Below are 72,089 nucleotides of genomic sequence, written 5' to 3'. Positions count from 1 at the left end.
TTAACATCCATTTGAAACAATTTGAAGCCTTTAAAGCATGCAAAAGCAAGAAGCATTCTAATAGATTCTAATCTTGCTACGGGAGCAAATGTTTCATCAAAATCAATTCCTTCTTCTTGTGCATATCCTTTAGCAACTAATCTGGCTTTATTTCTTACAACAACACCTTTATCATCTAACTTATTTCTAAAAATCCACTTTGTGCCAATGATAGGTTGATTTTGAGGTCTATCAACAAGTGTCCAAACTTCATTCCTCTCAAACTGATTAAGTTCCTCTTGCATTGCCAAAATCCAGTTTTCATCCTTTAAAGCATCATTGACATTTTTGGGTTCAAAAAGAGACACTAAAGCAAAATTGTCAATCAATTTTCTAGATGAGGAACGAGTGTTTACCTTCTCGGATGGATCACCAATTATAAGCTCTTTTGGATGATTTTGGTTGAATTTCCAAGCCTTGGGAAGATCTTTGAGTGGATCATCATTTTTGTCTTCATCTTCCTCTTCTTGATCATTATGAACTTCATTTTCCATTTCAGTTGCTGCTGGTTTAGAACTTCCTTCATTTCCAATTGACAGCTTTTCCATTCCTGCTCGAACACCTACATCATCATCCTCACACGGACTTTTGGAATTATCATCATTGGTTTCATCAAATGTTATATGTATAGCTTCTTCAATCACAAGAGTCCTTCTATTAAAAACTCTATATCCTCTTTTATTCTCACAATACCCCAAAAATATTCCTTCATCAGATTTTTTATCAAACTTACCAAGATGTTCCTTTAGATTCAAAATAAAACATTTACAACCAAATACTTTGAAATAACCAACTGTAGGTTTCTTATCAAAAATCAGCTCATAAGGAGTTTTCTTTAAAATAGGTCTCAAGAGAATTCTATTCATCACATAACATGCAGTGTTTACCGCTTCAGCCCAAAGATATTTAGGCAACGTACATTCATTTAACATAGTTCTAGCAGCCTCTTGGAGAGTCCTGTTTTTCCTTTCTACAACACCATTTTGCTGTGGAGTTCTTGCAATAGAAAACTCATGAGTTATGCCATTATGATCACAAAATTCTGGAAAACCACAATACTTGAATTCTGTTCCATTATCACTTCTAATTCTAACAATTTTTAATCCAAGCAGATTTTGCACTTTAGCAAACAATGAAGTGAAATTCTTGAATGCATCATCCTTATGAGCAAGAAATATTACCCAAGTGTATCTAGAATAATCATCTACAATCACAAAACAGTATTTCTTACCACCCAAGCTAGAGATTTGAGTAGGGCCAAATAAGTCAAGATGCAAGAGTTCTAAAGGTTTGGAAGTAGATACACACTTCTTTGGTTTAAAAGAAACTTTTGTTTGCTTTCCAAATTGACATGCATCACATATTTTATCCTTTTCAAAACTGATTTTTGGCAAGCCTCTAACTAGCTCCTTTTTCGAAATTTCCTTTAGTAACTCCATGTTAAAATGACAAAGTCTTCTATGCCACAACCAAGGATCTTCATTTGAAACTTTAAGACATGTTAAGCTAGAAGAATCAATTTTATCAAGAACCACAATATATATGTCGTTGAACCTCTTACCTTTGAACACAACATTGTATTTGGAATCAAGCACAATGCATTCATGTTTTCTAAACAACACATTCAAGTCTTTATCACACAATTGACTAACACTAAGCAAATTATAACTCAAGTTATCAACTAAGAGCACATTATGAACAAAAGTTTCACCATCCTTACCAACATCACCTATTCCAATTGTTTTAGCTTTCACATCATCACCAAATGTCACTTTTCCACTTGATCTTGATTTCAGCTTTATGAACAAAGAGGGATCACCGGTCATATGCCTTGAACAACCGCTATCAATGAACCATTTGGACTTGTGTGAGCATTTTTCCTGAAAAGAGAAAGTGTTTGGTACCCTTTTTAATTTTTGGGTCCATAATAGTTAGCATTATATCTAACTAACCACATGCATTTCATCCCTTTGTTCAGATTTCTTTTCACATAGCAATCACTTTTCAAATGCCCTCTTTGACAATAAAAACCACACATAATGGAAGAGTCCTCAACATGTACTGGTTTGACATATCTTAATCCACATTTTCTATATGTTGTGAAACCATGTGCATTTTTGTTGTGTGCAAATGTTCTTTGAAAAATAGTAGGATGTGTAGGTGACATGTTCCTTTTGATAAACTCCTGCTTTCTTGCTTTCAAAGTCTCATCCAAGTTGTCCATTCTCCTTTTTAAATCACAATGTCTTTCCTTCAGCATTTTACAAATATTTGTCTTTCTATCAAGCTCATTCTGAACATCAAATCCGGCTCTTACAAGACATTCATTGTCAGTTTTTAGTTGTTTATTTTGTTGAAGGAGACATGCATTTTCATGAATGAGAAAAGCAATTTTCTGTTTTAGCTGCTTGTTCTTATCATAAGATTCCTTCAAAGCATTATGCAGTTTTTCAACAAAGGATTCAAGATCATCATCTTCTTCATCATCACTTTCAGATTGAGAGTGTATGGAAGTTACCTCATTATCTCCAATAGCCATGAAGGCCATTTGAGCTGATTCTTCCTCTTCTTCAACTTCCCCTTCAGAGTTGCATTCATTCCAAATAATCTGGAAGTTGTTGAATCTTGGCTTTCGATCAGCTTTTCCATCTTTCATTTTCTTCATGAGGCATTCGTTTGCATAGTGTCCAGGCTGTCCACATTCATAGCATTTGTCCACTTGCTTCTTGTTGAATTCTTGTTTTCCTTTGTTCCTTGCATTTGATGAATAATTTTGGAATTGATTGCTAGGTCCTCCCTTTCTGAACTTCCTTTTATTCAAGATTCTTTTGAAGCCTCTTGTGATGAGAGCAAGATCATTATCATCACCATCCGAATCTTCATCATCCAAGTGAGCTGGATCATCTTCACTTTGAGTAGTCTTTAGAGCAATATTTCTTTTTGCTCTAGCATCCTCTTCCTCCTGCACTTTAGATTTCAGTTTTAACTCATAAGAGGTTAGTGAGTTAATGATAGATTCAATAGGCACAGAACTTAAATCCTTAGCCTCCTCTATTGCAGTCACTTTATTTTCCCATTCTTTACCCAATGCATTGAGAATTTTTCTGTTCTTCTCTCCCAAGGTGTACTCTTTGCCCAACACCTCGAGATCTTTGATCAAGTCAGTGAACCTGCAAAACATTTTGTCAATATCCTCAAGAGGTTCAATCTTAAAAGATTCATACTTTGTGACCAAGATGGCCTTTCTCTGTTCTCTCACATTGTCACCACCCTCATGGATTTCTCTTAACTTATCCCACATTTCTTTGGCTGATTTACAGCCTTTCACTCTAATTGATTCATTTGAATCTAAGGCACTATAAAGAACATTCATGGCCTTGGCATTCAATGTGAGGTTAGTCCTGTCTTGAGCATTCATTTCAGCTCTCATTTTTGGCCGAAGCAGCCCTGTATCTGCATCAAGAAAGTTAGCTTCATGCGGTCCTTCACTCACAATAAACCACAGTTCAATATCAATAGATTGCAAAAAAATAATCATCCGTTCTTTCCAGCTAACATAGTTGGAGCCACCGAACATGGGAGGCCTAGTAACAGATTGCCCCTCAACAAACATAGCATGACTGGTTGTCATCTTTACTCCAAGCCGTTAGAGCTTAATCTCAAGGAGACCAAGCTTTGATACCAATTGTAAGTCCCAAAGACAACCAAGAGGGGGGGTGAATTGGGTTATTCAAAATCTTAATCAGATTTAGGCAATTTTTGCTAAATTAAAATTTCCTTCTTTTCTAGTAATGATCAACCAAGTGGATTAGAAGACAAGAGCAATATTGATCAGAAACACAAGTATAAACAAGCAATGAGAATTTTATTAAACAGAAAAGTAAATTGGGGAATCAAACCAAGTGTCTACCAAGCTATCCTCAAACTTGAAGACCACACACTAGGAAGAGCAACTTCTCTTTGATGGAAGACGATCAACTAGATGTACAATGGAGGGAGCACTTCCTCCTTGCCCTAAGCCTCACTTAGTCAAGCTAAGAAGTTTTACAATCACTCAGAAAACCCTCAACAAAGCTACACTAAAGATCCTTTCAATCACAAAAGAAATGCTCACCAGAAATTCACACCACTTTTAAACAAATCTAGCTTTGGAGACTATTTTCTAGCTAAAATATCTCTTGAGATCTTGTAAACAAAGTGTGCAAAAGTCCTCCCTTCGTTCAGAACAGTTTGTTTTTAAAGGGGAACAGAAATGAGCTTCATTAAAGCTTCCAACGGATAGAAGGCAGATGAAGGGTCAGCTAGCCGTTGGGGCTTTCGGACGTCCGACGATCAAATCATCGTCCGAACCAATCGTCCGAAAATAGCCAAGTTGAAGTTCGGACGTCCGATGAGATTTTTGTCGTCCGACAGCACAGCGTCCGATCGTAGGCCGAGAGCTAGCAAGTTATCTTGGAATTTTTCGGACGTCCGATCTGGTTGATATGCGTCCGAGGTGTGCGTCCGATCCTTCCGGACGTCCGACAGTTTCCTTTCGGCCGTCCGACCTGATTGTCCTGTTTTTGCTTCTCATTTTGGTTGTCTTGCATTTCATGACATATTTGAACCTGATTCTTGGATAGACAGAAACACTTGTATTTGAAGGAGGTTAGATAAACATTTCAAAGTACCAAGAATGACCAACTAGACATACTTAAAAGACAGTATCTTTGATCGGAACAAAACAATGACTAAATTCATTTATATTATTTCAATCTTGTTTGCCACATCCAAAGCATCGTAGACTGGAGTCAATCAAACATATGCTTTCCTTGTTCCATCAGGCCTGATCAATCTTGGTCAGTATAAACGAACTTTTGTGATCATCAAAACCAAGAATAACAGGTTTGTGTGTTATCGTGTCTTGTGTGTTCTTGAGTCAAAAAAAAATGAAAAAATATAGAGAGTGGAATTTCTGTCATTGTTTCTTGAAGAAAACCCAAGAGCCTTTGAAAAAAATAGAGGGAGGAATTTCTGTCATTGTTTCTTGAAGAAAACCTGAGAGCCTTGTTCTAGGGTTTCTTGTTAGTGAAGTAGTACGATTGGAATTATAAACTGACCTTGCTTCTTTCTTGGAATTTTGAGACAAAATTTGGGATTTCTTGAACTTCTTGATTGTTAGCAAAGAAAAAAGAAAAAATCTTGAGTTCTTGAGGTCTTGAGTGCGGATCTTGAAGCCTTGTGAAACCTAACTCCTTGTCTTGGTGCATTCGAAGAAACAAGTGGCTGTTAGGGCGTAATCTTTGGAATTTTCTTTGTTTCTTGAATCCTTGAATTACCTTCTTGATTGTTTGTGAGATTCTTGAAGCTTGCTGGGGTTTTTGGGATCGAATCTTTGATCAATAAAAGCTGCAAAAATTGTGCCCGCCAAACCCTAGTGCTCATGGTTGAAAGTGACCAGAAAAAGGTGTTGGTTGTGTTTTTGGAAGGTCAAAATCAACTAAACAACCAAATAAAAGAAACATCCGCAACAACTTTCCAAATCACAATTGGATTCCTTTTTCTTGGACAATCTGATAGCTAGTTGACAAATTCTTATGGAAATTCATTGACCACAGCCTATATAATCCTTGCTTTATTGGGAAAAGGGGTTTATTTCCAGAATTATTCCAAGAATTCCAACTACAAGGCAGTTTCCTAATTGCTACACTACACACAAGCATTGGGTCCTTCATTTCCTAGTGTTCTAGTGTTAGATCACTAACCAGTTTTTGTGTCATTATTTCTAACTTATTTCCAGTAGTTTTCAGCCATAATTTTCAGTAGTTTACAGCCTTAGTCACGTTCTTAAAGTCTAGAAATATCAAGTTCAAATTTCCAGTTTTGGTCTTGTTCATTCTAGTCATTGTTGCGTTGTTACTCAAGTAGTCGATTGAGTCGTTATTTTCAGCTTAGTTTCAATAAATTTTCAGCTTCATTCTTGTTCCAAAAGTCGAGTTTTTCCTCCTCAAAATTTCCAAAATCATGTCACCTTTTGTGTCATCACACATACTTTTGGTTAACCACACTCAAGAAACTTGTATAGCTTGGTTGAACACTTACAAGGAATTCTAACCTATTCAAGGGAGGCAATCAAGGCTTTGAGAGCTTTTTGTGAGACCAATAGAGTGAATACTTAAGTGTAAACACAAGCATGGGCGAATACAAGTGAGGGAGTGAGAAAGGAAAATTTTATTCTTTTATACTAACATTTTCTTGCAGGGTACCTAAGCAAAGGAAGAACATGAATCTAAAGTAAACCTCACACTTAAACTTGAGGCTTTGCTTGGTGATTTTGCAAGACGAATCAATAACAACATTGAGTCTTTGCATGAAAGAATGGATAAGTTGGAGTTGTCTCAAACACCATCCAAGGGACGATGAGACAAAATCAACATGGGAGAATCCAAGAGCTCCAATGATGAAGAGGTTGAGCGGAGGTCAAGACCGAGAATTTACGAACCAAACCAAGGGAGTGATCCTATCAAAGGGATCAAAATGAAAATTCCAGCATTTCAAGGGAGATCGAGTCCAAAGGCATACCTCGAGTGGGAGCGGAAGGTGGAAATGATCTTCAAGTGTCACACCTACACCGAGGAGCAGAAGGCTAAACTCACGGTAATCAAATTCACTGATTACGCAATTGTTTGGTGGGACCAATTGTGCACGTGTAGGAGACGAAGTGTGGAGCCCGCTATTACTACTTGGATTGATTTTCGATGGATCATGAGGAAGAGATTTGTTCTGAACTACTACTACCATGACTTGTACCAGAAATTACAAAATTAATGCAAGGAAGTCATAGCGTAGAGGACTACTATAAGGATATGGAGGTCACCATGTTACGCGTAGATGTCCAAGAAGACTGCAAGGCCACCATGGCTAGATTTCTCAATGGCTTGAAACTTGAGATAGCCAAGAGATTGGAGCTACAACTATATGTAGAGATTGGCGAGATGGTAGATAAGGCCGTGAAATTGAGCAAAGGCTCAAGGGGAGAGATCAACCATGATCGAATTATGCTCTCTCTAACCTAACTCCAATGCCAAACCAACCAAGGAATGAGCACAAACAATCGGCCAACTCAACTACTGCAAGGCTAAAAGGAGAGTCATCCAAGGGAGACACTAAAATAGCCTCTAAAATGTCTTCGAAGCAGCCAAAAGTGAGGAGTCAAGACACTTGATGCTTCAAGTGTCAAGGAAAGGGACATATAGCTAGTTAATGCTCCAACCAATGGGCAATGATTATGCTCTTCAATGGTGAAATTGTGTCCAATAATAAGGCCGAGTATGACGGACCGCCACCACTCGTTGATGAAGAAGATGAATTGGGAGAAGAGTGGGCCATCGATGGACAAGTTGTCCTCGGACTTGTTGCATAAAGAGTGTTAACTACCCAACTCAAAGAGGATGATGTGCAATGTGAGAAAATATTCTATACACGATGTTTAATTAAAGACAAAATGTGTAATTTGATAATTGATGAAGGTAGTTGTATCAACATAGCGAGCGTACTTATGGTAGAGAAGTTGGAGTTCACAACCACAAATCACCCATGAACTTAGAAGCTACAATAGCTCAACAATAGTGGTGAAGTTCGTGTCCCCAAACAAGTACTTGTTTCATTTAAAATTGGTAAATATGAGGATGAAATTTTATGTGATGTTGTTCCTATGGATGCAAGCCCTATGATACTTGGTAGGTCTTGGCAATTTGATGAGAAAATTACTTTTGATGGGGTTACTTATAAGTACACTTTTATGCATAGACATAGGAAAATCACATTAGTACCTCTTATACCCAAACAAGTACATGAAAACCAACTGAGTTTGCAAAGGGAGTTTGAAAAGGAAAATGAGAGGAAGAAATCATTAACTAAGGTTGAGAGTAAAGTGAGTAAAGAGTGTAGTATAGAATCGGCCAAGGTTGGGAATGTTAAAAAGAAATTGAATTTTCTAGTGAAAGTTAAGGTAGTGAAACAAGTTCTTAGTGTGAAGCAGTCTTTACTTATACCTTTTAGTAATGAGCTTTTGTTGTCTACTAATGAGTTAGATCCAACTTTGTCGGGTGAAGTTTTTTTTTTTTTTTTTGCGGGTACAACGAGGTATGAAAGTGGTGAACGAGGCGTGTATTGTTCCTAGATGCCTTGGAGAATTGCAAAGTTTTCTTGGAGTTGCATGTTTTTATAATCTAATTGTGGAGCAAAACTTGCAATCGGTTGTCCAACCTTCAAGTTCAAAGAAGTGTTGTTCTTTTATAAGTTTTAATATTGCATACAATTTGTTTCAATCAATTTTGATCAAGCATTATTTGTTAGTACACCTTTCTTAATTTGCTGCAATTTTGATCACTCATTCATTGCTTTGCTTTGTGTATTGTAGGGTTTGATGTTTTTCATTCACTTGCGTTGGAGATCATTGAGGATTACCAACCTTTGAGTGACACATACGGAGTTAAAGAAGCACGAAATGATGTTCCATTTGCTGCTTTTGAAGGACTTGAATCTCGAGCTTTAAGGATATCCATAATTCCTTTTTAGTTGCTGCCAAATTTGAGCAAACATCTATGTTCCAGCCGTTTCAACTAACTACCCTTTCGTTGAGATTTGTGAACTACATTGATCATTGTTTACCTTAATTCATGTGCATGGTGTAAAAATTATCCAAGCGACACACAAGTTGTCATGTATGTGTTGTGATCTATCCATGCATGGTTCAATCTAAGTGAGCCAACATGCTAGCAGATTTGAAAACAAATCATTCTCAAGAGAAGAGGACTGATATGAGGGCGGAGTCTCAAAGTGTGGAGCTATTTCTTTGCTACTTGCTCATTAAACGAGTTGCTCAAGTCGTTTGGAAAAAAGAGATTAAATACCAAAATTTTCAGCTAAAATTTTCAGCATTTGTTTCATTAGTTTTATCATCATTTGTGGACCGAATTAGTTAGTAGTTATTTTGTGTCATTTTCGTGACTTTTTCCTAGTTACTTTAGGAGTTTAAGGTCAGCCACCTTTAGAAAGACACAAGGCCGCGAGTTGTCATTAGGTTTTCCTAGTTGGAGTCGGTTTCGTTGCTTGTAAATCCTATAAATATGGGTTAAACATTTTTTCATCATAGACCAGACAAAATTATTCCAAAAAATTATCTTGAGAGATAGCTCTCTTGGCTCTTCAAGCACCCTTGAACGCTTTAGAATTTTTTAAGTATTCATTTGGCTTATTAATCAAGAAACCACTCTTGATTGTGACGCCTACTACCTTTTTTAGGGTTCACTAGTTCATTTGATTGTGGATCAAGATTGTATCAACGTTCACAACCATAAGGATTATAGGGGTCTGTATTGGAATTCCGCTACTCAAACTTGTATTAAACACCAAAGATCAGTGGCTTGTTAATGCAAATTTCGTTTCATCAACGGGTTCATATCAGATTGCGTATGAATTGTAAAATAAGCTAATTGGCAACAGTCAATGAATTAATGGAATTTTACAATTGAATAACACTTTATTTTACAATTCATAAGCAATCTACATTTATTTTTACTAAATAAATTCTAATACAATTGAATAACACTTTTAATCCAATTACACGTCCCAATTTAAAACTACCCAAAACTTTGAATTCAGACTTATTGGACAATTTCAATTTTAGTCCAACGAATGAATTTACACAACCAATCATGGTGTTCTAAATGTCAGAAATTTGTACAAAATTACAAAATTTTTCCAACTAGATTATCAAATTTATTTGGTTTATTAAGAAAAAATTTTGCTGCACTTTTATTAGTTTACAACTACATTGTAAACTAAAACAAAAATACTTGTAAACCAAAGAAAAATTTGTTAATTGCATTCTCTATCTTTTTTTTTTTTTTTGAATGAGCCCAATGGCAGTGCAATATGAACCACTTATGCTTACAAAGTGATTTTTTTTTTTTTACTTTAACTACAACAGCATTAAGAATTGTGTACGAGTCCTGCCCCCCGGTCCCCCCTCCTTCTTTCATAAAAATCAACTACAAGCCTATCGTCATTAATTAGATTTAATAGTGTAGCCGTGCTTCTCAAATTTAAAAAAAAAAATTAAAGTGTCGCCACACTTGTGTTGTGCGACGACACTATCACCTTTTTAAAAAAAAATTAACAGTTTGCAGTCCAGTCCCTAGCGACTGGATTACAAAAAAAAAAATTTTAAAAAAAAAATCATGTGTCACCGGCAACGTTGGTTTGAAAAAAAAATTTATGTAGTTGCCAGACATAGGATATGTGGTGATGCTAGATTAAGAAATGAATCATACAGTACTCTAATTTTGTGATGTTTTCATCATTATATTGAGAAAGAGCCCTCTTTAAGTCATAAGCAATATATTTATGTTCGTTTCTAAAATCTATCTCAATTTGATAGCATCGCAATAAAATGCCTCAAATGAAAATAAAAAATAATAGGACAAATTTGTCAATTTGTATGCATATGGAAGGCAACTCCAATCGTTGCTCAGTTCAATGTTGGCCTGTGAGTTTGCTGATGAGAATAAAGGGATAAAGGTTGACAAATTTTCATGGTCCATTTCTCTTTTCAGCTGTCGTCCTGTGTTCACCGGGGAACATAAGAAAGTGCCAAAAATTATAGGTTTAGTCCTCAATTTTTATTTTTTTATTTTGACCTTCTCTTAGTTTCATAAATTTTCAAATTCACCCCTAATACTTATCTTTAATGTTATAAATTAGGTCCTCAGGTACATGTTAGTTAACTATCACTTTTTTTTTATTATTATTCAAAGGAGACTCCAAATCTTATAAGGAGGAGGGGGGAGGGAGTTTAAGAGTCGAACTAAGATCTCATAGTTACTTGACTAAGATCCCTACTAGTTAACTATTACTTTAATTAGGCCTTTTAATTTATCAAATTAAGTTCCAAGTAGCATTAATATTCTCTTTTACAATTGATGTAACCCTTGTACGACATGGGCTTATGTAATTCTTTATTTTTGTTTTATTTTGTAACTTTTTTCTTTATTTTTAAATTTTCTTTCTTGTGCAATGTGATTGTGCGTGAGAGTACATTATTCTGTGGTTTTTTTCAATAGCAGCCTTGGTATCAATCACTTTGTTCTTATTCGTTTTTATTTGTTATTACATATTTTAAGTGTTAGGTTTCTCTATGACACATTTGTTGCTGAAGAATTGTCCATTTGTCAGGATATATCATGGGATGATTGCCTGTTCAAGTGGAATAACTAGAGTAGGCTGGGCCCGTTGACTTGGAAATTCCTAAGATGGCTACTAATGCTCGAATAAGAGACTTTTGGATTGAAGAGCGGTGGAATTTGTTGGCTCTCTCGGTTTGGTTGCCGAAGGAGATCCTGGATGTGATAAATTCATCTTTCCTTTTTTGGAGATGAACCGGATTTGATGTTGTGGGGTTTATCTCCTTCTGGTGTTTTTACTCTAAATTTGACTTGTCATTTGTTTTAGTCTTCACAGCCTCAGTATTATGTTTTTGTTTCAATTTGGTACTTTCATATGAAGATTGTTGACTGCTAAGTTACTGATTGATGATGTGGTAATGCATTTTCACGTGTATGGCCCCTCTAAGTGTGTGTGTTTTGTGATCTTGTTTATGTAGAAACTTTGGAGCATGTTTCTTATTTGGGAGAGTTAGTAGTGAATGTTTGGAATTTTTTTGAGGGTCCTATGGGGATTAATTCCTCTAACTGTGGGATGCGAGTTAGATGCCAGGCTCCATCCGGTAAGCGGGGCTGCCATCCAATGGTTAGTGAGGGTTGTTCCTTCATTAATCTTATGGCATTTGTGGAAGATCAGAAATATATCCAGATTTACCCACTGAGTTTTGGCTCAATGGTCACCAAAAAGGACCAAATCCTTCCTTGAATTGTAGGTTAGAAGTCTGAACCCCACCTGTAGTGAAAAAATCCAAAAGAGGTGTCAAAACACCCCTTTGGTCTAATCAGATTTTTATACCTACCTTTTGGTCTAGTCATGTTATTATACCTACTACTCCTTTATACACAACCTCTTTAGGCTCCTCTTCTTCTAGATGAGGATAGATTAGATTATAAAAATGTCGTTGCCTAAAAAAAAAAAAAAGACCCCGGTTTGATGATCATGCAGTTTCGGTTAATGAAGTTTGTCATTTGGTTATTCAAGATTTGCAATTGCTATGTCATTAGATTCACTCATTTGACAGGTATGATTAGAGGTTGGCTGGAAATTATCTCTTCTTTATCTAGCATACAACTATCGTTGTTTCAAAGCCGGTGAGATGGGATTTTCCGCTGGGTGGATTTTTTAAAATTAAATACTAATGGGTCAGTGAATTCAATGATCGGAATAAGCGGTGGCGGAGGGCTTGTGAGGGATGAGGGTGGTAGATACATTATGGCTTTTGCTGATTAATTTGGTAATGTTGTTCATTGTAAGTTGAAGCCACGGCAATTTTGGTTGTTTTGCAAGTGTGTAAGCAAGCAGGATATTCAAATGTTGTAATTGAGCCAGACTCGGCAGTTTTGATGGATGTTTTACGAGGAGGTACGACTTGTCCAGCTGCTATTCGGCCTATTATCAGAGCAACTCTCAAGCTTCTGCCCCAAACTTACTCTATTAAGCATTATTAAAGTAAGACTAAGGGTAAATTCCATTTTTTCCACTTGAACTATACACGATTTTTCATTTCAATCCCTAAACTTCAAAATGGAACACTTAAGTCCCCAAACTACTGAATCTGTCCCAATTAAGTAAAATCACTGACAGAATCCAGAAAACCATCAGGGTTTTTGGAGCGTGCAAAACACGCGCTGTTGACCAAGGGCAAGGATGGAAATTCAGAGAAAAGATATAAAAATTCCCTCATTTTATCTGGCACATTTGAGTCATATAATTGACCCGATCCAATTCACAAAAGGGAAGCGATATGCCCTAAGAAACCAGAGACCAATTAGCTGAATCTCCAAATGAGGGGTTGCATCCACCCAAAACCAGCTTCTTTATCATAGCCAAGTCTCTCTCCACACTTGTCTAGAACTACCAATGACCACATTTCTAGGTTGCATCCATCTATAAAGTCAACCTTTCCCCCTGCATACTATTTGTTAGAAGAGTTTGTGAATGTCCCTTGATGATGTATCTTCAATAAGAAACGTTTAGACCAAATTCCCCTATCACCATTTTTTGGTTCAAAGAAAAAAATTTTAATTTAATAATTTATTTTTTTACACATTTCATAGTGGATCGAGAACCACAATGTTTTCAATACAGGGAGCATTAGGGTTTGTACAGCATAAACATTGACTTCAAAAACACCCCAAATCATTTGTAGGCCCATACAATCAACATTAAACAATTTTGTCAACCATAATTTGTCACTAATACATAAAGTTCAATCTGGCCCTTTTTTCATTCCACAAGACTCCTACAAACCCTAGTCGACAATAATAACAATTCAAGTAACCCAACTACTTATTACACTATTACAATAATCAACAAGCAAACAATGATCCAAAAATCATTACTCTTACCCAGTTCGGCCTTTCTCTTCTTGTTCTTCCATGGAGATCTCATTTCTCCATCAACCCTCTTCCTTACTGTGTCTACAATATACTGCACCTCTAAATCATGATTACGATTACTTCATGGTATTTGATAGTAGAAATTGGGCAATCTATTGTTCACTCCCTCCCCCTCTCTCTCTCTCTGTTGAAATCGAAATGTGCAAAGTGAAGAAGAAAGAAACAAAGCCATTTTGGCTTATTTCTTTGGCCCTTATACCTAATAGGCAAATTTACATTTATGTCCTGACCATTTTAGTTTTTATTGCTTACTTAGTCTCACTAACAGGACATGTTTTACACGCTCCGAAAACCCTGACAGTTTTGTGGATTCTATCAATGATTTTACTTTATTCGGACAGATTCAATAGTTTGGAGACTAAAGTGTCCATTTTGAAGTTTAGGGATTGAAGTGGAAAACTGCGTAAAGTTTAAGGGGTCAAAATGGAATTTACCCTACGACTAATGGAGTGGCTGATTATTTGGCTACCATTGGGGCGTGAAGTGGCTGTTTTACTTTGTTAGGTTAAATTACTTTTTATCCCCCGTGGTTTAGTGTTTTACCACATGATCCTCCTATGGTTTAAATACCTACATATAACTCCCTTAAAGTTTAAGTTAAAGTGTCACCGTTAGTTTTTTCTTTAAAACCAACAACCAATAGTAAAAAGTCAAAATCAAACTAATAAATTGATAAATTCACCCTTTCATTACATCTTTTTCTTCCTCCAAACATAAAAAAGAAGAAATTGAAATAAAAAATAGATAAATAAAAATAGAAAATACTATTAAAGATTTGGTTTCAAAACCTATAATGATATTTGTAGACAACAAAGATTTAATATTTCTTATTTCTTATTTATTGTTTTGCATCTCCCTTGCATCTTTTTTGTTTTTTATTTCCCTTTCACCTCTTTTGTATTTGGAGAAAATTAAGATTTTGTAAGTCAAAGTATAGGTTTTCAAGATCACCTCTTCTCCTCCCAAACAAAAAAAAAAGATAGAGAGAAACCAGAGGGAAAAGAAAAAAGAAAATGTAGTAAATCTATGAATTTGTCATTTTATTAGTTTGACTTTGAATTTTTATTATTGACCGTTAGTTTTAACAGAAAAAGTAATTGTGACGCTTTAACTTAAACCATAAGAAGGTCATATATATGTTTTTAAACTATAAGTGGGTTATGTGGTAAAACATCAAGCCACATGCGGGTCAAACATAATTTACCCTAATTTAAAGCCACAAAAGCTTTAAAAAGCCTCTGGCTGATATCACAAATGAACAAGGAAAGCCCAGGATGAGAGGTAAGAGGAAGTTAGCAAGTGACATTCAAGGAGGCAGTATGATGGAGATTGACGAAGCAGAGGAGCAGAAGCCAAAAATGATGAAACTTGAGGAGATTCTACAAACACAACAAGGGGCGATGGAGGCAAGCCCAGAAAAGCCTCCACAGTGTAAATGAGAGCGGTGGCGTGGAACTGCCGAGGTGCTGGGAGCCCCTCGACAGTTCCCTAACTCAAGGAGGTAATACGCCTCCACTCTCCAAAGTTAGTGTTTTTATCAGAAACAAAAAATCAAAAAAGAGTCTGGATGTTGTCATGAAGCAAATACGATTCACTAATAATGTAATAGTAGAACCAGTAGGAAGAGCTGGTGGTCTAGCCATGTTTTGGAAGCAGGAGGTTAAAATTCTAAAGATTTATACCTCAGAATGTTCAATTGAAGTTAAAGTGTATGATGAGGAAGTAAGGGAAGAATGGTGATGTATTGGAGTCTATGCAAGTACGAATGATACAACCATAAGAGATCAATGGGAATTTTTGGAAGAACGAATGAAGCTATGGGGGGATAAATGGATATTGCTTGGGGATTTCAATGATATCATATCAAGTGAAGAAAAATGGGGGGGGGGAAAACAAGAAGTGAGGGTAGATTTAGGTGTTTCAGAAGTTTTATACGGAGAGCTAGTTTGGTAGACATACATTTTGAAGGCAATCCATGGACTTGGAGCAACCAATGGGAAAATGAGGGGGAAATTAAACAACGGTTGGATAGATGCCTGAGTAGTGCAGGGTGGTTCCAGACTTTTGGGGATGCAATTTGCAAGCATGTGAAAAATGAGGCCTCTGATCATTCAATGCTAGTGCTGATTACTATACGAGATCAGAAGAAAATGAGAAAGAGGTTTGTTTTTTACCAAAAATGGGCTCAACACCAAGAGGTAGAAGAGGTAGTGAGGAATGCTTGGGAAAAACCACAGGTGGGCTCAAGAATGTTCAGAATCACTAGAAAAATCAAAGAGTGTCGGATAGCCCTTTTAAGTTAGAATTGAATGAATAAACAAAATGCAGCAGCACAGATCAATGAGATTAAAAAGAAGATATAGGAACTCAAAGAGTTTGAGGATCAATGGAAAAAAAGGAAACTGGTTGAACTGAAACTAAAGTTGAGCAGTGCTTACAAAGCTGAGGAAATCTTCTGGGCGCAAAAGGCAAGGAGCAGATGGTTAAAGGAAGAGGACAAGAATACAGCCTAATTTCATGCTTGTGTGAAGATAAGAAGGAAAAGGAATGAGATAACCAGTTTGCAGAAAGAAAATGAAGAATGGTGTATGGATAACCAACAAATTGTCCAGGAGATTTGCAGGTACTATGAAGACATGTACACCACATCTCAGCCACAGAATATGGAAGAAGTGCTAGAAGGGGTACGTATCAATTACAAGCAGTCTAAATCAGAATTTGATACAACCTATGGAGGAAAATGAGGTTAGAGCAGCTGTGTTCTCCATGCACCCAAATAAAGCACCTGGACCTGATGGTATGACACCCTTATTCTTTCAAAGATTTTGGCATGCTATTAAAACTGATGTGGTGTCTGCTATTCATAGCTTTTTGAGTAATGGCCATCTTTTGAAAAGCATAAATGAGACCAGTATAACCCTTATTCCTAAGGTAGAAAATCCAATATCTCTATCCAACTATAGTCCAATTAGCCTTTGTAATGTGCTCTATAGAATCATAGCAAAAATTCTAGCCAATAGATTGAAAAAAGTTATCACCTTGTGCATTAGCTATTCTCAGTTTGCCTTCGTACCTAGAAGACAGATTGTGGATAATATCATTTTGGCCATGAAATCATGCATTTTTTAAAAAGCAAAAGGAAGGGTAATACTGCTTTTATGACCCTAAAGCTTGACATGTCAAAGGCTTATGACAGAGTGGAACGGAAATTTATGGGCAGAAAGATGTTAAAAACTGGTTTTTGTCCTATTTTTGTAAGATGGATTATGAGCTGCATGTCATCAGTGACCTATTCGTTCAACTTTAATGGGGAGAGGGTAGGGTATGTGCAACCTAGTCGAGATATTAGACAGGGGGACCCTTTATCCCCCTATCTTTTTTTGTTATGTTCTGAAGGATTGTCAAATCTCATGGAAAAGCCAATTGCAAATAGGCAGATCACAGGTCTCAAAGTGAGTAGGAATGGACCTGTTCTATCCCATTTATTCTTTGAAGATGATTCCTTATTTTGCTGTAAAGCGCACCCACAGGAAGCTAGAGTCATGCAAGAGATCCTTGCAAAGTATGAGCTAGCCTCAGGACAGTGTATCAACTATGAGAAGTCTGCCGCTTTTTTTGCAGAAATTGCAGCAGACAACAAAGGAGACAGACCTGTGAGTAGATGAACAACATCAAAGAGGCAAACAGTGGCAAATACTTGGGACTCCCCCTAGTGATAACAGGATCAAAAAAGCAAGTCTTCGCCTACATTGTTGATAAAGCAAGATCCAAAATGCAAGGATGGAAGCACAATTTACTCAACTATGCAGGGAAAGAGGTACTTCTCAAGTCGGTCATTATGGCATTACCCACTTACACAATGTCATGCTACAGGTTACCTAAAGGACTGTATGCAGAAATATGTGGCCACATGGCAAAATTCTGGAGAGGCCAAAACGAAGAGGAAAGGAAGATGCAATGGATAAGTTGGGAGAAAATCACACAGGTGAAATGAAATGGAGGCCTAGGATTTAGGGACCTAGAGCACTTTAACAGTGCTTTACTAGCAAAGCAACTATGGAGACTATTACTGCAGCCAGATTTATTAGTGAGTAAGGTGCTGGGAGCGAAGTACAAATTGTCGCAAACAGGCTGGGAAGGAGAAGCTCCAAGGAATGCATCTTGGATGTGGAGAAGTATTTACAGTTCTTGCTCGGTGCTGCAAAAGGGAATGTGGAAAAGAGTGGGAGATGGGACTACTATAAACATATGGACGGACAAATGGCTCATGGGATCATCAACTGGGAAAATAGCAACGCAGAAACCTCCAGGTTGTAGGCTGCAAACAATGGCAGATTTGATTAAAGAGAGGGAATGGAATAAGGAACTGATTGAGGAGACCTTCTCAGAGGAGAAAGCTTCACAAATTTTACAGATGCCCCTAAGTTTGTTTCCCATGAAGGATATGGTCTATTGGAAATACTCAAAATCAGGAACATATACAGTGAAATCTAGATATGCAGTAGAAAAGGAGGTAAGCCAGAGAAGAAAAGAGAATCAAGGCGAGGGAGAAACCAGCTATGCACAGCATAAGGAAAAAGTGTGGAAAAGCTTGTTGGGGTTAAAGATGAAGCCAAAGATCAAACATTTCATATGGAGATGCCTACACAACAGCATTCCTGTAAATGACCTGATACACAAAAGAACAGGAAAAGGCTTTCCAATATGCAAATGCTGTGGTGAAGAGGAGGAAACAGTGGAACATATGATCTTTTTTTGCAACAATGTTGAACCTATATGGAAACTGGCCCCCAATACAGTGGGATGGATTACTTCAATGGAGATCAAACTTCTAGAGGTGGTGGGAAGGTATATTCAAGGCAAGGAAAAGACCAAAAGGAGAAGACCACATCACATTAATAGCAAACATCATCTGACAAATTTGGAAAGCAAGAAATGCTCGACAGTATGAAGGGAAGTATGGAGATCATATGTCCATCTTGGATAATGCAAAAAATGAATGGCTGGAATTTTCAACAGGAGTAGATGGACAATGATGAAAAGCACAGGACAGGAACGGGTCATCAAATGCAAAACCACCAATGGAGGCCACCAGACGCAGGCGTAGTGAAGATCAACACTGATGCAGCTGTCTCTACTAAATTAGCAGGAGCAGGGTTAGGAATGATAGCGAGAGACAGTTATGGAAACCTTGTTGAAGCAAGAGGTATCAGAAAGTATAGCAGCTGTGGAGCTGAAATAGAAGAGGCAGATGCAATCCGACAAGGACTGATAATTGCTACCGAAGTTGGGTAGCAAAGAATAGAAATGCAATTTGATTGCAAAGCTGCCATTGAAAAAATCCACAAGAGAGGCATAGAGGAATCACCAATAGCCACCATAATGGAAGATATAAGACAATTGAGTGACATGTTCCATTTTTCTTTTGTTTATAGAGATGGAAATAGATATGCTCATAAAATGGCACAATTTGCAACTAGACTTGTTTCCAATGTTATATGGAAACAAAGTTTCCCTCTGTGGCTCAAAGAGAGTATACATGAGGATAATAGGACCAATGTCCACGTTTGTAACTGAGATCTTGTATTATCAAGTTCAATATATGTATAAAGAGAATACCGTTTGGAAAAAAAATTCTTTGCTATTTCGGCTATAGCTAGGGGGATTGTTTCAAATGGATAGGTACATGTGATTTAGATTTTCAATTAGGAGCTAAAGGCTTCATGTCCCTCTTCTCGCGCTGTACTTGTTTAATGTTTTTTAATTAATTAAATGCGTAGTCAAGCCAACTCAGACAAATAGGATTGGCAATTAATTAAAAACAAGTATTAGATTTTCCTTTTATTAATTAAATGCATGTTACTTGTTTAGTATAAATTAACTTAATTTTGCCCTTAAAACTAGAAGAATAAAATTAAATTCGTAACTAATTTTACTAAGTACAGAAGGTGCCTAAGAGTAGGGGTGTGAATCGAAATCGAAATCGGTAATTCGAAACTTTGAAATCGGAATTTTGGTATCAGAATGTTCGACCGATTTCGATTTCGAATTCACCAATTCCGAATTCGAATTCGGTAAATTCCGATTTCACCGAATTCATGAATATAAAAATTATTATTATTATTATATTACATATATATAATATATGTGTGTGAAAACGAAATAGGAATTCTGATTTCACCGAATTCATGAATATAAAAATTATTATTATTATAGAAATGTTATATTATATATATTATATATATATGAAAAAACAGATTTGAAATCGAAATAGGAATTCCGATTTCGATTTCAATTTCAATTTCGAATTGTGAATTCAAAATCGGAATTTTCGATTTGAAAAATTTCATTATCGAATTCAACCAATTCGAAATCGGATATTCCGATTTCTATTCCGAATTACCGAATTACCAAATTCGAAATTCCGAATTCAAATTGAATTCGGTCAGTAAATCGAAATTTTTCGATTTTGCACACCCCTACCTAAGAGTAAGAATGGCAACGAGGCAATGTTGGGCTGAAGGATCGTCCAACAACTCCCCCCCCATTCCCCGTTCCTGTACTTGCCCTCAACTTGCCCTGCTCCCCCACGGGAGATTTTATTTTATTTTATTTTATTTTTTGAATCCCACACTTTTTGAACTCACAACAATAAAACCAATTAGATGCATTTCATATTTGGTGTTACAGAACCTTTCTTCCATTTATTATAATAGCATCAATGTTCACTAACAGTACCAAATTTAATATCTTTTAAACTTAATCAACTCTGAAATAGACTTTAAAAGGGAACGATCACAAGAGGAAATAAGCTCCAGTTTTTCTATTTTGTTTTATTAAGCATGAAAGTTCCACAAGTCAACAATTGTACCTTAACTCCATCAAACATCACACACGCTTTCTATATTTAAATAAGAGCATGACAATCAAATGTCCATTGGCGGCCCCTGCTCAATCCGAGTTGCTTTCACGTTTTCATATTCAGTCATTCACAGGGATCTCTTCCTTCATGTTTTTATATCGTTTCCAACCAACAATTTTTAAACATGGGGCGGGTCACTCTCAACTTCCTTTTTTTTTCTTCCTTTTGTTTTTTTGCCCATAATGTAATATAAACCAGTACTAAATCCTGGTTGGGAAGGGCTTGAAAGGGAGGAATTGAATCTAATAGCTCTAAGTTTTAGAAATTCAATTTTAGTCATTAGGCAAAACATTCTCGGCAGCAAACTTACTCTTGTCTTAATTAAAGAATTCAATTCAATCTCAAACTTGCGGATGGTTAATAACAATTATCTCAATCACTGAATCATATAAAAAAGAGTTTGTTATTGCAATTGTAAACACGTGTGTGGATAGTAGATTATTTGGGATAATTTTTTGGGAACTTTTTTTTAATGTGATCTGTGTGAGATAAAAAGGTGGTTGAAAAATATATTGATGATGCATGCAAATAAATTTTGTGGTATCTTTGAATCATATAAAAGAGGCTAATTACTCACAATATTGCTGAAAAAAAAAATCGGAAGAGTAGTGGTCACACAAGGTTCAATTGCAAAACTATTGCTGCCAAGCTGACACAGCCCCAGTAAAATCCAAAATTTACAAAAAAAAAAAAAAAAAAAAAACTGGCTGCCGGGCTGTGTCAGTGAAAATTTTATTTATTTTTTTAAAAAAAAGACTGGCTGCCAATTTTTTTTGTTTGTTTAACTACCTACTATCATATTTACTTCTATCTCTATTCTTATACTCAGTCACTGCCATTTAATAATTTATTGGTATATTTTGTTTGGATAAATATCAATTTTCTATATATTTTATTAAAAAAATGAATATCAAATCTTATACATAATAATTGTAACGATTATTTTTCAACGATTTGAGAACTGCATCTTATTCTAAATTGAATGAGATTTTTTGTTTAAAAAACTTCATCCAAATAAATCATCCAAATAAACTTCTATCCAAACAAACTCACTATTTTCATTTAAGATTAATCTTATACACTGACACTGCATATATTATAAAATTTGGATGCATGACAACTAATTTTCATTTGAATACACTAATTTGCATCCAAACAAGTTTGGATGCATGACAACTAATTTTCATTTGATAACTAATTTTCATTTGAAATCTAATTTTTTTTTCACATATGACATACATTTAGATTTAATATTGTATACTTTGTTAGTACATTGACGAATAAGGTCATTAATACACTATAATGCCAGAAACTCCTCTAATCACTTTGAAAAAGAGTTTGCAGTTAAACCTTTTTTTAATAACCTTTTGAGCTACGAATGCCCATACATTTGGTAGAATAATAGTATAATACCATCTTAACCAAAATAAAATACTAATGTTTTGCAATTTTCAAAAGGTTTTTTTTAAGGGGTGCCAATTAGACATTAATTAACATATCTACATCACATCCAACCCCTATCATGTTACGTGTATACATTAACAATTATTAAGAAATCAAAAGATTTCTTATTTACAATCCCTTCCACTCCATTTTAACATCTAACCTAATCCCGTCTTTTGGCTTTTATACACTTTAACACTACATTTTTAAAGTATCAATTGAATACAACTAAAACCCTTTATATAACGGTCTGTCTAACGGGTGTTCATACGATAGTCGTTAAAATATATTTCAAGTGTTATATTTTTAGAAATATAAGATTAATTAAGAAAAGTAAATAAATATAAGGAACGGTAGGCAAGATTAAACAGAAAATATATATAAATATAAGAAAGAATAATAATTATTAGTATATATATGTATATATATATATATAATAAGTTAGGTGAATGTTAGATGTTTATTGTTAGAAAAATCCTTTTTAAAATATGTAATTACGCATAACTACTGTTCACAAACACTAAGCCTATGATTACGCATAAGTACAAATTGTTCACAAACGCTAAGCCATGTTGGTTTATTACGCTAAGCCAAGTTGATCTAATAAACTTTTCATCTTCTTTTTGTCAAGTTGTTCCCAGTTTTGTATTCTTTCGACAAGTCTCTCTCCCCTCCGACGTCCACGCTCCCCCGCCCCCCCCCTCCCCCCCCCCCCCCCCCCTCTCTCTCTCTCCTCTTACGGCTTTAGTTTGAAAATTGAAAATTGAAAAGAGGGTTTCGGTTCGTATATACAGTTCCAATTTCTCATTTTCTCCTCCTAACATCTCTTGATTTCATTCGCTACCCTATCCACGCTATGCCAGAGTGCCGGACAAAACTATGCAAGAATCCCGCACTAAATTCTATATTATCTTCTCCATTTCTTTGATTCGTCATTTGATTGATTGATTGGTAGGTCGGTTGGTTGGATTTTTTTGTACTTTTATAACAGAAATCACCAAAGCCCTCTTTAGGGGTTGGTTCTCCTCCTTTTCTTGTCTCTCCTCTTGTGGGATTTTGATTCTACCGTAAATTCTCCAGGTACTTTCTTTTTCTTTTCTCGCTGATATCCCAATTTGCTCTGGGTTTTCTTGTTCCAGAAAATTCCGTTGAGTTTTTTTGGTTTATTTTTTGTTGTTTTCCTAGTCTTTTTATTTTTTTGCTAGTTAGTACTATTTTCAGAGGTAGATGTTCATTTGAGATCTGATATGGGTTCGGTTTGAAAGCGGTTTCAACTTCGGTTGTTTTCTGATTTTGGGATTTTATTTTGGTTTTGAAATTCATATGCTCCAAATTTCTTGTGTCATAAATTTTAATGTGTACGGTTTTTTAAATCAAATCTGTCTGATCCGAAATTGGATAAATGATATGCCGTACATTAAATCACCAATTTTATACGATTGTATCTGAATATAATTGTGTACAAATAGGTCAACATTCTTCTTTTTTTTTTCAATGAAATAATATTTGAGTATTGATAAAGGAATAAAGTTCTGAGATTTTTAAGGCCATAATGGATGGTTATTTTTCAATTAAAAGCATTTGGGAATCTGGGAAATGGTTTTATTGGTGCAATGATGTCATTTTGCTTTGAATAGTTGGCGTGGAAAAGATGATCAGTCGTTTGGAGATATGTGCAAGTGCATCATTCAGTGTCTAGTTCTTGATATCGTGAACACTAAAAAGTTCAATCATTTAGTAGTGAGAATGTGACCGTTATCTTATCAGTAAATTTGACTCTTACAGTATGATGTCGATAAGAGTTGGCAGGGTTTAACTATTTCTTCTTGTTTCCCTTTTAGTCTTCTCGATTTATTATTTTTGGTGTAGTTTGTATTTGATTGCATTTTACTTCTGGTCTGTAATTTGCTGCTGTGGTGGATGCTGTTTGTTATAGTTTTGCTTTAATGAATTTGAATGGTTATGTATGCTACTCAACGTATTAACTGAATTGACATGTAGAGGGTCTGAGCTGCTTATTCTGGTGATGTCAACTGGAAATTGTTATTTCGATGACTTGCGCAACAAACCTGAGGTCATTGATCCTGCTCAGGATGAAGAATTACTGGAAGTTAGCGAGCACATGAATGACGCTACTCAAATTGCTGTGAAACCTAATCTGACTGTTTCTAGCAGTGTTCGTGAGTTGTTGGAATGTCCTGTCTGCTTGAATGCAATGTACCCTCCTATTCACCAGGTACTTATATTTATTTTAATATTTTGTACGTGATGTCAGTTCGCGGTCAACTGAAAGTAATCATAGATCATCAGTTTATAGCTGCATCAATTTGATCTAGTGTACCCTTAAGTGCTCAACATCTGTAATAATAATCTTAAGGGACATTCTCTTGGTATTTCTTGTTTCTGTTATTTCTCCTGTGTAATAGCATTTACATGTTGAAACTTATCATTTGATGACATGGTATATGTGAATCATTTAAGAAGTTTATCTTGTACACATATCTTCATTTATCGTATAGTTATCGCAGTTTAATTTAATTATATTGTTTTCTGCTTACTGTTGCAGTGCTCGAATGGGCACACCATTTGTTCTGGTTGCAAGCCTAGGGTGCACAACCGCTGCCCAACCTGCAGGCATGAGCTTGGCAATATCAGATGTCTTGCATTGGAGAAGGTGGCCGCATCCCTTGAGCTTCCTTGTAAATATCAGAGTTTTGGGTGCATGGGCATATATCCTTATTACAGCAAGTTAAAGCATGAATCTCAATGTTCGTTTAGACCCTACAACTGCCCCTATGCAGGATCTGAGTGCACGGTCATTGGTGACATTCCCTATTTGGTGGCCCATCTAAAGGATGACCACAAAGTTGATATGCACAATGGCAGTACTTTTAACCATCGTTATGTCAAATCAAATCCACATGAAGTGGAGAATGCTACATGGATGCTCACAGTAAGTATTGTCCCCAAGCGGCTTTGATGGTCATTCGCTGGTGGTTGGTAGTTTTCTCCTACCTAAGCCTAGGTTTTTAACCCCCAGCTATCTAGTTTGTTTAGCCATTCCTTTTCTTTTACTCCTTTCATCTTCTCTGTCCTCCCCCCCCCCCCCCCTTCTCTTTCTCCCCAGTTGTTAAGAGTATGACAACCATTTTGTGTGTGATAAAATTGTTGATTGCCAAAGGTTGTGAAAAGCATATACAAGAAATTGGTACTTTAAAAAGGAGTTAATGCATATAAAGCAATATGATGGGATTTATTAGTAACTCCATTCAGGTTTGTAGTTCTGATCTTTGACGTCCTTGCTGTCTGGGCAATGAACTTGTAGGAAATAATGAGGAGTCCTATTAATTAAACTGCCCATTGCAATCCTTTGTTTGATAACCTTTAATAGCTTCTCTTATACATTTGTAGCAATCTGTTTACCTCTTGTACCTTCTTTTTTAATTTAGGTTTTCAGTTGCTTTGGGCAATACTTCTGCTTGCATTTTGAAGCATTTCAACATGGTATGGCGCCAGTTTACATAGCATTCTTGAGGTTCATGGGTGATGACAATGAGGCCAAAAACTATAGCTATAGTCTCGAGGTTGGCGGGAATGGCAGAAAGATGATATGGCAGGGAATTCCTAGAAGCATAAGAGATGGCCACCGCAAAGTTCGTGACAGTTTTGATGGCCTCATTATCCAACGTAACATAGCCCTGTTTTTCTCTGGCGGGGATCGGAAGGAATTGAAGCTCAGAGTCACAGGTAGGATTTGGAAAGAGCAGTGATGAGTTATAGCGCCACAGCTTCCGTCATTGTTTGTTATCTTAGGGGTAGATTTGTTCTTTTAGCTGTTGAGAGTCTTCTGGTCATGTATTTTCTGAACTTTAAGGAGGCAATCCCTCTTTGCAACTATGCAGTGAATACATGAGTGAGAAGTCCTGATTTTATGCAATTCATCATGCTTGTGTTGTGCAACATATAGTTAGTGCAATACTGCTAATGTTGTTTTAGTGTATCTAGCAGTTATTTAGTATGTACTCTAGCTACCATGTCAATGTAGTCCGGAGAATTCTCCTTAAAATATTCTAATGTATGTCTAGTGAAAAAGTTATTCCGGGTCTTCGAAAGAAATAGTTAATTCTTCTTTACCTATGCCCGTGTAAAACATTGTTTGATGTAGGGTACCATCCAGCAGTGTGTTCTGAGTGAGGGGCAGACGATTGTGTAGTTTAGTGTACTTAACTGAAGGCCTGCTTACTACACAATTGAAAAAAAACAGCATCAATTATTGGTCAAACATATTCATTTGTTCCAATCAGAAAGAAATGTTTTGGATATTAACGAATCTGAATACGCTTTTAATTGGCTTACTGAATGAAATGTGAAGTGCCTGTAACTGAAATAATGGGTGGTTTTTATCTGCAGTTTGTAGTAATCTCCAGTGGGGGATTTTCCAGCAAGCATCAGGAAGTCAATGACAATTTTTTGTAGTCTAGCGAGCACAAGTGTAAACCAATTACACTAGAAGTAGTGGGCTATCAAGAGAGTTTTAAAACTCTACTTGAATATAGATTAAAGGATTAAATTCATTAAACTGCATTCTAAAATTTCAGACTATTGGAAAGCTCACCAGCGGGTGCGTTGGCATCAGTTTGGGTCGGTGGTAGTTTAGTCCCTTCGAGATTTTCCTTGGATCGCTTTGGATTCTCTCCCCTAATTATAGAGTAGGGATAGGTATAGTCAGTAGTACTTCAGTTCCTTTTAGATTCTCTTTAGATCCCCTTTTTCCCTAGTATAGAGTGGGAGTAGGTATAGATTAGAATAGGGAAAATCATACAAAACGTCCCTCACATTTTATAAAATAACTTTTTTTATCTCTTACTTTTAAAAATATAATTTTGCATTCCTTACAAGTTTACATTGGTCAAATTTGGTTCCTACCTAAATTTCTAACTAATTTTTTGCAGGAATTCATCATGTGGCTTGCATGTGGTCATTTTTTAAGGGCAAAATTGTCAAATCAAAATTTACATAATCCGATCTATAATCTGTTTCATTTCACAAAATGAATTGTTTCGTCCATTATGTTTCACAAAATGAATTTTTTCATCCTTCATATTTTATAGAATGAAGTTTTTCATCTCTTATTGACCATGTGTATGAAGATTTTTTTTTTTAAAAATCCATGTATATATCTATTTGATTTCACTTGAACAATATGAATAACATGTAATATATTTTTATTTGATTTTATCTAAACAGACTAATTGTAATTGTACACATGTTATTTAATAAATATATACATATATATATAGGTTTAAATCTGACAATTTTGTTTTGAATATATATATATATATATCTATTTGATTTCACCATATGAATCTATTCAATATTTGTAACTTTTTTTTTTGCTAATAATTCATTTATTGAGTTGTGTAATAAAGTCATATAATTAATCAGTCCTAATTTGAATTCTATAGTCATGATAACAAATTGCAGTTTAAATTTGAAATTTTTACTCGCCACTTTTAAGACCAACAGTTGAATTTCTTGTCTTGTGATTATTTTAAAATTTGAAAGTGTCAATCATGTACTTCTTTTTGTCATACTTTTCCTTTGTTTATTTTTTCTGTCCAAATTTAATTCGATATAAACACATGATAATGTTTAGGTTTAAATGTCTTTTTTGTTTTCAATTTTCGAGCATAAAGAAATGAATATGAATGAAAAATTAACAATTTTTTTTAAACTCCTATATATATTTATTTAATTTCACCTGAATAGTACGTTCAGGCGAAATCAAATAGAGGTATATTACATGTTATTCGTATTATTTAGGTAAAATCAAATAGATATATACATGAGTTTAAAAAAAAGTTATTCGTACGCATGATCAATGAAGGATGGAAAATTTTATTTTGTAAAATGTGAGGGATGAAAAAATTCATTTTGTGAAATGTGAGGGACTATAGATTGTATTGTGCATTTGTTTGACAATTTTACCCTTCAAAAATGATCATGTGTAAGGCACGTGGTGGATTCCGAAAAACTAGTCGAAAACTTAGATATGGACCAAATTTGATTAATGTGAATTTGTAAGGGACATAAAAGTATACTTTTAAAAGTGAAGGACAAAAAAAGTCATTCTACAAAATGTGAATGACATTTTGAATGATTTTCTCATTAGATTATATCGTGTCTGAAAAAAAAAAAAAAAAAGTAAGCACAAGTGTAATTCACTAGGGAGCACTTACTTTGTTACTGGCCTAGTGCATTTGGGAGAAAACTCCGTACAAAATTAAGTGGAGTACAGCATTAAATAGAGCTTCCTAAGGATTTTTGAGATTTATCAGTTGATCATGGTGTTGCTTATTAAATTAGTCACTATAATTATATTAAAACATCATCGGAATAGTTCGATAATTATGCAAGAAGCATTTGCCTCAAAAGATGCATATTAGTAGGTCCTTATGGAAATACTTGGATAATTATGCAATAATCATTTGTCCTAGAAGATGCTCTTAGTTGATCAATCATTTAGTAATAGATAACAAATATACAATGGAACACTATTTTTCTTTTTCTTTTTTTAATGTTTTGCTATTAATAACTTATTAATAATATTTCTTACATGATCTACTACTTTTACTGGTATAATTGAGTTATGTGAACTCTAACTAGTTTATATGAACTTAAATTATAGATTTACTAGATTTAATATGCTTTGCAATGTAGTTTACATATATTTTGTTCTTGCATAGAGTTGATGATGTATTATTAAAAGTGGAATTTAACAAATATTTAAGATAATGAAAATAAGTGAGATAGAAAGGATGGCTTTATTCAAACACATCATAAGGGTGGAGTTGGATGCCTATAAAACAAGTTCAAGTGGGTGCATTGCAAGTTGAGTAATAGGATTTAGAGCCATTAAACCTAACAAATACATATGAATTAATGGAGGAAGTAACATTATGAAACAATCTCAAATAAATCTGCACTAGAGCATGCATAAGAAAACAATATAATTTTTCGTATTGCTACACAAAATATAAGCAGTCCGAGTTCATAGCAGACAATTGATATAACGGCTTCAACTGATAACAACAAAAACTGGCTGACAACACACAAAGCAAAAATAATAATAATAAATAAAGAAAAGTAAAAGAGTTAAAAGGAACACAGTAGAGAGTATCTATATAAAAGGAACTTTCACATATTGAACACATGAACCCAAAAAGGAAAAACATACCAACGTAACCGAATCAAAGAATTAATCTATAGAAAATGGTACATGCTAATTTTAGCCCCAATTAAAATATATAATGTTTCAAGGCTCCTCATGAGCAGAATGGTAAATTTAAAGTCTTGCAAAATTAAGTGTAACTGGCTCTCTGTCCGGTTCCATAGTCATATAAATGATAGGTACAAGAAGGGAGAAATGATATACCAGCTAGTATAAGCGTTAGACTTTCGTTAAACTCATCTAATTTACAAATCTTTGGATCTCTTCTATTTCATTAGACTCAACTCCCATTCACAAGATATTCATCGATCACAATTGGGAATTTCATGAATAAGTCAAGATTGACATAATTTAACCAAATCAGGGACACTAAAATGCCTCAATTTACCCCAATTCGTAAAATTTGTTTTTGTTTACAATAATATCAGCCTGCAAAGTTCTTGTTTCTCCATTAACTCTCTCGTTGTAGCATGCTAGCATTCTTGTTTCTCATTGTAGCATTTTTGTAGTATAAGAATCAATTTTCAAGAAAAATACACTCCAAGTTGAGTCATACAAGGTGATAGTCCAAAATCTTTGTGCATGTGACTATCACCTTTTCTCACAATCCAGAACACGATGGTGGATCAAACTACTAGGCATTCCCAATCGGCAACCACGTACAATTCTCTTTTCGAGGGATCCAAGAAACTCGATCAGAATACAAAAGAATGCCCACATCTCAGGTAAATGCATATTGGGGGAAGAAAAAAAAATGCTGTTTCGCAACATTTGTGCCTAAATTTCAAGAAAAGTGCTAAGTGGTCCCTCGATCTGACTAGTAGAAATGAGAAATGCAAATGTGTTTTCCTCTGTCCATATGAAGCAAGTTCTCACAACTCAAGCTCTCAATGAAGTCGAAGCAAATCAGCACTATATTTCACCTGACTTGCACACTCCTTAACCTATAAGACCCTAGCTCCATTCACTAAATTTATGGCTGTCTTTATGTTTTTTGCCAATTCAGCCGCTGCTCCAACATAAGTTTGGGGTGTTAAATTCAAAAGCGTCATCATTGCATCTCCTGGTATATCCAGATTCTTAATAAATTCTCTCATGCTCTCTTGGGTCACCGCTTTTCCTCTTGTTAGCTCCTTTAGTTTTTCATAAGGCTCTGGTACACCATATCTTCGCATGACCTAAAGACCAAAACAAAAAGATTATCACGAGTCTTCGATTCTACAAAAGCTATAAAATTAACTCAAGCTAGTGATATGAAAAACATCCAGAATCTCAAAAAACAGTAAAATCAGACATTCAAAACTGCAGTGTGTTCAAAAGAGACCAAAATAATTGTGAATTAGTCAATTACTTCCTAGAAAAGTTCCTTCCCACTGCCACCTCAGACCATTTCTTGTTAGGGGAAAAGTATCTGGATCACTTCCAAACGATGGTGACTTATCATCTCTAGTACTTAATCCAACCCTCTACAGATTATCTGTTTGCCTCCACATCATGCTATCAACCTATTCAACCACCCAGCTAGGCCTTCTCTCTCGAGACCAACCCACATTCACCCCTTACCCATACAAACCTCTCCAATCTTCTCCCTCTACCAAATCTTAACAGTCATCACTTCTTCAGTATTCAAGCTCTATCCATATTACCCCAACTCCAAGTGACCACCCAGACAACGACTTCCAGACCCAGCACTTCTCATGTAAAAATCAAACTAAAGACGAGATTAAACTAAGTATTTAGTCATCTGTGTTAAACATATCTTGAACTGAGTAAAAGAAGATTTTTAAAAATGAAAGATGCTTCCTCAAATCCTTGAGGTCTCTACATGTTAGTGAAGAGGGAGTTCCCGGCTTTTATTACATGTGGTATTCTAGAGAGTGCATAAGATTGTGGGCTCGTGTGTCATGAAAGTAAAATTGAACAACTGAGTGCAAATTCATCATTTGCAGCATTTAGGAGTGTGCTTTTGTTGTCTATGTAAAGAGCTTAGGAATCGTCTTACTAGATGAACAATTGGACTTACTCTGCTTGCAGAAATTACTCAAATTTAGTAGAGAATCCTATTGCTGTAGAAAGACAATTTCTTCCATCCCTCTGTATCTGAGGGATGGAAGGCAGCTGTCAATGTGCTTTTTGTGTTTCCATGTAGTTCAGTCTTTTATGTTTATTTATATAAAGAACTTAAAAAGTTTCCTTTTCCAAATCTGTCTTCCTTAAGTTGTCATTTTTTTCCCTCTTTTGCTTGCACTCTTCCTAGCTTGAAGAACTGCGAGTCAATCAATTATATGTTATAGCTCAAAGCATTTAAAAGATTTACTATAAATATTTTGCCTTTCAGGTAGACAACAGGCATAGCCATGAAGACAGTACAGGAGTTTCTATTAGTTGGCCTCAGGGAAAATGATCTAATTATATATTTCTTTTTCAAATCTGAAGGTGTTAACAATTACATAGAGAACTCATTAAAGATGTCGAAATGTAATAAGCCATTAAACTTGTACTAGAATCTTTCCCGTAACTCTTTTCCCCATTTAACATGGGATCTTTCCATCATAGACATTACAAGAGTTAGTTAATATAGAATTGCTTACGTACATAAAAGATAGTAAACCTGTATGAGATCTCCTTATGCACATGACATAAATCCAGACTGCTTTAGTAAATGAAGTTCTAGGCAGACAAAGCACTAAAACCAATTCCATACTTCTCCCTTTAACTTCTGAACTTCATTTCCCACATCCTTGGAAAATGTGAAAAACTGACACTTGACAAGGCATTTAACCAATCTCTCTACTTTGAGAGCTTCTCTCTCTACGTTGAGAGCTTCCCTCCTAGAATAGGAGCTTTCAAAATTTCAAAAGGTTTCGGCAACCTCTAACAGAAGGAAAGATCTCTGAGTTTGGCTTTGTGACGCAGTGACCTTCCACATTCTGTTGTACTACAAACCCCCATTCTAGAAACCTTAACCTCTTTTGCGATTCAACGTCTGTGTTCTGGTGCGTTCGAGGTCATGATCCGAGGAACGCGAGATGGGGTCTGCCTGTCTAGATCGTGGTAGTGTGTACATAGTTAGAGGGTGATTTGGTTAGGTTTCTGTGTCTTTCAGCTTGTTTTAGGCGTCTTTTTTCTGCTCTCTGTTTCTCTACTCTGTTTTGCAGGTTTGAACAACGGGTTTTCTAAGGAAGGAAATAGTGCACAGTGGTGTCAAGCAACTGGTTTGTAGAGGATGGAAGAGGAGCTAACTCGTGCATTCAGCAAGTTTGAGCTCTCTTCAACGGAACTGGGGGGGGTGGATCTTTGCTCGGAGGATGTCAGCGAGGGAGTCAAAGATTGCAGAAGGAGCCTGGTAGGCAGGTTGATAGGAACAAAAGTGGCAAATTACACGGGGGTCAAAAATTTCACCAATCATGCGTGGGGTTATCCCAGGAATTTAGTGGTAACTGAACTTGGCCCTAACATTTTTCAATTCCAGTTTGATGTTGATGAGGAACGGGAAAAAGTGTTGATGGGAGGCCCGTGGGTTTTGGATAATCAGGTATTGGTGATTAAAAATTGGGAAATGGGTTGTGAAAGAAAGCCCCAGTTTTTTAGATATACATACTTATGGGTACAGGTATGGAATCTTCCTGTCCACTGGCTGTGTAGGACAGTGGGGATAAAGGTTGGTAAACTTTTTAAGTCAGTGAGGGAGGTTATAGTTCCGCCAGGGGGAGGAAAAGAGGGTAGACATATGAAGATTCTGGTAGAGGTGGATGTGCAAAAACCCCTCCTCAGGGGCACCTTGGTGAAACTTGAGGGAGTGAATACATGGGTGGATTTTAAATATGAGCGATGTCCGGATTTCTGTTATAACTGTGGGATAGTTGGTCACGGTGACAAATCTTGTAATGAAGGAGGGAAAGAAGGACAGTCAGGTAGGGAAAGTCAATATGGAGCGTGGATGAGGGCAGGGAATATCATGACCTCCCCTTTGAGAGCTTTCAGAGGGGTCGAGACTGAGGTGAAACAAAGAGGCATGGTAGTAGCTACGAGTAACGAAGACCCAGGGATCCATGTAGATTCTTTGAGGGAGATGGGGGTTAGGGGTATAACTGGGACGAGCATTAACCAATTTGAGAAGGAGATTAATATTAGAGAACAGAAAAAGGAAGCTATGGAGAAGAAGTGGAAGGAGTTTTTGAGTGATAATAAGGAGTTGGACAAGAGTGTGGAGCAAGTAGAGGGGAAAGGGGAAAATCCGGGAAAAAAAACAGAGCTGGTGGAGAAGGAAAAGATAGAAATCAGTAAGGTGGTTGTGGATTTGGGGAATAGGAAGTGCAGTACACCTGGTCTTGCTCCAGTGGATTTGATGATGGAGCTGGGGCCAGGGCAGGAGGTTTTGGACAGTTTGGAATATGGGGGCACATTTTGTCGAACAAATGAGAGTGGAAGTAAAGGTAGCAGACTACCAGTTAACCAGAGCATCCAAGGGAAGGGTAAATGGCGAAGAAGCTCACGGAATAAGAGAGCTCCATTACGGGACATCACTGGCAGAGAGCAAACTCGCTCGTCTGGAGAGAAAAGGAAAGGGATGCTGGATAATCAAGGTCTGGATATCATGGAAGAAGATGTGGAAGAAGGTTCGCGTTTGAAGCTGGCAAAAAGGGATGATAGCACTGATCAACAGGGAGGGGAAATGGAGGCTAGCCCCGCAATGCCTCCACCAGTGCAATGAAGATGGCGGTGTGGAATTGTCGAGGTGCAGGAGGCCCCTTGACAATTCCCCAACTGAAGGAGGTAATTCACCTCCACTCTCCTAGTATTTTATTCCTGTGTGAAACAAAAAACCAGGAGGTTTTCATGAAACAAATGCAAAAAAAAGTAAATTTTGATCATAGCTTTATAGTGAATTCTAAGGGCAGAGCTGGTGGTTTAGCTCTTTTCTGGAAGGAGGGAGTGGTGTTACTGGAAGTGCAGGGTTCGGATTGGTATATTGCTGCGAAAGTAGTGGATAATGAAACAAATGACAGCTGGTGGTTTGTAGGGGTGTATGCTAGTACGGAAGGTAGAGTTAGGAAACATCAGTGGGATTTCATTGAGGAGAAAAAAAGAGAATGGGGTGAGAAATGGGCTGTGATGGGAGATTTCAATGACATTTGTTCGAATGGAGAGAAATGGGGTGGGAATGAAAGATCTGAGGGAAGTCTTAGGGACTTTAAAGGTTTCATCTCTGAGAACGAGCTAGTAGATATTGGTTTTGTGGGGGTTCCATGGACTTGGTGCAATACATGGGAAGGGGAAGGGGAGGTTAAGGAGAGGTTGGATAGATGTTTAGGGAGTGTGGGTTGGGTGCAAGTCTATGAAAAGGTAACCTGTGAGCATATTGGAATGGAGGCTTCAGACCACTGCCTACTAATGGTGGACACAAAACCGCAACAAAGGATTGGGAGGAGACGTTTCTTTTTCGACCAAAGGTGGGCAAAGGACAAAGCAACTGTGCCTGTGATTCGCACAGCGTGGGGAAAGGAACAAGAGGGATCCAGGATGTATAAAGTTACAAGAAAAATTAGGGAGTGTAGAGTAGCCTTGATCGAGTGGAACAGAACAACAAAAGGTAACGCAAAGCTGAAAATCCAGGAAATTAAGGAACAATTGAAGGTTGCAAGAGAAGCAGGTGAGCTGTGTAACAAAGGAGTCATTGCAACTTTAAAACTTCAACTAAGTAAAGCTTACAAGGAAGAGGATCTATATTGGAGTCAGAAGTCCAGAAACAGATGGCTCAAGGAGGGAGACAAAAATACGGCTTTTTTCCATCAAAGTGTTTTAGCTAAAAGGAAACGTAACAGAATCAGTGTGCTCCAAAATTCTGATGGGAATTGGTGCAGGAGCGACAAGGAAATTGAGGAGGAAATGTGTAACCACTACAATGAACTTTTCATGTCCACTAATCCCACAGAATTTGAGGAGGTTTTACAAGGCATACCGTGCACTATTTCCGATCTCATGAATGCTCAGTTGATCAAACCTGTGGACGAGGGGGAGATTAAAAAGGCCATTTTCTCTATGTTCCCCAACAAAGCTCCAGGTGTTGATGGTATGTCCCCGTGTTTTTTTCAATCTTACTGGAACATTATAAATGCTGACATTGTCCATGCCATTTCTACTTTCTTTCATACGGGTAATTTGCTTAAAACCATTAATGAGACCATCATTTCCTTAATTCCAAAGGTTGATAATCCTGTGATGCTTGCTAATTTCAGGCCTATTAGTCTTTGTAATGTCTTATATAAAATCATTTCCAAGATTTTGGCCGATAGACTGAAAAGGGTCCTTAAGCATTGTATCAGTCCTTCACAGTCTGCTTTCATTCCTGGCCGGCAAATCTTAGACAATGTTATTATTGCGCATGAACTTTTGCATTTCCTTAAAAGTAAGAGAGCTGGTAGGGTAGGTTTCATGACCCTTAAACTTGATATGTCTAAAGCCTATGATAGAGTGGAGTGGAAGTTTCTTGGTAGAATCATGATGCAAATGGGTTTCTGTCCCACTTTTGTTCGTTGGATCATGACCTGCATTTCCACGGTTGCTTACTCTTTTAATTTAAATGGGCAGAAAGTGGGTAGTGTGAAACCGTCTAGAAGGATTAGACAAGGAGATCCCTTATCTCCTTACTTATTTATCATTTGTACGGAAGGGCTTTCAAACCTGATCAAGAAAGCTGTGGATAACAAGCATCTAACTGGAATCAAAATTTGCAGGGATAGTCCTATGGTATCTCATTTGTTTTTTGCAGATGACTCCCTTTTGTGCTGCAAAGCAAGTAAAAAAGAAGCCCAAAAGCTTAAGGAGGTTCTCAGGATATATGGACAAGCATCCGGGCAGGTTGTTAATTTTGATAAATCTGCTATGTTCTTCAGTAGAAATTCTCCCAAGAGGATTAGAGGGGAAGTCAGTAAAGTGCTGGATAATATGAAGGAGGCGAATAGTGGTAAATATCTAGGCCTTCCGATGACAATTGGGAGAAATAAAAACCAGGTTTTTGGCTTCCTGATGAACAACATTACCAGTAAGCTCCAGAGTTGGAAACAGAAATTGCTCAGTCAAGGGGGTAAGGAAGTTTTGATCAAAGCAGTTATCATGGCTATGCCAACGTACATTATGTCCTGCTTCAAATTACCCAAGGGTCTGTGTAAGGCTGTTAGTGCTAAGATTGCGAGATTCTGGTGGGGTGGTGGGGAACAGGAAAATAAGGTGCATTGGGTTAGATGGAGTAAGTTGTCTGAGGTGAAAGGGAAAGGGGGTATGGGGTTTAGAGACCTGGAAGCTTCTAATTTGGCTATGCTTGCAAAACAAATTTGGAGAATTGTGATTAATCCAAATTTGTTAGTAAGCAAAGTCCTGAAGGCCAGGTACATGAAGGAGGAGGAGTGGTTAGGACAGCAACCCCCTAATAATGCTTCATGGTGCTGGAAAAGTATGCTTAAGGGGGGGGAATTGCTTCAAAAGGGGTTATGGAAAAGGGTGGGGGATGGGAGGTCAGTGAGGATTTGGCAGGATAAGTGGATACCTGGGTTGGTGGATGGAAGAGTTCCCACGGCTAGACCAGTAGGTTGTCATCTAGAGTTTGTTAATGAGCTTATAGAGGGAGGGAAGTGGAACATTGGTCGTTTGCAGCTTTGGTTTAATGATGATGTAGTAAACCAGATTTCTAATATCCCTCTTAGTTTGTATAACAGGAAGGATAGATTATTCTGGAAACACAGCAAGTCTGGAATCTACACGGTGAAGACTGGATATGTGATTGCCAAGGAGGAAATGGAGGTAACAAATCAAAGGCCAGCACCTGATCCGGAAACCAGTTGGGAAATAAGAAAGCATACAGTTTGGAAAACCTTGTGGAGCCTAAACATTAAGCTGAAATTGAAACATTTCCTATGGAGATGTCTACAAAATGGTTTGGCCACTAAAGATGCTCTCTATAAAAGGTTTGGCATAGGGAACAAAGTTTGTCAATGTTGTGGGGAGGACATGGAAACTATCGAGCATATCTTCTTTACCTGCCCAACAGCGCAAGTAATATGGAAGATTGCACCTGTTCAGTGGGAAGGGCTAGCTAATCTTCAAGGCAACCTGTGGAGATGGTGGGAGGCGGTGTTGCAAGCAGCAAAAAAGTCTGAAGGTGCGGGCAGAATCCAACTTACAGCAAACATATTATGGCAAATCTGGAAAGCAAGAAACAAGATTACTTTCCAGCAGGAGATAACTGATGCAAAAAATATTGTTGAAAAGGCACAACAGGAATGGATCGAGTATGAGGCAGCAATGGAGTCAGACAGGGGTTCAAATCCTGATTTAGAAAAGGCAACACCAATCCAGCAGCGTTGGGAACCTCCAAAGGAAGGAACTATAAGGATCAATACGGACGCTGCCATCTCGGCTAAAATGGTCAGATCAGGTCTTGGAATCATTGCAAGGAACTGGCGCGGAGAAGTAGTGAGAGCAAAAGGAATTACTGCGAGGAGGAAAGGAATTGCAGCCACTGAAGAAGCTCTAGCAATCAGGGGGGCGCTTGAAATGGCTCAGATTGCAGGATGGACAACTATAGAAGTCCAATCTGACTGCAAGCATGTAGTGAGCCTCATTAACATGGACAATGGACAGGATTGTAGTCTCCAAACAATCCTGGATGACATTGACGTTCAGAAAGGAAACTTTGAAAGCTGCACGTTCACTTTTGTACCTAGAATGGTGAATCAATGTAGCCATGCATTAGCACAATTTGCAGCTAAGGCAACTAGAGATTTTGAATGGGAAGGTTCTTTCCCAGTTTGGCTCTCAAGTCTAGTTAGGAAAGATATGGGGGTAGTTACCCCTTTTTGTAATTAACTCTTGAATTTTCAAGGGGTGATAGATATATATATATATATATGAAGTTATCGTTTGTCAAAAAAAAAAAAAAAAAAAAAAAGACAAGGCATTTAAAGGGGAAATCAGCAGCATTTGGATCTGAAGTGTTAATCCACTTAAAAGTTCAAAATTTTGGATAACTTCAGTAGCTCAAAATTAGGGATGGTCTGGAGCAATGTCCCCATGTAGTTTAGAGGAAACCTACTAAACTTCATAAGCACATGCAAGTCATCCAGTACCCCCTTGCCATGTAGTAAGACCATCTAGCCTGAGAACAGTAGACAGCAAAAGTCACACTGCACCCAATTGGAAGCAAAGGAAAAACCTACCAGAAGGAGAAGTTATAGGACTAAAGCTTGATGCAGGGAGAAATTATAGAACTAAAGCTTGATGTAGAGTTTTTCTGCCCAGTATGCTAAATAATACCAACATTTTATCAAGTTACTGAATACAAACTTCTCAAACATGCAACAAAGAAAAGTAGACACTAAGTAACTAAAAACACCAAATTCAATATCAATATATTAAGAAGATATCAAATAAAGATAGTCACGCACAGTTTGTATTGGTTCAGCAAGCACCTCCCACGTGCGGTTCAAGTCTTCACTCAAGGAAGCTTCGTTGAACTACAATAAAACAAGGCCAACCAAATTAGAAGCAACAAAAATGATGCCCAATGCACCAGTTTTTGCAAAGTTCTTAATATTTAAAAAAAGATAAACTGCTTTGATTCTTTCATCTGAGAAAAGAAAAAAGAGAAAAAGAAAATATATGGGAAAGAGTGCATAGTTTCCTTCTGGAATGGATTCAACAAGGGAAAAGACAAAGTGGATTTGCCACAAGGAGCTATTATTCCAGTATTGTCAGAAATGCATTTCTTGTACAAATGTGAGATGTATTAGAGGCCACCAATTGTCAGCTGAGGTAGTTGACAAAAATCAACAAACATTTAATAATAATAATAATAATAAGAGCTGCAGCAGCAGCAACATCAACAACATCAACAACAACAATAACAATAACAATAATAACAATAACAATATAATAATAATAAAAACCACTACTTTTTAGCAGGGGTGAGTGGGAAGGAAGAATGAAAGAAAAATGTGGAATAGACCCAGATGACACATATCCGTGGCCTATATCCGATTCTCAAACAACTTTTGCCTACTGATAAGCCCTAGCTAAAATACTAAAGCAACCCAACATTTCTCAATAAACTATGTTCTACTATTGGCCTGTGAAAACCACCATAAAGACTGCTCTAACTGAAGACCTTAAGAATCTTACTACACTATTCCCTCTGAACTAGTAATCATGATAAACCAATTACAGAGAAAACTGGTTGAGCAACTTCACAAAGTATAAAGCTTACTAACAGCTATTCCCTTTAAACACATCCCAAGACATAATCTCTTCAACAAGTTATTCCCCCTTCATTTCCTGATCAGCAATACCACACCAATGAAGTAAGATGACCATGAGACTACTAATTCCACACAAGCATCTTTCGTATATACAATATGCAACATTCAATACCCCCTGGTACTCATATTTCTTGACCATCAACGAGATAACTATTGTCGAATACCTGAAGCTTTCCAATGCCCGTTAATGTATTCTTGTAGGCTAGAAGAGAGTGTCCTAAACCCACACCCATGTTTCTCAAAACAGTAGAATCAGTCAAGTCCCTCTGCAAATGACAAGCACAAAATTCAATAAGTAACTTTAAGCAGATAAAAGTGCAACTACAAAAAGAAAGCACAAGCCAAAGTAATTACACATGCATATCAAGCACAACCTTGGGATCTATCAAAAACAGTATCTAATCAACTTTCTTTAAATTGAGTAACAACATCCCCAGCCAGGGTAAAAACTTCTGAGTACAATGATGATATGGCTATTTACATAGAGCTGAAGATGACACAATTGAGAAGAATAAAATATTGCACATTTACCTGCCAACGTGAAATAGGTAACTTCATGCTTAAATGGGACAAATCTCCATTAGCCACTCCAAGATTTCCTTCGCTATTTTCAAAATCAATTGGGTTAACCTTGTGAGGCATTGTAGAAGATCCAATCTCACCAGCTTTAGTTATCTGCTCAAAACCATGTATAAATACCAATCTTTCATCGAGAGACAACATGTTGGTAAACATGAAACAAGTGTACATATATATACATGAGAAAAGTTTTCATATAAGAACATAGACAAAAATTAAAATAACAAAATACAGCACTGACCTGCTTGAAGTAACCTAAAGAGAAATATCCCCAGATGTCTCTATCAAAATCAACTAGAATGTTGTTAAACTGGATTATAGAATGAAAAAGTTTGGCCATGTAGTCATGAGGTTCAATCTGCATTGTAGAATACTCAAATCAAAACCATGAAGTATTGAATTGTGTCATTATGTCAAAGACGTAAACCGTGGTACTTATTATCATGAAAATGTCATCAAACCAGAAGATCATTCATTGTGAACCAGTATTAAAACCTTCAAACGAGGCAAAACCAAGCAGATATTAGTAAAAGGACACAGAATCACAATCTAGAAAGCGCCAATTGGTAATTCTAGTGGTCAAGTGGCAACTCAAAACACTGTGTGGCTTAATGTATGTCTACAATTGAATAAGCTTCTAAATCTGCCAAAACCAAGCCTTTAGGATCAAACATGACAAGCATCCCATAATAGATTTTAATAAACTAGTCAAGGACAATAAATAAGGGATAAGAAATGAGAAAATTTGAGGCAGAATATGATTAGTTTAGGAAAATACTTGAGGCACATAGGGATTGAAATCAATTCCAAGAGATGCCACAAATTCCTCTGCAACTTGCGGCCAGTTGATATCAGGATACGCCACAAGATGTGCATTATAGTTTCCAACAGCACCAGCAAACTTCCCAAGTATTTTAATTTTTGAAATATCCTGCTTTTCTTGACTTAACCTGAATGCAAAAATTGCCATTTCCTTTCCCAAGGTTGTAGGTGAAGCTGGCTACAAAGAAATGGCAGATATGAGCAATTCATTCAAGTTTTTAGCTGTTTGAACAGTAAAGAATCAGAAACAGATCCAGCAGTAAAAGTCATAAAATATATTGGAGATTCATTGTGCCTTAAAAGGGTAGAATAATTCAGGTTGTATACCCACTCCCAACACCCCAACCCCCTCGGGCTCAAAGAAAAAAAAGATAAAATAATCAGAAAGAAAAATCGACTGTTACCTGCCCATGGGTGCGAGAAAGCATAGGAACGTGAGCATTTTCTATAGCGATGTCACTTATGGCTGAAATCACTTCATCCATAGCAGGTAATATCACCATAAAAAGAGCTTCTTTCAGCATAAGTGCATGAGCAAGATTGTTAATGTCTTCAGATGTACAGGCAAAGTGGAAAAACTCGAGCACCTAGACAAGCAACAATAAAAATACTGAACAAACGCAAAACATACAGAGATATTATTTTGGGTTCTATAATTCTTTTGAAACATCATGCAGGGGAAATCAAAAGAACTCAGAGTCCTAATGAGGCCATCACGTCATGTCCATAGAGTAGAAGCATGACATTTCCATTCAGTTAACATCAAAGTTCTAAACTGATACCTTTCCTATCTCTGGGTGTGACTGGCACCTTTGCTTCAAAAAGTATTCCACTGCCTTGACATCATGGTTAGTCACTTTCTCAATTTTCTTGACTTCCATGGCATCATCTAAGCTAAATCCATCAATCAAGCCTTGCAGATAAGTCTCAGCATCTTTAGAGAATCTTGGAACCTCAGGAATTTCAGGAATTTGAGAAAGTTTTGACAACCATTTCACCTACAAAAAAAAAGAGATTTCTGGCTACGATTTTGTTTGAAATTCATGAAGGCAGAGGCGACAGTAAGGCAAAGAAAGAAATAAAGGACATGAAACACCCATCATCATCTGTGAGATGTTAAAGTGCTAAAGCTGCTCATCCAAATTCAAAGAATAAGCATGATCAAGTTAGCAAGAGAATTACAGTTGCAAAGTAATTTATTAGAATGGCACAGTAGACTTGGAAAGTCTGAACATAGCTCACTTCAGCATATTCACACATACTATATATGACTCAAGAGCAAGGGGTCCCCTCTAAGAGGTCTCTGCTCATGAACTGAAGCATTTAACCCACAACAGAGATAAACCAACACACTTTGCCAATAGCCCTCATACAGATCTCAAGTTAGGATGGCCAGAATTTCATGTCATGCCACATTTGCACATACAGGGAGTAAAACTCCTTTGTGGATTGTTTGCCAACAATTTATGCTTTTAACACCAATTGCATGTTGGCAGCACTTTCAAGCCTCACGACATGATCAAAACCACAAATCAATACTACTATCCAGCGCTATCTAACATCATTCTGCCAATGTCTCAGTCTCCATCAGCATACAGAGCGTAAAATGTAATATGACAAACTAATCTCTTTTTTTCCTCATTACAGTATTTCTGCTGCACAATCAATAAATATTTAAATTTCAAAATGAGATTTCTAGAGAAGCTTTGGTACTTTCCTTCCCCATAACAGCATTTTGTGGTAGGAGTCACTACTATTACTTAAAATTCCTGAAGTAAAGCTTCAGCAGGTGCAATTCAGCATGACTAACAATACAAGTATCAAATTTTAATAATTTCATTTCCTTTCAATCTTACAGAATTATCAGACAGACCAAAATAAAACTTCCAGCACAAGCCCCCAAAAAAAATTCAAAAAGGAAAAATATGATTTCTGTGCTCTAAAGTTCAAAATCAAGATAACACAGAAAGTAAAGCTCCAAAAACATTAAAGTAAGTCATGTCATGTATCCGTTTGTCCACCCATTTTGCCCTTTTTCCTCTTACTTTATTTGAAGCCGGTACTGATTAGATAAGTTACTTCCAGCCAGAATCTTAACTAATCAGTTGACCAACAATTTTCATTATGCTTTGAAAACTTGTATGGTGAGATGGTTTGCAACAAGAATTATCTACAAGTCTGGGAAGCAATTTAGCAACATTACCAGTTAAGGAATTGCACTATTAGAAGCATACCTCAACTAAAACCCGAAAGCGAATTAAACCATATTCGCCCACATAAGCAGCTAGCTCCTTGACCTTTGCCCAATAACGACCATCAAGAGGACACAAAGCCGTTAAGCTTACGAGCTCCAAATCATGTGAATCATCACCAGACATCTTCCTTCCCTAGAAAATAAAAAAAATTCACAAAAACCCAATAAAATTTCAATAACAAAGCCCCATAATAGTAACACAAAAATTTTTTAAAAAATCCAGGTTCCGCCTTCCCTTGAAAAATAAGCAAAAAATAAACTGTAATTGCAAAAATAAAAATTTAAATAAGCATGAAATCATCAAAGTTTCGTCAAATTAGAAAAAAAAACCGTTACTTTTTCTACAGCTTCAGTACTGCTCTCTTTTGCACTGGCTTTGCAGTAGCGGTTACTGAGAGTGTAAAACGAAGCATTTGAGAGGTGAGGAAGACGGTGATGGTAGGGAAAACGGAGGTTTAAGGTTCCATAATTGCAGATTGGATTGTAATATGGCGCCGCCTGGCAATTGATACCAGATACCCTAAAAGTAGCCTCCAGTTCCATTGGGCTAGACTTCTTCCCTGAACTGAAATCACTGACTTCTCTCAGTTGCTTATCTCTCTCTCTTATCCTAATGGTTTGGGCGTTTATAATATAGAGTTGGCGGCGATTTCGCCCCAACAGAAAACCGCATTTGTCCTAATTCAGCCCTAATTCCTAATTCTTCCTTTCACACCCAGCCGTCACCACCACAAGTTACACCCACTTCCCTTCCTCCTCACCCAATTTGCCTTCCTCCACTCATCAGAGATATGACAATAGCATCATCTCCTCAATACCGACGCCGGCGACTTCATCTTGCTAAGGTAAGTTTCTTTCTCTTCATTTGTCCCTTTTTTTTTTTTTTTTGGAAAAATGATATGTTTCGTCCCTTCATTTCATAAAAATATTATTTTCGTCTTGCACATTTAAAACGAAACAAATTTGTCCTTCACATTTGAAAACCCAAGCTTTTATATCCTAAAAATAAACTCTCAGTTATGAATCAAACCATCTAACAACCCGATTACAAATTTTGAGGATAGAATTGATATATCACTCGCAAAAATATATTTCCAACAAATAAATTAAAGCAATTAAAAAATCTTAATTTAAACTCATTTGCTTCTTCAAAATAACGAAATAGTGCTAAAACTCTCAAGCACTAAACCCTTAGCTCTCAAGCACTACAAAGCACTACACCCTTAGTGCAACAAAACTGAGGAATATGTCTAAAGGTTTAGTGCTTGAGAGCTTTAACACTATTTTGTTCTTTTGAAAAAGCAAATGGATTTTAATTAAGATTTTTTAATTGTTTTAATTTATTTGTTGAAAATATGTTTTTGCGAGTGATCTATCAATTCTACCCCCAAAATTTGTAATCGGGTTATTAGATGACTTGATTCACAACTGAGAGTTTATTTCTAAGATGTAAAAGCTTGGGTTTTTAAATGTGAAGAACCAATTTGCTTCGTTTTAAATGTGAGGAACGAAAAGAACATTTTTACGAAATGTGAGGGATGAAACTGGTCATTTTCTCTTTATTTTTTATTTTTTCTCTTTTTTATTTCTTTGTTGCAAGTATAAAATGTAGGGAAAAAGTCTCAATGGCCCTCCAACTTTTAACCAAATAAAGTTTTAGCCCTTCAACAATTATGAGGAAACTTTTGGCCTCCAATCTATGAATAGTGTAAATTGTTGACCCTTCTGTGAATTTCAGCCGTTATGAGTAACGGAAATGAGGGCATTCTTGTCCATGTAGAAATATTAATCAAGCAGTAAACTCAAACTCCTACTAAAAAATAAAACCATTTTCTCTAATGAAATCTGTAAAATCAAACTTCTCCTCAACTTTAACAATGCTACCCAAATGCAACAAATCCTAGAACGCCTATTTAAAGGACAAAATTAAAAAATTAAGAAATTTCAAAGATTCCAAATTTTTACCGCCTAAAAGTCACTCTTTAACACAAATATGTACAGAATTTATAAAACCAACAAATGGGTTTTTTGAATCTTACAAATACAAATAAAATCAACATATTTACAAGGAAAAATGATCGGTTTCATCCTTCACATTTCACAAAAATATTCTTTTTGTCCCTCACTTTTAAAACGAAACAATTTCGTCCTTGACATTTAAAAACTGAAGTTCTTATATCCCTGAACCCAAATTTCAATCTGAATCAAACCACCAATTAATCTGATTAGAAATTTTAGGGGTGTAATTGGTAGATCACTTGGTTAATTCAACATGATATTCATGTAAAATTTAATGAACCCAAAAATAAAAAATAAAAAATTATAACATAAAAAAGAAAGATTAATCTTTCCTACATTATCATCGTATACACTGACGGTTTTATGTACCGCCATATCATTTCAATTTAAATTTAAACACCAAATTTTATATTTATGATACACATCTAGATTCGCAAGCGGATATACTAACGGTGTATGAAAAGATTTACCCAAAAAAAATTCTATTATTCCAAGACAAAGAATGGCCTTTTATGTTATAATTTATATATTTTTTGGATTAATAAATGTCATGTGAATATGATGAAATTGACCGAGTGATCTATCAATTCTATTTTCGAAATTTATTACTGGGTTATTAAATGGTTTGATTCAGATTAAAAATTAGGTTCAGGGATATAATAGCTTTAATTTTTAAATGTCAGGGACGAATTTGCTTCATTTTAAAAGTGAGGGATGAAAAGAATATTTTTGCGAAATGTGAAGGATGAAACATGTCATTTTCCCTATTTACAATCATTAATTTTATACCATATGAAACTGTTTAGGGGTGACCCCCTGGAAGGTAAAAGTAGTAAGCATTGTGGCTTCAAAGCAAAAGAAGAACAATAGCTGATGGGTCCGATGACATCCATAGTAGGTTTCCCAAATCCAATGATTCTTTGATCTTCTTTCCGTTATCTTGATTGGAATCCTTCACTTTATCAAGAAACCCATCCTTCATCTTTTTCCTTTTCTTAAGAAACCCATCCTTGATAGAAGCATGATACAAAAGATGAGAAAGGAGAAAAGCAAGCATAGAGAAGAAAGCATGAATTGCAAAGATCCATCGCCACCTCCTCTCTCCATTGCTGAATATTTGTCTTATTACTATCTCTCTCTCACTCAATTTCACATGGAGAAAAGTGCACCGAGGAGGAGGTACATAAGGTTTGGTTTCAGATCCACTGAATTGTGTGAAAACATTAAAAAGAGAATGGGAAAAATGGAATTTTTGGGGTTTTTTCCTGTGTATATTTGTGAGTTAATGTCCATTTTGGTTGAGGTGTCCATTGATACTTTGGATATTCGATTAATATTCCTGAACGGACAAAAATGTCCTCATTTTCGTCACACATAAACGGCTGGAATTCACAGAAGGACCAGCAATTTACACTATTGATAGATCGGGGGCCAAAAGTTTACTCCTAATTATTGAAGGGCTAAAACCTTATGTAGTTAAAAGTTCGAGAGCCATTGGGACTTTTTTCTCTAACATGTAATTGGCATCTGCTATGTCTGATGGGGGTAGGGAATGGGATGTGAAAGGGACGACAAATTGATGCTCATTGAGAGATTTTTAAAACTTTTTGTTTGCCAAAATACTTCGATCTGTGGAATGATTCCACAATAACATAGGCCTACCCTAATGTTGGGTTAATTCCACTTTGCCCCCTCAAACTAATTAATAGGATTTTTTTTGGTTTGGTGGAGAATTGCTTTTGTTGCTGATTTGAATATTATAGTGATTAATGGAATAAAAAAGAAGAAGAATGAAAATTGACGGCTGAGGAAGATGATGGCAACATCGAAATTTACAAGGAACATGGAAATGCAAATGGAAACGGTGATTACCTTTGACTGACTCACTAATATGGGTTTTGATTGTTTAATGAGTAAATTTTTCTTACACTGACTGTCGCGCCCCACTTTTTGATCGTGTGGTGTGTGAGTGTGTGTGAACGTGTGCAAAATGAAAATAAAGGCCATGGGACTTAATAATGCGACGGTTTGGCCATATAAAGTTCAAAAAGGGTTTTTTGTATCAAAAATGGAGTCGCCACTTGGTATAGAGTTAGGGTGTACCAAGTCACCCAAAAATGATTTTTGTTTTTGAAAAGTAAATAAACCCTTTTAGAGAACTTTTGGGTCTACGTAACCAAAAGAGGGATCGGGGGTCACATTTGACGAAGGGGAAGGCAAGGATAAAAATCCAAGGCACCCCTTCGACCTAGCCAAGGCTAGTTGCGTGACTTAAACCAATTTTCCCTAAATTTTCTACCCAAGGTATGTATCGCGTGTTGGATATGTCTATATGAATGCAAAAACCCTAGACCTAAGGGGACATGTGGGAAATTTCTCTTCAAAGGTTGAGTGGTGCCAATCACATTAATTGTGAAGCCCAACAACGATCCTTTTGGAGAGGTCACACATAATCCTAAATGACGTAAAAATGAGTGCAATGAATGCATGCCATGTGAAAGTATGAGTTTGTGTGAAGTGAGAAAAAATGATAAAAGTAATAAGATATAAGTGGAGGTGTGCAAATGTCTTTACAAGGTAAGGTAAGTAAAGAATAATAAGGTGAAAACGCCATCAAGTGCATGTGTGCGAGTGATATGGTATAGAGTGTAAGTAGTTGAATAAAAACGTGTAAAATGAAAGTAGTGTGAAGTGAGAATGTAGAAAGAGGAATGGAATATACAGTAAGTGATAGTGAATGAATGAAATGCGTGAATCCTATAGGAATGCATCAAAACGGGAACGGGGAGTCCTAACTTTGTGACTTGATTTTTCCTTTGATAGAAGGGGGAACTAGCGTGCTAAGGCTATCGAGTAGCCACACTCGCTCGTTTCCCTTATCAGAAGGGGACTCTTCAGGCAAATGTACCCTAACTAGCATGAGATGCAAGACCTAAAGTGAGGGGAAAGGGGAATCGAGGAGCATGCCAGATGATAAAACTAAGGAAAAATGCATGATATGTAGTGAACAGGCAAATAATGCATTAATGAAAAACAAAGGAAAAATCCTATTGGGTCTAGCGTTGGACTAGCCCTTTCTATGAATTCCTACTAGCATTAGACTAGTGGAAACAATAAAAGAAGCCACAACTAGCGTTGGACTAGTGTGGTGACGTACATTCATCCATTCCATTCATCCACACTATGGAAAGCGAGTAGACATGCAAATCACTTATAAACACGTAGCACATAACACTTAGCATGCTCGACTAGATGCAAGAACCTAAGAAAGCACTTAACAAATAACACATAGGCATGCAACACAAATTAAGGCCCTAATTATTACACTTGCTAACTAAAACAAAAGGGGAAGGGGAAAATGGACCAAATTTGCTCGCCAAACCCTATCTATTACAAACCAAGAGGTGTACACATACCCCATAATGAATAACTTAAAAAAAGGAAAAGGGAAAGTGGACAAGAAAGCTCGCCAAGCCCTATCTATTACAAGCCAAGAGGTGTACACATACCCCATAATGAATAACTTAAATAAAAGTAAAGTAAATGAAATAAATGCAAGGAATTAAAGAAGGGCAAGGAAAGCGAAGTAGACATGCATATTCACATAACACGTAGGAGCACGTAGGAGAAATGAAAGTTAAGGAGATAGAGGTTACCTCCCTTGCAATTGGTGCCCTAAATGGAGTGGAATCACTTATTTATCCTCCAAAATAAAAGAAATGGTCAAGGTACCAATTTATTTGGTAAAATTAAAGAAAATAGGCAAACACAAGCTCACTTGGTCATAAAGCCTCTAAAGTCATGAATTAAGTGCAATTGAAACAAAGCATGGTAGTTAATTGAAGCAAACAAACAATGAAGTTGCACACATTAAAATTGCCAAGGACCAAATTGATGAAATTATTTAATTGATTGGGTCCTAGTGGCATTAGCTAGAAGCCAAGGGGTCAAGGTGCAATTTTTGGAAATTATTTTCATGCAAAACATGCAGCTACGTATGGCTTAGACTTCTGCAACTAAAATGCAACATGCTTTCTTTTACTTTCAAGTTTGCTGCAAAGTTTCTAGCCACGGCTTTTGCCCACTTTACAATGCAAACATGCTCATCAAATGCTCAGATTTCTACCTATCAAACATCAATCAAACACACAATTTGGTTGCAGGTTTGATGGCGCAAAGAAACAGAAAAAATGCAGCAGTAGTTTTATATGCAATCCACATAGGAAGTTTGTTTCTGCAATATTTCTGTTGTGCTACATCAACCGAAACCACACTCAAGCACACAGCAAATCCAGATACACAGCTTCAAACTAAGCAGTAAAGCCCACCATCGAAAACATAGCAGCAAACTGCACAAATTCTGATGAACATTTCATGCAAACTCAAATAAAATTTCTGCAACAGCAAAATTCTGCAATGTCTCTGTACTCGGCAAACAAAATGAAATCTGCTGCAATCTTCTCAAACTCAAACTTCTTAATCACAACCTTGGTTAGATTCTTCCACACCAACCAAATTCATTCATGCCAAATAACAGAAAACTTAGCAACTTCATTCTAACAAATGGAAAACTTAGCAAAACATCAATGGTTTTAAATTTCAGCTAGCAATGGAGCCTGCTGCGATATTCATCCAGAGTTTTGCACTTTCAAGCTTTCAAATGCAGGTTTCATGTAAACTTCAAACCAAACCAGCAAAGACTATCACTTAACATCATTTAGCATCTGGACACTTTGATTAACACAACACAGCTGAATATGCAACAAAAGTAGCAGCAAACATCCCCCCAAAAGCTCATACAACTCAGCCGAAGCCGTCATGAATACCCGCAGGTCCTGCTGCAACAAACTAAAGATTTCGAGCTTGTTGCGGCAGGTTTTGCTGCACCATCCCTCCCCAGAAAAAACGAGATTTATTATAAGGAGTTAAAGAAAGACAGCCCCTGCTGCTGTATCATTTAAGAGTATAACCCAGGTAAGCATTCACCCCAACGCAGGCAAGGAAAAAAAAACAGCAAAGGGAAACATGCGGATGAGCTTCATCCTCGGCAAAACTGCTGCAATTTCATTTCTCAAATGAACCCTAGCTTATTCGACCACACCACTAGAACCAAAACATCACACAGATTCAAGGGAAACGCGCAAATCTGAAAAGAAAACAAACAGGCTGCGACTTTCAGCCATGACTGCTATGGACAACAAAGCATCGTTTTTATCCGAACACAAACACCAGCCATTTTATTATAGGCTCAAGAAGGTCAAACAGAATCAGTAACAGCAGAGAGATGCAAATAAAAGAAAAGAAAAACTTTCAACTTTAAAGGAAGAATACGGTACCTTAATCGAGGAAGGGAGAAAGGGCTCGGATGATTCGGCCCGAACCTTCAAGGGAGCAGCAATGGAAGAGCGATGATGATCGAGCAAATCCCTCTTCGTCCCCACGGCTGAAAACCTTCGGGTTTAGCTTTCCTCCAGCAGTCAACAACCCCCCTAGCAATCTTCCTTTCTTTTCCGTCGCACACACACTCTCTACTCCTTCAAGATTTTCAACCGCCACTCTACCCTAGCCGTCAACTTCGCCCTCAGCTCCTCGCCGAAAAGAGAGATGAGCTCAGGGATTTGCTCATCTCTCTTTTCGGCGAGGAGCTGAGGGCGAAGTTGACGGCTAGGGTAGAGTGGCGGTTGAAAATCTTGAAGGAGTAGAGAGTGTGTGTGCGACGGAAAAGAAAGGAAGATTGTTAGGGGGGGTTGTTGACTGCTGGAGGAAAGCTAAACCCGAAGGTTTTCAGCCGTGGGGACGAAGAGGGATTTGCTCGATCATCATCGCTCTTCCATTGCTGCTCCCTTGAAGGTTCGGGCCGAATCATCCGAGCCCTTTCTCCCTTCCTCGATTAAGGTACCGTATTCTTCCTTTAAAGTTGAAAGTTTTTCTTTTCTTTTATTTGCATCTCTCTGCTGTTACTGATTCTGTTTGACCTTCTTGAGCCTATAATAAAATGGCTGGTGTTTGTGTTCGGATAAAAACGATGCTTTGTTGTCCATAGCAGTCATGGCTGAAAGTCGCAGCCTGTTTGTTTTCTTTTCAGATTTGCGCGTTTCCCTTGAATCTGTGTGATGTTTTGGTTCTAGTGGTGTGGTCGAATAAGCTAGGGTTCATTTGAGAAATGAAATTGCAGCAGTTTTGCCGAGGATGAAGCTCATCCGCATGTTTCCCTTTGCTGTTTTTTTTTCCTTGCCTGCGTTGGGGTGAATGCTTACCTGGGTTATACTCTTAAATGATACAGCAGCAGGGGCTGTCTTTCTTTAACTCCTTATAATAAATCTCGTTTTTTCTGGGGAGGGATGGTGCAGCAAAACCTGCCGCAACAAGCTCGAAATCTTTAGTTTGTTGCAGCAGGACCTGCGGGTATTCATGACGGCTTCGGCTGAGTTGTATGAGCTTTTGGGGGGATGTTTGCTGCTACTTTTGTTGCATATTCAGCTGTGTTGTGTTAATCAAAGTGTCCAGATGCTAAATGATGTTAAGTGATAGTCTTTGCTGGTTTGGTTTGAAGTTTACATGAAACCTGCATTTGAAAGCTTGAAAGTGCAAAACTCTGGATGAATATCGCAGCAGGCTCCATTGCTAGCTGAAATTTAAAACCATTGATGTTTTGCTAAGTTTTCCATTTGTTAGAATGAAGTTGCTAAGTTTTCTGTTATTTGGCATGAATGAATTTGGTTGGTGTGGAAGAATCTAACCAAGGTTGTGATTAAGAAGTTTGAGTTTGAGAAGATTGCAGCAGATTTCATTTTGTTTGCCGAGTACAGAGACATTGCAGAATTTTGCTGTTGCAGAAATTTTATTTGAGTTTGCATGAAATGTTCATCAGAATTTGTGCAGTTTGCTGCTATGTTTTCGATGGTGGGCTTTACTGCTTAGTTTGAAGCTGTGTATCTGGATTTGCTGTGTGCTTGAGTGTGGTTTCGGTTGATGTAGCACAACAGAAATATTGCAGAAACAAACTTCCTATGTGGATTGCATATAAAACTACTGCTGCATTTTTTCTGTTTCTTTGCGCCATCAAACCTGCAACCAAATTGTGTGTTTGATTGATGTTTGATAGGTAGAAATCTGAGCATTTGATGAGCATGTTTGCATTGTAAAGTGGGCAAAAGCCGTGGCTAGAAACTTTGCAGCAAACTTGAAAGTAAAAGAAAGCATGTTGCATTTTAGTTGCAGAAGTCTAAGCCATACGTAGCTGCATGTTTTGCATGAAAATAATTTCCAAAAATTGCACCTTGACCCCTTGGCTTCTAGCTAATGCCACTAGGACCCAATCAATTAAATAATTTCATCAATTTGGTCCTTGGCAATTTTAATGTGTGCAACTTCATTGTTTGTTTGCTTCAATTAACTACCATGCTTTGTTTCAATTGCACTTAATTCATGACTTTAGAGGCTTTATGACCAAGTGAGCTTGTGTTTGCCTATTTTCTTTAATTTTCCCAAATAAATTGGTACCTTGACCATTTCTTTTATTTTGGAGGATAAATAAGTGATTCCACTCCATTTAGGGCACCAATTGCAAGGGAGGTAACCTCTATCTCCTTAACTTTCATTTCTCCTACGTGCTCCTACGTGTTATGTGAATATGCATGTCTACTTCGCTTTCCTTGCCCTTCTTTAATTCCTTGCATTTATTTCATTTACTTTACTTTTATTTAAGTTATTCATTATGGGGTATGTGTACACCTCTTGGCTTGTAATAGATAGGGCTTGGCGAGCTTTCTTGTCCACTTTCCCTTTTCCTTTTTTTAAGTTATTCATTATGGGGTATGTGTACACCTCTTGGTTTGTAATAGATAGGGCTTGGCGAGCAAATTTGGTCCATTTTTCCCTTCCCCTTTTGTTTTAGTTAGCAAGTGTAATAATTAGGGCCTTAATTTGTGTTGCATGCCTATGTGTTATTTGTTAAGTGCTTTCTTAGGCTCTTGCATCTAGTCGAGCATGCTAAGTGTTATGTGCTACGTGTTTATAAGTGATTTGCATGTCTACTCGCTTTCCATAGTGTGGATGAATGGAATGGATGAATGTACGTCACCACACTAGTCCAACGCTAGTTGTGGCTTCTTTTATTGTTTCCACTAGTCTAATGCTAGTAGGAATTCATAGAAAGGGCTAGTCCAACGCTAGACCCAATAGGATTTTTCCTTTGTTTTTCATTAATGCATTATTTGCCTGTTCACTACATATCATGCATTTTTCCTTAGTTTTATCATCTGGCATGCTCCTCGATTCCACTTTCCCCTCACTTTAGGTCTTGCATCTCATGCTAGTTAGGGTACATTTGCCTGAAGAGTCCCCTTCTGATAAGGGAAACGAGCGAGTGTGGCTACTCGATAGCCTTAGCACGCTAGTTCCCCCTTCTATCAAAGGAAAAATCAAGTCACAAAGTTAGGACTCCCCGTTCCCGTTTTGATGCATTCCTATAGGATTCACGCATTTCATTCATTCACTATCACTTACTGTATATTCCATTCCTCTTTCTACATTCTCACTTCACACTACTTTCATTTTACACGTTTTTATTCAACTACTTACACTCTATACCATATCACTCGCACACATGCACTTGATGGCGTTTTCACCTTATTATTCTTTACTTACCTTACCTTGTAAAGACATTTGCACACCTCCACTTATATCTTATTACTTTTATCATTTTTTCTCACTTCACACAAACTCACACTTTCACATGGCATGCATTCATTGCACTCATTTTTACGTCATTTAGGATTATGTGTGACCTCTCCAAAAGGATCGTTGTTGGGCTTCACAATTAATGTGATTGGCACCACTCAACCTTTGAAGAGAAATTTCCCACATGTCCCCTTAGGTCTAGGGTTTTTGCATTCATATAGACATATCCAACACGCGATACATACCTTGGGTAGAAAATTTAGGGAAAATTGGTTTAAGTCACGCAACTAGCCTTGGCTAGGTCGAAGGGGTGCCTTGGATTTTTATCCTTGCCTTCCCCTTCGTCAAATGTGACCCCCGATCCCTCTTTTGGTTACGTAGACCCAAAAGTTCTCTAAAAGGGTTTATTTACTTTTCAAAAACAAAAATCATAGAATTTGGTGTAAAAAATAAAAAATAAAAAATTTTTGGTGTAATAAAAAACTGTAGACACCAAATTTTTGGTGTAATTTCATTTTTAGTTTTTTATTTGTCGTGTTCATTTTTAGTTTTTAGTTTCCAGTTTTATTTTTATTTTTAAGTTTTATCATAGAATTTGTTGAAAAAGGAAAAAAAGAAAAAAAAGAAAAAGCATTCAAAAAAAATATGATTTAGTCGTTTGTAATTTAAATTCAATGCTTTCTTGAAAGAAAAAAAATGAAAAAATGATGAAAAATGAAAAATGAAACAAAAAAGATGGAAAAATGGCCATTTTTGTTGTTTTTAGTTGTTTAGTTTTTAAATTAGTTTCATTATTATTATTATTATTATTACCTGGTTTTTGTCAATTTGTTATTATTATTATTATTTATATTTTATCATTTCTGTATTAATTAAGTTGAAAGTTAAAAAAAAAAAAAAAAAAAAAAACTGCACGGCATGCACGCTGCAATTTTTTGCAGCGTGCAAAAGGCACACATAGGAGCCATCGGATGGCCAGGGAAAAGAGGGTTTAAGGGGGATGATTTCCAACCATTGAACATAGGGTTTTGGGGGTGTTTAGTTGGATATAAAAGCAGAAGAAAGTAGTAGCCGAAAGGTGGGGGGGGAAGAGATAGAAAAACGCAGCTTTTGAAGGAGGTTTTGGGGAGAGCATTAACGGGCTAAGAGAAAGGGAGTCTAAGGAGAAAAAGGGAGAAAAATCTGAACCAAAGGGGGCGACGGTAGAGGGAGAAAACGGGAAGAGGCAGAGACCAAAGAAAGTGAGGGCTGAAAGGGAAAACTGAAAACAACCGAGAGAAGATTTTTGAGGGTTTTACGGCTAGAAAAAGGGGCGGCTGGAAAATCTGGAGTGAGCAAGAGAGAGGAAGAGCGTGAGAGATAGAAGGAGCTGGGGTTTAACAGAAAAAGGGGAGGTTTTGGGTAACAAAGGCTGAGAAGTTTCAACCACCACAAGGAGCAAGGAAGGAAGAAAAGATTTCTGGTTCGTCGGAGCAAAGGAAAAGGGTCAGAAGGAGGTAATTGCGTTATCACCATCGCTTCTTCATTGATGCTTCTTTGAAGGGTTGTCCGAATCATCCGAGCCCTTTCTCCATTCTTTGATTAAGGTATCGTATTTTCCTTTTAAAGTTGAAAGCTCTCTTCTTTAGTTGTTTGCTCGTATTTCTTTGCCGTGTACTGATTCTGTTTTGCTCCAATATGAATGATGGCTTTTGTTTGAATACCAATAAATCTGGAATTTGGGAAATGAGTTGGTATCTTATATGTTTGTGTTTTGGTCGGAGGAAAATTGCCGAAAGTTTCCAGCTTTGGGTTGTGGTTCGGTTTTAAACTAAGTTTTGAGGTAGAAGTCTAGGACCATTTCAGATTGCTGAATCACTCTTGCACACATATTTTCCAGAATTTTGCATGGCTTCCGTCTGGATTTTGTTTGTTTGGATTGGGGTGGTTTTGTAGTTAATTTGCTTAGTTTAAAGCTGTGATGTTGGAGTTGAAAATATCTAATAAAAGTTGGGTGTTCGAATTGGAAGCTTGAATTAGGAAACAAAAATGCAGCAGGCATCACTTTCGTTTGCTGAAGTTTTCATGTTGTTTGAAATGCTTGATTTGTCCGTTGCTCAGCTGAGATGTTGTGAGAGTGTTTGGGAGTTTAGTAGTAGAGACCAGCATTTTTGCTTAGTCCTTGGTTGTCGAAAGAAGATTTTTGCTGCAGTTTCCTTTCTTTCTTTTGTTACCAATCAAACCAGATTGGTTATCTTAATCTTGCAGACAAAACCTCATCTTTTGATTTGGGTCAATAATTTCTGGTTTTGATGAATGTGTTTGTATGAGGAAATGGATAGAGTAGCTGCTGGAAATTGCAGCAAACTTGGAAAACAAAAGGAAGCATGTTTCGTTCTTTTGTTGCAGAAGTCTAAGTCTTTACATGGCTGCATGTTTTTGCATGAAAGACTCCTCAGAACTGTTTTGTTTAAAGGATTGTGTTTCTGTGGCTTCACTTTGCTATTTATTTGGAGGTCAAAATGGTGCATTTCATTGCTTAGATTCCTGATGTTTGAGCTGAGAAAATGGTACTATTGCTTACGAAATTGCAGCAGCAAATCTTGATTTAAGATAACTTGGAATGAACCAGAAATTTCAATGTTTTTCCTTGGTCTGAATCTTCCTTTCACACATAGTATCATGGTGATTGAGTGAGGGTCGTTGCTGTTTTTTTGTTTGAAGAAACTTGCATTTGAGAGCTTAACGCTGCAGAGAGGAAAAATTCTGGAATGAACATTGCAGCAAAAATTGTAGAAGCAAAAATGTAGCAAGCTTGCACTTTCCGTTTGCAGAAATCTTCTTGAGTTTGCATGAAAGATTGCTGGAATTCACATTATCTCATCATAATTTGTTGGCTTGTTGAATTCTGTGTTAGTTTTTAGTTTAATGCCGATGGCTTTGATTGATTGGTGAGATGTTAGTTGCATATTAGGATTGTATTTGAGAAGTTTAGCATGTTGCAGATGAAAGGAACCAGCAAAACAAAGAGATTTACGTAGCATGCATGAAATATATTCTAAAAATTGCACTTTGACCCCCCAAGTTCCCCCTTATTTCACTATGACCCAATCAATTAGAGAATTTCATCAATTTGGTCCTTGTTAATTTTAATTTGTGCAACTTCATTGCTTGTTTGCTTCAATTAACTACCATGCTTTGTTTAAATTGCGCTTAAGTTATGACTTTAGGGACTTTATGACTAAGTGAGCTTTGTTTTGCACATTTCTTTTATTTTTTCTTAAATAAAGTGGTGCATTGACCTTTTTATTATTTTGGAGGGTAATTGAATAATTTCACTTCATTGAGACCCAATTGCAAGGGAGGTAACCTCTATCTCCTTGATTTTGATTTCTCCTATGTGATCCAACGTGCTAAGTGTGAATTGCATGCTTACGTTGCTTTCCTAGCCTTTCTTTAATTTCTTTCATTTACTTCATTTACTTTTGCTTTTTATTTAAGTTATTCTTTATGGGGTATGTGTACACCTCTTGGTTTGTAATAGATAGGGCTTGGAGGAGCATTCGATGAAGATCTGTTGAAGACATGTGCCTAGCTAGCAAATGTAATAGTTAGGGCCTTAATTACCTTATGTGTCTTGCATGTCTATGTGCTATATGTTTAATCGCTTTCTTAGGTTTTGGCATCTAGATATGCATGTTAAGTGTTATGTGCTATGTGATTGACATGTCTACTCGCTTTCCATATCCCTGAATGAATGTGATGGATGAATGTACGTTTCCGCTAGTCCAACGCTAGTCGGAATTCATAGAATGGGCTAGTCCAACGCTAGACCCTTAGGGACTTCCCCTCGTTAGTACATATTTGCATGTTCATTACATGTCATGCATTCTTTTTAGTTTTATCGTTTAGCATGCTCCTCGAACCCCTTTTCCCTCATTTTAGGATTTTTGCATTTCATGCTAGTTATAGGGTTCATTTGCTTGAGAGTCCCCTTAAATATGGGATATAGACGAGTGTGGCTTTTTCTAAACCTTAGCACGCTTGTATTCCCTCTATAAAAGGGCAAATTGAGTCACGATTTAGGTCTCCCCGTCCCAATATGCATGAATTCCCTAGGCTCATGCATTCTAAGTCCACTCTATCATTACACTTTCACTTTTCCTCCCATTTGCACACGTACACCTTTTTATCCCTTCACTTGCACATGAACACTTTTCCTCCCATTTTGCACACGTGCACCTTTATGTTTCTTCACTTGCACACGAACACTTTTATCATCACTTGCACACATGCACTTCATGTTATCATTTCACATACCGTACCTTACCCACTCACGTGCACATTTTCATTTACATATTTATTGTCTTTTATTACTTTTTCAAACTCATGTCCTCACATTGCATACATGCATTCCATTCATTTGCATCCCACTCGCATTATTCGTGACTTCTTCAAAGGATTGTTATTGGGCTTCACAATTAATGTGATTGGCACCACTCAACCGTTGAAGAGAAATTTCCCCCAATACCCCTAGGTCTAGGGTTTGCATTCATGTAGCACATCCAAATGTAATAAATTCTTTGGTTAAAACAAGAAAATCTTTGATTAAATCACGCAACTAGCCTTGGCTAGGTCGAAGGGGTGCCTTGGATTTTATCCTTGCCTTCCCCTTTGTCAAATGTGACTCCCGAACCTTTTTCTTTGGTTTACGTGGACTAGGAGTCGTTTAAAAGGGGTTTCTTACTACTTTTTCCTATTTTTTCTTTAAAAATTCATTTTTGGTGACTTGGTACACCTTAACTCATTATCAAGTGGCGACTCCAATTTTTTAAAACCTTTTTTAAACTATAATTTTGGGTCAAATCGTCGCATTCTCAAACCCCCATTTAGACCCATTTTTCTTTTAAATCACAATTCATTTTCCAATCAAAAAATACATTTTTTAAAATCATTTATTTATTTATCAAAAAATGGGGCGCGACAGTTGGCGACTCCACTGGGGAAATTCGAGAGTCCGAGCAAATTTGCTTTAATCAACCTTTTTCTTCTTTTAACCTTTTCATATATCACATTTGGGTGTTTTAGGGTTGCATTTTTTCCTTTTTTAGGATTTTTGCATTTCATGCGTGTCCAACTACTCCCTCGCTCGCAAATGTATGATTGGTTGATTGGATGTATGTTTACTTGCTTATTTCGCGCTTGCATTGCATTTAGGGGGGGGGTGTCACCTTAGAGCCTCGCGTTGGTTCTCGATCCCTCCCCTCCAAACGAGCACTAGCATACGTGCATACGCTTTAATTTTTCACCCTCCATTTATTTTTCTTTTAGTGGCTTGTCACGCCACTCTACCCTATTAGGATTTTAGGTGACTCACTTGGACTTGTGATCGCGACACGATGTGTGCGTAACATGATTCGAGGAGTCACTCGATCTTCCATTTTAAGCTTTGGGTTCATAACCTTTAGCTTTTAATTGAAGATTGAGGATTTTTGATAGATTCACTCAAACACGTAGCCGTGACACGATGTGTGCGTAGCGGTGTTTGGGGAATCGCTCGAGCCACCGACAAAGAATCTTGGGATTGATGACCCTTGATTTCTAAGTCTGAAGGCTCGGGGACCTGAGCTTATCGCGTCTAGATGCATTAGCGAACCTCAACCTCATGCATCCATATTAGAATTGCCTAAGGGTAGAGTCGGCCTTATCCTGAGCTAGGGACACGATTCACGAGGGGAGGGATCCAACCCCTCTTTCCTTTTTTTTTGCTTTATTTCTTTGTATTGATTTCGGTGCTACAATGTGTTATGTGTATTTATTTGGCTGAACTAACTTTTCTTGGTTTTTTGTCCCCATTGCATTCACAAACCCTAGCAAATAAGAGGTCTGACATGACCTTCTTTTAGAACCTACCCTCGTAGATAGGTTATTGCACGTTTTAAGATTTTGGTATATTGCATTCATAGATTAATAATGGCATAGCATTCTAAGCCTACCTTGGCGTATAAAAGGTCCTTTTAGGTCATGATTTCATTTCAAATTGCATGTTTTACTGCTTTAATAAAATGGCATCATGCATAAACCCTAGAAAGGGAATGCCATTTAGGCGATCCTGTGCTAGGAATAAACCGCCCTGTGTCTCGGATATATAATCCAATGAGCCTTGCACATTTACATTTTGTACCATCCAAAGGGGTAGTGCACAAGGTAAGGTAGGATCCGATCATTTTCATAGAGTGATCTTTGGAATATGAGCATCTAATAATCACTTTTTGGCCATTTTATCAAAAATTGGTAAAAATCCCTTGCGTGAAGGACATTAATTTGAAGAAATTCACAAATGATTCCTCCTATTGAGACGATAAATAAATTGAGGCCAAAATTTGATTTTTAGAAGGTCATAGACTAATGCACTTCAATAATTTTGAAATAACCAATGGCCGGATGATTCAACCAATCCATTTTGCCGATTCATTCGATAAATCGTCATTTCATTTGACCAATTTACCCTTTTTAGGGTCATTTGACCAATTTACCCTTTTTAGGGTCCCCTGGTCGATTTTGAATAAATCGTCAATTTATTTGACCAATTTACCCTTTTTAGGGTCATTTGACCAATTTACCCTTTTTAGGGTCATTCGGCCGATTTTTGAATAAATCACTAATTCAATTTCATTCATTTGGCCAATTTACTCATTTTTAGGGCAACCGAGCCGATTTTTGAATAAATCAAGTTTCGTTCAATATATTTGATCAATTTACCCTTTTTAGGGTGATCTGATTAATTTTGGATAAATTAAATTTCATTCAATTCATTTGACCTATTTCCCTTTTTAGGGTAATCCGGTCGATTTGTAATAAATTGTCAATTTCATTTGACCAATTAGGATTTCAATGTCGAATTTCAAAATGAAAAACCTAGTCAATTTTGAGAAAAGCATCCATTGCATCCAGCCATTTGATCAGTTGGAGTTTTGACGTGTGCTTCACTGAGAAAAGTTGTCAAAACGAATTCCAATCTCTTCGATAGGAAGGTCGTCAAGATCAAACCCGTGCGTTTTTGCAAGTTCTTGTATCGATCAAAAGTGATCAATCCCTTCGACTGAGGTCCTCATTTTGACAAACGTCTCTTCTCATTCCAATGGGCCAAATTTTTCAAAATTATTTTTCACTCCATAAGCTGATCGGATCCATCAGGTATTGTATAGTGCCTGCTCTGGAGGATTGCATTTTCATGCTAGGCCTACCCTTGGCACAAAAAGGGCTCCCCCATAGGACATGCATGCCGATTTTATGGTTTTGATTACTAACTCTGGGTATTTTTCTTTTATTTTTCCCCCTCCCCCTGCATTCATAAAAATATTTCAACAAGGTGAAAATACCTTTCTATATCTGATAACAATTTTGATCAGATAAAGTTTGAAAATTACAAGTATTACTTGATTCTCAGGCAGGCCTTACAATGTGAATTCGAAAATTCATTTGAAAGCGCTCGTGCAAAGCATCTAAGGGATTTCATTGCTCAAAGAAAAAAGGGGATATGTGTATACATGTGCAAAGGAGTTTTGTAGAATTTTTCTCATATGTATTGCTTTTAAATTTTTCAAGCATTGGCAATAACAAAGCTTTTGTTCAGACAATTGTTTGTTTTGTACAGTACTCGTGTACATGTCATTCTTTATTGAGCTCATTGGAGATTTCATGATGAATTTTAAGAAATAAGACCAAATTGAGATTTTTTCGACCTCTGGCCTGAAAATTCACAAGTGTCTGCTTTCAAAAATCCTTACGTACACCAGATTGTTGATCCGAGTCATCCAATAAAAAAGAAAAAGGGTCACTCAAAAGGCCCAATGAGATACCTTTCTCCTTCACTTAATCCCAAAATAAAATCAGTCATTGATTGATAAATTGTAAATTGGAGCAACTTTTGCTTGAAAATGTTCACTGTGTCTAATCCAGTTCAATCCACATCTAAGTGAAAGCAAAAATGTACATTATTCTTATTTGTTTGGAAAATTTGGAATGATACTTCAAGTGTTCATTTCTCTACCTATACAGATTTTATCACTTGCTCTCCCATTTGAGCCTTTGAAAGAATAAATTCGTTTCAAATAAGAGCTTTAATGATCACTACCCTACATTGGGAAGATTTTCAAAAGGGAATGGATTCTCAACGACCATTTCATTATTTTGGTTGTCATGAAGTGTAAGAATGACGCTTTGGCCGTCGTTTCTACAACCTAAACACTGATTACCCCTTGCATCCCTATTTGAGCAAAAATTGGTGGTTCTTTTTCGAGTGCACATATGATCGCACCCCACATTGGGGAAGGAGATTGGGGAATTTTGAAAAAAGGGAAAAGAAAAAGGGGAAAGAGAACCGCGAATTGGGGAAATTTGATTCCACCTGGGTTCCAATTTTGAAAAAAAGAAAAGGAAGGGTTTTGTCCGCGTGAATCGCCTATGTTTCACAAATATGGATGAACAAGGGTCTTCCTCGGTCAATTAATTCAGATACACGCAAAAAATTTCGCATTAACGAAAGTTTCCTTTCAGAGTTATTGTAAGGAACGGAATACAAGTCAGGCCATCTTCTTTTCCAATCGAACATTCTATCCCTAGTTATCCCTTTTGAGCCTTCAGAATAAAGTACTTCGTTTGGCAACCCCTGAGGATCGCAAACCCCACACTGGGGCAAGTTTGAGTTGAAGAGGAAAAGTTTCAAGAAGTGAAAAAGTGAAATGCAACAAAATCAAAAAGCAAAAAAAAAAAAAAAGGAAGAAAAGAGAACCTCAGTTCAAAAATAAACTGTGGGCAAATTTCAAAGAATGGCAAAAAGCCGGAAAGTCAAAAAAAAAAAAGAAAGAAAATGAAAGTGAAAAGCCTCAATTGAGCATAAACTGGGGCAAATTTTGATTTAACCCTAAAATAGGGTTGGCGCAACAATGCGATCTCAGATTCTTCAAACCACTCTTGAAATCTGCCTTCAAGCCTTAACTCTTCTAAGCACCCCACCTGACCCCATTACAAAGCCGAAAGTCCTGACTTCTGTTCTTTGCACTGGCCTTGTCAAGGAAATCTCTGATGTCGAAACTTTTAGCTGTATTTCTGAATTGATCAGATGTGAGGTTGACACTGCTCTTCATGTGAAAACCCGCGAGGGCAATTTTGAAAAAAAAAAAAAAAAAGAAGGGAAAAAGCGAGCGAATGCAAAAGAAAAATGCAAAAAGATTTGATGCTGAAAGTCCCTGGTGAATGATGAGGGAAAAGTCAAAATCCAAAATCTTGAAATCCAAAATGAGGGAAATTTTTGAGGAAAATGCGATCTTTGGTGCAATGTCTTTGAAAGATTTATCTTTTAACTATCGTTTTCAAACCGCATTACAAGCTAATAAAGTCCATTGTTGACTTATTTCTTCATGACAACCCAAAGTAAGGATTATGCTTGTGAGAAATCCATCAATCATTTGTTATCATAGGGGTATAACCAGTTTTCACAGGTTTAGCTATCGCTTCCACCCTTTTTGTTGCAAGCCTATAAAGCTTATATGTGGACTACGTTTTCTTAAGAAACAAGGATGATAAACTCTTTGCTTTCACTAAGATGTGGTATTGAAGGGATTACATACCGTTTTTGGCATTAAGAAAATAAGGATGATAAATCTTGACCTCCCATTTCCAAATCAGGCATAACCCCCAAAGCATCGATGCTAAAGTGAGGAAGAAATCTTTGTGATTTGGCATTATTTTGAGAAATTCATCATGAAATTTTCTGTGTGATTTTAAGCAAGACGTTCAGATTTCTTCACATTATATAGGAAACACAGTTTCTTGCTTTGTTCAAATAAATGGAGGGACATCCAAACCAATTTTTGCATTCAAATGAGCCCATGCTGGGGCAAAATTTTTATTGGCAAGATTTCGCAAAATAAGCCCACACTGGGGCAAAATTTTTATAGTCCATTTGAGGATTTCATCAAAGAGTCAAGCAAGACTTTCAAATCAATCACGCTGCCCTTTTCATGAAAATTGGAATGCATGAAAGCCCCCTGTGCAGGTATTCATAGTTGGAATCGACGAAAGAGCATCTGGCGATGTGGAAGGCCGATGCCGAAGAAAGAGAAGAAAGAAAGGAAAAAGTCCCTACACTGGGGGCAAATTATTTTTGAAAAAGATTCTCTCGAAAAATCAGAAAAATTCAAAAAATCAAAAAATCAAGTTCAAATTTTTGTTTCTTGGAAAATCAAATTTAATTTCTTGTATCTTGACAGATCAAATCCAATTTCTTGACCAATTGGATGGCAGGATTGGGTCTTATCCCACTGACCATTCACCAGATCACGTTGGGCCTGGATTTCGTGCCGCCAACATTCCAAAAATCACGTTGGGCCTGGATTTCGTGCCGCCAACTTCACAAGATCACGTTGGGCCTGGATTTCGTGCCGCCAACATTCCAAAAATCACGTTGGGCCTGGACTTCGTGCCGCCAACTTCACAAGATCACGTTGGGCCTGGATTTCGTGCCGCCAACTTCACAAGATCACGTTGGGCCTAAGTTTCGTGCCGCCAACATCATCAAGTTGGGCCTGAGTTTCGTGCCGCCAACATCACTTTATCACGTTGGGCCTGGACTTGGTGCCGCCAACATCACTTTATCACGTTGGGCCTGGATTTAGTGCCGCCAACATCACAAAGTTCACGTTGGGTCTGGACTTTGTGCCGCCAACCTCACAAATGTCACGTTGGGCTTGGTTTTCGTGCCACCAACTTCACAAAAGTCATGTTGGGATTGTTTTTCTACCACCGTTAGCATCGAGTCTATCTCACTAGCGTGTGCGTTTCATTCTACCACCGTTAGCATCGAGTCTATCTCACTAGCGTGTGTGTTTCTCATTTCACCACCGTTAGCATCGAGTCTATCTGACTAACGTGTGTCTTTTATTTTATCTTCGGCAGGACCGGGTTTTATCCCGCTGACCGCTTATCTCACATTGGGACCGGGTTTTATCCCGCTGACCGCTTACTTCATTGGGACCGGGTTTTATCCCGCCAATCTCGACAGGACCGGGTTTTATCCCGCTGACCGCTTACTTCGTTGGGACCGGGTTTTATCCCGCCAACCTCGGCAGGACCGGGTTATATCCCGCTGACCGTCCACACCCCGTCAGGCTCAGATGTTGTCTCACTGACCAATTCATCATACTGGGGCAAATTTTGAAAAGATTTCCTCAAAAGATCAGAAAATCAAAAATCAAAAAATCAAAAAATCAAAAATCAAAAAATCTGAAAAATCAAAAATCAAAAAAATCAAAAAAATCAAATCAAGTTCATCACGGCAGGCTCGGGTTTGATCCCACTGTCCGATAGTCAAGGCATTTCATTTTCACAGCCACTAGCCGTGGGTCAGTCCCACTAGTGAGCATTTCCTTTATTCTGCCACTAGCCGTGGGTCAGTCCCACTAGTGAGCATTTTCATTCGTCCGCCACTAGCCGTGGGTCAGTCCCACTAGTGAGCGTTTCCTTTATTCTGCCACTAGCCGTGGGTCAGTCCCACTAGTGAGCCTTTCATTTTGCTTCGTCACTAGCCGTGGGTCAGTCCCACTAGTGCGCATTTCATTTCACATCGCCACTAGCCGTGGGTCAATCCCACTAGTGAGCATTTCATTTGCATTTCATTTTCGCCGCCACTGGAACGTGGGTCAGTCCCGCTAGTAAGCATTTCACTTCTTTCATTTGCATCACCAATAAACATGGGTCAATTCCACCAACACTCCATCTCACTTCAATTCATCCGTTTTAAATTCTGTTCGGGTCAGTCCCGTTTAAATTCCTGTTCGGGTCAGTCCCGTTTAAATTCCTGTTCGGGTCAGTCCCGTTTAAATTCTGTTCGGGTCAGTCCCGTCTAAATTCTGTTCGGGTCAGTCCCGTTTAAATTCTGTTCGGGTCAGTCCCGTTTAAATTCCTGTTCGGGTCAGTCCCGTCTAAATTCTGTTCGGGTCAGTCCCGTTTCAATTCCTGTTCGGGTCAGTCCCGTTTAAATTCCTGTACGGGTCAGTCCCGTTTAAATTCTGTTCGGGTCAGTCCCGTTTAAATTCCTGTTCGGGTCAATCCCGTTTAAATTCCCGTTCGGGTCAGTCCCGTCTAAATTCTGTTCGGGTCAGTCCCGTTTCAATTCCTGTTCGAGTCAGTCCCGTTTAAATTCTTGTTGGTCAGTCCCGTTTAAATTTCCCGTCAGGGGTCAGTCCCCATCGTTTGAGTAATTCGCAGCTGAATAACACAGGTAAGTTTTGGTGTCTACTTCTTTGTCTCAAGTTTTTCTAAAACTCAGACAAAGAGGGGCAAACTGTAGACACCAAATTTTTGGTGTAATTTCATTTTTAGTTTTTTATTTGTCGTGTTCATTTTTAGTTTTTAGTTTCCAGTTTTATTTTTATTTTTAAGTTTTATCATAGAATTTGTTGAAAAAGGAAAAAAAGAAAAAAAAGAAAAAGCATTCAAAAAAAATATGATTTAGTCGTTTGTAATTTAAATTCAATGCTTTCTTGAAAGAAAAAAAATGAAAAAATGATGAAAAATGAAAAATGAAACAAAAAAGATGGAAAAATGGCCATTTTTGTTGTTTTTAGTTGTTTAGTTTTTAAATTAGTTTCATTATTATTATTATTATTATTACCTGGTTTTTGTCAATTTGTTATTATTATTATTATTTATATTTTATCATTTCTGTATTAATTAAGTTGAAAGTTAAAAAAAAAAAAAAAAAAAAACTGCACGGCATGCACGCTGCAATTTTTTGCAGCGTGCAAAAGGCACACATAGGAGCCATCGGATGGCCAGGGAAAAGAGGGTTTAAGGGGGATGATTTCCAACCATTGAACATAGGGTTTTGGGGGTGTTTAGTTGGATATAAAAGCAGAAGAAAGTAGTAGCCGAAAGGTGGGGGGGGGGAAGAGATAGAAAAACGCAGCTTTTGAAGGAGGTTTTGGGGAGAGCATTAACGGGCTAAGAGAAAGGGAGTCTAAGGAGAAAAAGGGAGAAAAATCTGAACCAAAGGGGGCGACGGTAGAGGGAGAAAACGGGAAGAGGCAGAGACCAAAGAAAGTGAGGGCTGAAAGGGAAAACTGAAAACAACCGAGAGAAGATTTTTGAGGGTTTTACGGCTAGAAAAAGGGGCGGCTGGAAAATCTGGAGTGAGCAAGAGAGAGGAAGAGCGTGAGAGATAGAAGGAGCTGGGGTTTAACAGAAAAAGGGGAGGTTTTGGGTAACAAAGGCTGAGAAGTTTCAACCACCACAAGGAGCAAGGAAGGAAGAAAAGATTTCTGGTTCGTCGGAGCAAAGGAAAAGGGTCAGAAGGAGGTAATTGCGTTATCACCATCGCTTCTTCATTGATGCTTCTTTGAAGGGTTGTCCGAATCATCCGAGCCCTTTCTCCATTCTTTGATTAAGGTATCGTATTTTCCTTTTAAAGTTGAAAGCTCTCTTCTTTAGTTGTTTGCTCGTATTTCTTTGCCGTGTACTGATTCTGTTTTGCTCCAATATGAATGATGGCTTTTGTTTGAATACCAATAAATCTGGAATTTGGGAAATGAGTTGGTATCTTATATGTTTGTGTTTTGGTCGGAGGAAAATTGCCGAAAGTTTCCAGCTTTGGGTTGTGGTTCGGTTTTAAACTAAGTTTTGAGGTAGAAGTCTAGGACCATTTCAGATTGCTGAATCACTCTTGCACACATATTTTCCAGAATTTTGCATGGCTTCCGTCTGGATTTTGTTTGTTTGGATTGGGGTGGTTTTGTAGTTAATTTGCTTAGTTTAAAGCTGTGATGTTGGAGTTGAAAATATCTAATAAAAGTTGGGTGTTCGAATTGGAAGCTTGAATTAGGAAACAAAAATGCAGCAGGCATCACTTTCGTTTGCTGAAGTTTTCATGTTGTTTGAAATGCTTGATTTGTCCGTTGCTCAGCTGAGATGTTGTGAGAGTGTTTGGGAGTTTAGTAGTAGAGACCAGCATTTTTGCTTAGTCCTTGGTTGTCGAAAGAAGATTTTTGCTGCAGTTTCCTTTCTTTCTTTTGTTACCAATCAAACCAGATTGGTTATCTTAATCTTGCAGACAAAACCTCATCTTTTGATTTGGGTCAATAATTTCTGGTTTTGATGAATGTGTTTGTATGAGGAAATGGATAGAGTAGCTGCTGGAAATTGCAGCAAACTTGGAAAACAAAAGGAAGCATGTTTCGTTCTTTTGTTGCAGAAGTCTAAGTCTTTACATGGCTGCATGTTTTTGCATGAAAGACTCCTCAGAACTGTTTTGTTTAAAGGATTGTGTTTCTGTGGCTTCACTTTGCTATTTATTTGGAGGTCAAAATGGTGCATTTCATTGCTTAGATTCCTGATGTTTGAGCTGAGAAAATGGTACTATTGCTTACGAAATTGCAGCAGCAAATCTTGATTTAAGATAACTTGGAATGAACCAGAAATTTCAATGTTTTTCCTTGGTCTGAATCTTCCTTTCACACATAGTATCATGGTGATTGAGTGAGGGTCGTTGCTGTTTTTTTGTTTGAAGAAACTTGCATTTGAGAGCTTAACGCTGCAGAGAGGAAAAATTCTGGAATGAACATTGCAGCAAAAATTGTAGAAGCAAAAATGTAGCAAGCTTGCACTTTCCGTTTGCAGAAATCTTCTTGAGTTTGCATGAAAGATTGCTGGAATTCACATTATCTCATCATAATTTGTTGGCTTGTTGAATTCTGTGTTAGTTTTTAGTTTAATGCCGATGGCTTTGATTGATTGGTGAGATGTTAGTTGCATATTAGGATTGTATTTGAGAAGTTTAGCATGTTGCAGATGAAAGGAACCAGCAAAACAAAGAGATTTACGTAGCATGCATGAAATATATTCTAAAAATTGCACTTTGACCCCCCAAGTTCCCCCTTATTTCACTATGACCCAATCAATTAGAGAATTTCATCAATTTGGTCCTTGTTAATTTTAATTTGTGCAACTTCATTGCTTGTTTGCTTCAATTAACTATCATGCTTTGTTTAAATTGCGCTTAAGTTATGACTTTAGGGACTTTATGACTAAGTGAGCTTTGTTTTGCACATTTCTTTTATTTTTTCTTAAATAAAGTGGTGCATTGACTTTTTTATTATTTTGGAGGGTAATTGAATAATTTCACTTCATTGAGACCCAATTGCAAGGGAGGTAACCTCTATCTCCTTGATTTTGATTTCTCCTATGTGATCCAACGTGCTAAGTGTGAATTGCATGCTTACGTTGCTTTCCTAGCCTTTCTTTAATTTCTTTCATTTACTTCATTTACTTTTGCTTTTTATTTAAGTTATTCTTTATGGGGTATGTGTACACCTCTTGGTTTGTAATAGATAGGGCTTGGAGGAGCATTCGATGAAGATCTGTTGAAGACATGTGCCTAGCTAGCAAATGTAATAGTTAGGGCCTTAATTACCTTATGTGTCTTGCATGTCTATGTGCTATATGTTTAATCGCTTTCTTAGGTTTTGGCATCTAGATATGCATGTTAAGTGTTATGTGCTATGTGATTGACATGTCTACTCGCTTTCCATATCCCTGAATGAATGTGATGGATGAATGTACGTTTCCGCTAGTCCAACGCTAGTCGGAATTCATAGAATGGGCTAGTCCAACGCTAGACCCTTAGGGACTTCCCCTCGTTAGTACATATTTGCATGTTCATTACATGTCATGCATTCTTTTTAGTTTTATCGTTTAGCATGCTCCTCGAACCCCTTTTCCCTCATTTTAGGATTTTTGCATTTCATGCTAGTTATAGGGTTCATTTGCTTGAGAGTCCCCTTAAATATGGGATATAGACGAGTGTGGCTTTTTCTAAGCCTTAGCACGCTTGTATTCCCTCTATAAAAGGGCAAATTGAGTCACGATTTAGGTCTCCCCGTCCCAATATGCATGAATTCCCTAGGCTCATGCATTCTAAGTCCACTCTATCATTACACTTTCACTTTTCCTCCCATTTGCACACGTACACCTTTTTATCCCTTCACTTGCACATGAACACTTTTCCTCCCATTTTGCACACGTGCACCTTTATGTTTCTTCACTTGCACACGAACACTTTTATCATCACTTGCACACATGCACTTCATGTTATCATTTCACATACCGTACCTTACCCACTCACGTGCACATTTTCATTTACATATTTATTGTCTTTTATTACTTTTTCAAACTCATGTCCTCACATTGCATACATGCATTCCATTCATTTGCATCCCACTCGCATTATTCGTGACTTCTTCAAAGGATTGTTATTGGGCTTCACAATTAATGTGATTGGCACCACTCAACCGTTGAAGAGAAATTTCCCCCAATACCCCTAGGTCTAGGGTTTGCATTCATGTAGCACATCCAAATGTAATAAATTCTTTGGTTAAAACAAGAAAATCTTTGATTAAATCACGCAACTAGCCTTGGCTAGGTCGAAGGGGTGCCTTGGATTTTATCCTTGCCTTCCCCTTTGTCAAATGTGACTCCCGAACCTTTTTCTTTGGTTTACGTGGACTAGGAGTCGTTTAAAAGGGGTTTCTTACTACTTTTTCCTATTTTTTCTTTAAAAATTCATTTTTGGTGACTTGGTACACCTTAACTCATTACCAAGTGGCGACTCCAATTTTTTAAAACCTTTTTTAAACTATAATTTTGGGTCAAATCGTCGCATTCTCAAACCCCCATTTAGACCCATTTTTCTTTTAAATCACAATTCATTTTCCAATCAAAAAATACATTTTTTAAAATCATTTATTTATTTATCAAAAAATGGGGCGCGACAGTTATTTTCATGCAAAACATGCAGCTACGTATGGCTTAGACTTCTGCAACTAAAATGCAACATGCTTTCTTTTACTTTCAAGTTTGCTGCAAAGTTTCTAGCCACGGCTTTTGCCCACTTCACAATGCAAACATGCTCATCAAATGCTCAGATTTCTACCTATCAAACATCAATCAAACACACAATTTGGTTGCAGGTTTGATGGCGCAAAGAAACAGAAAAAATGCAGCAGTAGTTTTATATGCAATCCACATAGGAAGTTTGTTTCTGCAATATTTCTGTTGTGCTACATCAACCGAAACCACACTCAAGCACACAGCAAATCCAGATACACAGCTTCAAACTAAGCAGTAAAGCCCACCATCGAAAACATAGCAGCAAACTGCACAAATTCTGATGAACATTTCATGCAAACTCAAAGAAAATTTCTGCAACAGCAAAATTCTGCAATGTCTCTGTACTCGGCAAACAAAATGAAATCTGCTGCAATCTTCTCAAACTCAAACTTCTTAATCACAACCTTGGTTAGATTCTTCCACACCAACCAAATTCATTCATGCCAAATAACAGAAAACTTAGCAACTTCATTCTAACAAATGGAAAACTTAGCAAAACATCAATGGTTTTAAATTTCAGCTGGCAATGGAGCCTGCTGCGATATTCATCCAGAATTTTGCACTTTCAAGCTTTCAAATGCAGGTTTCATGTAAACTTCAAACCAAACCAGCAAAGACTATCACTTAACATCATTTAGCATTTGGACACTTTGATTAACACAACACAGCTGAATATGCAACAAAAGTAGCAGCAAACATCCCCCCAAAAGCTCATGCAACTCAGCCGAAGCCGTCATGAATACCCGCAGGTCCTGCTGCAACAAACTAAAGATTTCGAGCTTGTTGCGGCAGGTTTTGCTGCACCATCCCTCCCCAGAAAAAATGAGATTTATTATAAGGAGTTAAAGAAAGACAGCCCCTGCTGCTGTATCATTTAAGAGTATAACCCAGGTAAGCATTCACCCCAACGCAGGCAAGGAAAAAAAAACAGCAAAGGGAAACATGCGGATGAGCTTCATCCTCGGCAAAACTGCTGCAATTTCATTTCTCAAATGAACCCTAGCTTATTCGACCACACCACTAGAACCAAAACCTCACACAGATTCAAGGGAAACGCGCAAATCTGAAAAGAAAACAAACAGGCTGCGACTTTCAGCCATGACTGCTATGGACAACAAAGCATCATTTTTATCCGAACACAAACACCAGCCATTTTATTATAGGCTCAAGAAGGTCAAACAGAATCAGTAACAGCAGAGATATGCAAATAAAAGAAAAGAAAAACTTTCAACTTTAAAGGAAGAATACGGTACCTTAA

At 37.2% G+C, this 72,089-nt stretch overlaps 2 protein-coding genes across 5 annotated transcripts; one reads left to right on the top strand and one right to left on the bottom strand.

Moving 5' to 3' along the window:
* Window positions 1-22,855: 22,855 nt before the first annotated feature.
* LOC140037017 (E3 ubiquitin-protein ligase DIS1-like) lies at window positions 22,856-26,113 on the top strand. The gene is made up of 4 exons (XM_072080550.1): window positions 22,856-23,088; window positions 24,010-24,244; window positions 24,575-24,961; window positions 25,458-26,113. Exons 2-4 carry the CDS (start codon window positions 24,035-24,037, stop codon window positions 25,776-25,778), a joined length of 918 nt encoding a protein of 305 aa, XP_071936651.1. The 5' UTR covers window positions 22,856-23,088; window positions 24,010-24,034; the 3' UTR covers window positions 25,779-26,113.
* A 3,748-nt stretch (window positions 26,114-29,861) lies between these two features.
* Window positions 29,862-44,096, bottom strand: LOC113732542 (uncharacterized). 4 transcript variants are annotated; one of them, XR_011840820.1, is made up of 11 exons: window positions 43,544-44,096; window positions 43,188-43,340; window positions 41,736-41,951; window positions 41,358-41,540; window positions 40,910-41,131; window positions 40,373-40,489; window positions 40,084-40,227; window positions 39,717-39,818; window positions 38,683-38,751; window positions 37,276-37,440; window positions 30,355-30,417 (listed from the first exon to the last, which is right to left on the bottom strand). XR_011840820.1 is itself a non-coding variant. In XM_027258373.2 (10 exons), exons 1-10 carry the CDS (start codon window positions 43,748-43,750, stop codon window positions 30,184-30,186), a joined length of 1,647 nt encoding a protein of 548 aa, XP_027114174.2. In that variant the 5' UTR covers window positions 43,751-44,095; the 3' UTR covers window positions 29,862-30,183. The 4 variants fall into 4 exon arrangements, 2 of the variants coding, with proteins under 2 accessions (XP_027114174.2, XP_071936650.1); XR_011840821.1 differs by lacking the exon at window positions 37,276-37,440 and adding an exon at window positions 37,732-37,958 and having other exon boundaries at window positions 43,544-44,095; XM_027258373.2 differs by lacking the exon at window positions 37,276-37,440 and having other exon boundaries at window positions 29,862-30,417; window positions 43,544-44,095.
* Between the last annotated feature and the right edge of the window lie 27,993 nt (window positions 44,097-72,089).

Source organism: Coffea arabica, chromosome 2e (genome assembly GCF_036785885.1).
Source record: "Coffea arabica cultivar ET-39 chromosome 2e, Coffea Arabica ET-39 HiFi, whole genome shotgun sequence".
Taxonomy (NCBI): Eukaryota; Viridiplantae; Streptophyta; class Magnoliopsida; order Gentianales; family Rubiaceae; genus Coffea; species Coffea arabica.
This window is presented reverse-complemented; position numbering and strand designations above follow the sequence as displayed.

What these genes read in the sequence shown, in the direction of transcription:
- LOC140037017 (XM_072080550.1), top strand. Translation starts at nt 24,035, where the DNA reads ATGTCAACTGGAAATTGTTATTTCGATGACTTGCGCAACAAACCTGAG. An exon ending in TGTACCCTCCTATTCACCAG is followed by an intron (nt 24,245 to 24,574) that starts GTACTTATATTT and finishes TTACTGTTGCAG; the next exon opens with TGCTCGAATGGGCACACCAT. An exon ending in ATGCTACATGGATGCTCACA is followed by an intron (nt 24,962 to 25,457) that starts GTAAGTATTGTC and finishes TTTTTAATTTAG; the next exon opens with GTTTTCAGTTGCTTTGGGCA.
- LOC113732542 (XM_027258373.2), bottom strand. Translation starts at nt 43,750, where the DNA reads ATGGAACTGGAGGCTACTTTTAGGGTATCTGGTATCAATTGCCAGGCG. An exon ending in TTTCTCGCACCCATGGGCAG is followed by an intron (nt 41,132 to 41,357) that starts GTAACAGTCGAT and finishes ATTTCTTTGTAG; the next exon opens with CCAGCTTCACCTACAACCTT. An exon ending in CTTTAGGTTACTTCAAGCAG is followed by an intron (nt 40,228 to 40,372) that starts GTCAGTGCTGTA and finishes GGTTTTGAGCAG; the next exon opens with ATAACTAAAGCTGGTGAGAT.